At 34.0% G+C, this 72,089-nt stretch overlaps 4 protein-coding genes and 1 long non-coding RNA gene across 5 annotated transcripts; 1 reads left to right on the top strand and 4 right to left on the bottom strand.

Annotated features, from left to right (window-relative positions):
* Positions 1 to 14,311: 14,311 nt before the first annotated feature.
* LOC145047788 (FBD-associated F-box protein At5g56370-like) lies at positions 14,312 to 16,201 on the bottom strand. Its single transcript, XM_078996145.1, has 2 exons — positions 14,654 to 16,201; positions 14,312 to 14,551 (listed from the first exon to the last, which is right to left on the bottom strand). The coding sequence occupies exons 1-2, from the start codon at positions 16,196 to 16,198 to the stop codon at positions 14,486 to 14,488; spliced, it is 1,611 nt and encodes a 536-aa protein (XP_078852271.1). The 5' UTR covers positions 16,199 to 16,201; the 3' UTR covers positions 14,312 to 14,485.
* Positions 16,202 to 19,569: 3,368 nt separating this feature from the next.
* Positions 19,570 to 21,274, bottom strand: LOC145046665 (F-box protein At5g03100-like). Its single transcript, XM_078994945.1, has 4 exons — positions 21,224 to 21,274; positions 20,560 to 20,800; positions 19,748 to 20,109; positions 19,570 to 19,644 (listed from the first exon to the last, which is right to left on the bottom strand). Exons 1-4 carry the CDS (start codon positions 21,272 to 21,274, stop codon positions 19,570 to 19,572), a joined length of 729 nt encoding a protein of 242 aa, XP_078851071.1.
* A 9,488-nt stretch (positions 21,275 to 30,762) lies between these two features.
* On the bottom strand, positions 30,763 to 32,562 carry LOC145047789 (uncharacterized). The gene is made up of 2 exons (XM_078996147.1): positions 31,100 to 32,562; positions 30,763 to 31,006 (listed from the first exon to the last, which is right to left on the bottom strand). The coding sequence occupies exons 1-2, from the start codon at positions 32,546 to 32,548 to the stop codon at positions 30,908 to 30,910; spliced, it is 1,548 nt and encodes a 515-aa protein (XP_078852273.1). The 5' UTR covers positions 32,549 to 32,562; the 3' UTR covers positions 30,763 to 30,907.
* Positions 32,563 to 49,913: 17,351 nt separating this feature from the next.
* Positions 49,914 to 51,611, bottom strand: AUR3 (ataurora3). The gene is made up of 6 exons (XM_078957655.1): positions 51,354 to 51,611; positions 51,008 to 51,250; positions 50,837 to 50,932; positions 50,521 to 50,735; positions 50,360 to 50,432; positions 49,914 to 50,273 (listed from the first exon to the last, which is right to left on the bottom strand). The coding sequence occupies exons 1-6, from the start codon at positions 51,459 to 51,461 to the stop codon at positions 50,175 to 50,177; spliced, it is 834 nt and encodes a 277-aa protein (XP_078813781.1). The 5' UTR covers positions 51,462 to 51,611; the 3' UTR covers positions 49,914 to 50,174.
* A 241-nt stretch (positions 51,612 to 51,852) lies between these two features.
* LOC144997788 (uncharacterized) lies at positions 51,853 to 53,473 on the top strand. Its single transcript, XR_013659939.1, has 3 exons — positions 51,853 to 52,375; positions 52,528 to 52,982; positions 53,048 to 53,473. It is a non-coding gene; the product is annotated as an uncharacterized LOC144997788 (long non-coding RNA).
* Positions 53,474 to 72,089: the final 18,616 nt, after the last annotated feature.

Here is a 72,089-nt window from a genome sequence, read left to right on the forward strand (position 1 = left end):
CTTGACCTACTTGGGGTAGGTTTTTAACTTCAGGCTCGGAGTCAGATACATTCGAGAAGCCTTCTACGTGATGGTCATCCAAAGGGATTGGATGCTCATCTTCTGGCTCGTCATCAAGCCATCCAACGTTGTCGTGGTTTGGGAAGTAATGATGATGGAATCCAGCCATGATATCTATGCGAGAAAAGGGGTATAAGAATCTTATATAAATAGGCGTACGATTTAAGATAATTATAATATGATATTTACCAATTATTTCAATACTTGTATAGTGTATACCAGTTATATGAAATCAAAACAGGATAGACCTTCGAATAAGTGATCCTAACTCCAAATCCACAACCAAATAAGGAACAGGAAGTAAAACAAAGATCACAGATTCTAAGTCTATAACACTTAAATTTCGTATAACCTTAGCATATCCACTTAGCAACTATTGACCTACTTGATAGAGACCTTTTTAGTTCTTAAATAAGTAATTATAGTAACACAAAATACTCCTATAGTATTTTAGACTTATGTTCTGTTCTAGTGTTTCATTGCAGTAGTGTTGGTAAGTTTTTAGACTTGTTGCCATATCACAACCATTCTTGGGCATGTGCTAATCACTCCTCGGATCAACATAGTTGATCAGGCTATGCCACTCCCAGAACTGACCATACATCCACGAGCTTACTTGTGATATTCAACAATCGTAATACTTTTGTTTTTGTCATTGTGACACTGATTTTAGTATGAATGCAGGTATGTATACTTAGTTAAATATTTTATTATTTAATAGTATATACTCTTGGTCAGAGTATTTTAATTCCATTGTGTTTATAGTTAGTATATCTTTTATGGGTTGATATACTAGATTCACTATAAACGATGCTCTGATACCAATCTGTCACACCCCAAAACAAAGAATGGCGGAAACGTTCTGGGGTGGAGGACGTCATGTACAGTATCACAACACAGAATAATAGTAAGTAAGAAAACAACATCATCCATTGCATTAATATATAATTTTAATACAAGTGTGTTATGTGGTTTATAAGACACCAAAATATGAATCAAAATAAAATATGAGTCTTCTATGTGCTCCATCTTCTCAAAAGCTGGCCTCGGTACCTGTCTACTGATGACCTTAGAATACAAGTTATTTTGAAAGAGTTCATCAGCATTAAAGTTGGTGATTTCATAAGTATTTAGTGTCTTAATTTGTATGAAAATGTTTGTAAGTGTTTTAGTGTAAAAGTATGTAAAATGTTTGTAACAATTGTTTGTATTTCTTAGAAAATCCTATATTTTCCATTAAAAACAGCCTTCTACCAAGGCATTGAGTGTACTGTATGTGTGTTCTTTGTAAAAGTGAGCATTTTTCCCAAACATGACTATCATTAGTGAAAATATAGTTTTTACATTACTCTTTATTGTGAGGAGATCACAAAGTAGATGTAAAGGGAAAATAATGAAGTACTGTATTATAATAATATTATAACTACTATTGTGCTAACTACCTTCAGTCAATTGTTAATTAAGGTATAATGTGATGTAATTTTAACCATACTTGATCGACCTAGTGAACCACGACGATGTAAGACGTCGAGATGTTATGACATTCATCACCCGAAGACCTGCAGGTCCCACTGTAGCTAGCAGCAAGGTGTAGGACGGTCAGTCCAGTATAGATCTATACACGAATTCACGCTCTCCCTCCAGGAGACTCTAGATACAAGACGAGCCATGACAGAGATTCCATGCCCCAAAGTAGTGCCTCACATTTATGTTATAGTGTGCATGTAGTGTACGTATTAGCGTAGTGTATGTTTCCCCTGATTCTCATCATAGTAAGTTCTCTAGTATAGTATATAGTGTGTATGAATAGTATGTACTAGTGTATGTTCTCTCTGTCTATTGAGTAGTTTGTTCTCTCTGACTCTCATTATAGTATGTTCAGTTGTATAGTGTAGTGTATGTATTGTTTATAGTGTGTATGACTCATGTATGAACTGACTCTGTATGTTTCTTTGTACTAGAAATAGTAAGTAGTATAACTCTAAACTATACCTATTATAGTTTAATAGTAATGTTGAGTATATATCCGAGTGTATTGAAATAAGATAACAAGCTTTTATGTCTATACATATACACATGATTTATAACTAAGGGTCAAATGACACTTGGAGAAACAATAGGGTGCTCTAAGTCCACAACCAAACAAGGAACAGGAAATAGAGTGTATTATCAGTCCTAAGTCCTTTAAATCTTACTTATATAACTATATATGTATTGGACATGATTTGGTAATATAAGAGTTTAAAGAATTGAAAGTAGAGATTTGTAAACTAAAACTAAGTTTTATAAAGAGTTTAACATGTAAAAGTGTTTGATAATCATTTGCAAGTAGTTTTGTTGGCAAAACAGTTTAAAGTATAGTAAATCCATTTGTGTGCTAGTTATTAAGCACATGTGATTGATATAATAACTAGTATGGTATGAACTCACCTGTAGCGAGTGGATTGTACGGAAGTGTTGGACAAGGTGCTAGGTGTCAAGTGAAGACTTTAACACACACAATGATCCTATTTAACATATAATCCCACATATATGTATCCAATTAGTCATTTAACAACTAATTAACCAAGTTAAGACACCCTAGGACATGGAAAACACTTTGATTCAAGTGTTAAAGGTACCAAAGGGTTGCATCTAAAGGTGGTATGGCATTGCATTTGAGTTTATGGCCCAAGCACCACTCCTAAAGGAGTTTACGGCCTATGGTCATTTCCCCCATGAGTTTACGGCCGTAAACTCATGGTAATTAGCACCATTTTGTGTTTTAAGGTTTTATAAGTCAAGATTAAGTATCTTATGATCAAGTCCAAGCCTTAGGAAGTAATTATGGCACAATTTGCACCACCTTTTAGAGTTTACGGCCGATGGTCCATTCCCCATGAGTTTACGGCCGTAAACTCATGTGTGCTTGATTCTTTTGTTTGTTTAAGGTCCTATACTCCACAAGGAAGTGATCTAGACTTGTATCCCAGGCTTAGGAAGGGACTAGGGTTCATTTGAACCATGAATTAGGGTTTACGACCCAAGGAGGTTCCTTGGGCGTAAACACCCTTTTGATCTAGTTTTCTTGATGTTTTCTAAGTGTAAACAAGTTCATTCAAGTACATAACCAGCTAGGACAAGGGTACTTACAAGATAGAATCTTGATTGGGTGCTTAAGGTCCAAGAACAGTAGTGTGTGTTCTTGGTGTTTTGAACAACACTTGAAGATCTATGAAAAGGTGGATAATTCATAGATGAAATCATGTAAGATCACTAGATGATGAAGTATATCAACTAATCAAGAAGGAAAACACTTACTAAGTTGAAGATCAAGAAGGAAAATCGAATGATGCTTGAGAGAGAATGGATTCTTGGTTTGAAAATGGTAAAAAGTGAATAAAATGACTAAGTGTCATATTTATCCTCCTTTAGAGTTTACGGCCGTAAACTCCATGTTTAGGTTGTAAACACCAAACTCTTGGAGTTTTGGGACTTAAATGTTGCACAACTAACTCTAAAGCATACTTCCTAAGTTTACCTCTTTAAGTACTAAGCTTTAGAACACTCAAACGAAATTTTAAACCGACTAAAAATTAGCAGAAAAGTATTTGACTTTTATTTGAAGTGTTTGACTGTAGGGTTGGTACAAATGAAAATTTCGGGTTGTCACAAAAATGAATATGGTGGGGTTTTTTTTTATTTTGAATGAAAACTGATAATAAAAAATGGAAAAACAAATTATAAGGCATAATAGTCTTTTTAAGTAGATAGGAACCAAAAATAACAGAGAGATCCAATTTTGAACCAGTGGTACACCAACATTTTGTTTTGGACAAAAAAACACATAAATTTGCGAGCCACAGAGACCATTTTTGCAATTTTGTTATTTAAAAGTTTTAATGCATACATACCACCTTATAATACTAGAGTCTAATCATAGTCTAAAACAATCATTATTAATCATTTCCATTAAAGATGATGTAGTAAGTTTCATTAATTACGTTGTTTTTTTGTAATAACTTAACCTATTTATCCATAAATATTATGTAGTCGGTTGGCCTAAATACTATAAAATTTTGATAAATTTTCCAAAAGCCCACCGACGGATTTGGTGCAACAACTTTTAGTTGTAGAATATTTTACTATATATCTTTCACAGTCATCTTCACATCTTCACGTGAATTCATTTGATGGTCAACTCTTTATTGAATAATATTTTTTGTTTCAAAAATATATAATTTATCCAATTTTAAAATTAAATACTTCCTCCATATGTTTGACCTATGAAATCTTTCCATCTTAACTTTTAATTATAAATAATTTTATTTGTCTTATATAATTTTTAATGAAACTTATGATAATAAAAATACATTTATAAAACAATCTATTCATATATCTTACGTAAAAAAATTATATAACAAAAAGTAAATTATTTATAGTCAAAGTTGAACAAAAGATATTTAAAAAGTCAAACGTGGACAATAATTTTGGGATGGAAAGAATAACAAATTATTTTTATTTATAAATAGAGATACTTTTCACATCCAATGCATTGTTACTTTTTATTCTTTTTCTATTTTATTTTTTAAACTAGTGATTTCTTTTTCCAAGTTTGTATTTTTATCTACGGTGGATCATTTGTTTTTTGTTTTTTTTCATCGATCATTTGTTTCCAAAATAAAATATTTATTTATAAAAATATATAATAGAAAAAGTTATAAGTTATATTTATTAATAAAAAATTAATTTTAGTTGGGTTGCTAATGAGAATGAAAATTTAGATTTAGTCAGGTTATGGAAATGGAAACGAAAGAAATTTTTTAATAGATAGTTAGGTTGTGGGGAATAGTCACATTCAATACACCGAAAAAGCATTGCCACCTCTATGTCACATCAGCTTCACCAACAACCCACTAAACATTGGAATTTGTTACCACTCCATAAAAAACATTATTTGTTTTTTTTTTTAATTTTTTAACATTTTATTAAATAAAAAACATAATTTATAACATAAATTAATTTTTGAAAACATAAAAAATAAAACCACATTTCATTAATTAAAAACATGAAAAATTAAAAATTAAATTACTAAAATTAAACATTACATTGTCTTAATAAAATAAAAATTAAAAAACATAAAAAAAAAAACATAAAAAAATTACAATTGTCGTCGTTGTCGTCACCGACATCATCCACATCATCGTCACCATCCTCATCCTCCTCGTCGTCACCATCGTCATCCTCCTCGTCTTCATCGTCATTTTCCTTTGGAATTGTCTTTTCCATATGGATTCGGTCAAATCATCTCGTAGATTGTGATGTATTTCACAGTTTTGTATTTCTAAAACCCTTGAGAAGTATGTCGGGCTGCCAATTTGTATTACTGCAGGTGGATTCAATATACCGTTCGTGGTATATAAACAAATAGCCCTACCATATTCTTCTATTATCATGTTATGTAAAATAACACAAGCCGTCAACACCGTCGTTAATTTTTCCATATCTCATGTTCGTGTCGGATGTTTGATTATGTGTCACTTTTGTTTGAGGACTCCAAACGCCTGTTATACATCCTTCCTTGCAGATTCTTGTGCTAACTTGAACATTTTTCGTTTATCGTCGGCCGAAAATGTGTATGACTTGACAAATGTAGCGTGTTCTGGATATATCTCGTCACTTAGGTAATACCCATACTTATATCCATTTCTATTGGCAATGTATGACATGTCTGGTGCTTTACCCAGTAAAATATCGTTAAATATCGGAGACGCTTGGAGCACATTTAGGTCATTGTTTGACCTCGCCATACCAAAGAATGCATGTCAAAACCATAGGACATTTGAAACAACCGCCTCCAATATAATAGTCGGCACCCCATGATCACCTCGTGTGAACTGAGCACGCCACACGTTGGGACAATTTGTTCACTCCCAATGTGTACAATCAATGCTACCAAGCATCTCTGGAAAACCATGTTTAGCTTGATGCACGACATACAACTGCTCGACATCGCTTTTAGTCAGATGTTGCAAGTATATATGTCACGGTAAAGCTCTATAAAATACTCACAAAATAGATATGTACACTCTTGACCCGTCATTTCAGACATTTTCAGATATTCATCTGATGCGTCTACAACGATGTCGTATGTCAATTGTATAAGAGCGGTCGTATATTTTTCTATTGTAGTAAAACCGCGTTTACCTCTAACATCACATTGTAATTGGAAAATTTCATAATTACATGCCAAAATCTCTAGCTATACGTAAAAATAAATTTTTACTAATACGAAATCGTTCTTCGAATTTTGATAGATCATATAAACTATTAATGACAAAATAATCACGTACCAAAAGTTCATGTGTCGCCTCTCGATCCCGATTGATCCATTTTCTATGTTTCTTATCGACGTTTGAATTTTCGCCTCTCTCATGTACCATGTCTCGTACCGCAGACAACAGCATATACAAAGTCAAATCTTCATCAGAATCGTTATCATCGGATGACGAAGAAATCAGAGGTGGGAAATTATCTATTTTTTGGTTGAATGTGTGTGTTTGTTTTGAAGTAATATGAGTGTGTTTTAGTGAAAATTATGTCTAAAATGACTTTATATATAGATAAATTTTGAAAAATAATAAAATTTTGTTTTTTTTAATTCACAAACGGTCGAAATAATCAAAGCAACGATCCAAAATTGAATTGACCAATCATAAGCTTCATCTTCATCCGTCTTCCGCCTCACATCACATGCACCCCACCGGAGTTTGAGGCGGTGTTCACGCGTTTGGGTTGTGCCATGTCAGCCTTCACGATTATTCTTCTTCCCTATACCGGATAGCCTTAAGTTGAATTTGATTGTGAATGAGAATAGTTAATAACTCCACTCAATCTATAAAATAATATTATATATATATATATATATATATATATATATATATATATATATATATATATATATATATATATATATATATATATATATATATATATATATAATACTTTTTATTATAATATCTATGGTTGTCAAAATCGCGATCCTGATCGTAGATCCTATGTGTGAAAAACAATCCGGATCGTAAAAGGATCGTATTTTGGGTAGGATCGCAGGTAGGATCGTAAAATCGTCGGTAGGATCGTAGGATCGAGATCCGATCCGATCCTACCTTCCTTTAAAAAAAAAATTCAAATGAATTTTTTTTACCATTTTATGTCTTTTACCCTTTACCAATCTACCATTTATCATTTTTATTGTGACTTATGACTAATATTTTAAAGTTTTTATAACTTTTGAACGAAAAATTAAATATTTGAAATATTTTTTATGATTAATATTATAAATTAAAATTATATTCTATTTTATGGGATCTTAGGATCTCGATCCCGATCTTACGATTCCGATTTTGCAAACTCAAAAACGATACTAGGTAGGATCCCGATCTTGACAACCTCGATAATATCCACATTATTATAATTTATTATTTATTTTATATTATATTTGAATAAAATAAAATTGTAATTCTCTTTGGTATACTATATCTATATTTTAATCATTGTTAGTTAGCACAAAAAGATAATACGTAGCATATTTGATCGGAACTTAAATCAACATATAAATAGTATCTTTTGCTCTGGACGGATAAAGGCATAATATTAAATTATTAATGTGAATTTAAATACATGGACACATTGCTATTTTAAAACTTATAAGTAATATATTTAAAATTACATACGAACAAAATTCATATATAAAGTGTTTAAGTTTTCATGAATTATATTATCTAGTCTTCTTCTTTTAAATCAAAATATTATTAATTGATGATAATGTTATATTAACAAAATATTATCTTGAAAATGTATAAATACAAGTGAGAGTAAAAAAAATAGAAGAAAAAAAATAGCAGGAGAAAATACAGGGGTGTTTGTGATAGAAAAGAAAATCATACTTGTTATTATTTATTTATAAAGTATCATTTAAATAATAATTAATAGAAATTATCAGTTGAAAGAAATAAGTCACAATTAATGATGTAATAAATAAGTTATAAATTTAATGAAAATTATTAGTTAATGAGAACTTTTAAGAAACAATATATTAGGATGGTGTGTGGGTAAAAATAAAAGGGTGTGTAAACAAAAATACTTTTATTTAAATTAGAATTAAACCGAACAGAAAAAGATAAAAGAAATTAATAAGGATAAAGAAGTTATTTCATGTAATTTAAGGACCAACTATACAAGTTTTAGAAACCATATAGACCATGCTTGTAAAGAAAAAAAATATTAGGTACTAAAATTGTGATTTTTGGTAAACCATAAAAATCATTCGTTTATGTAAATAAAACTTTATACATCTTGTTTTTTTTATGTTTTTACGCGTTAATATGATTTTTTTTTAAAATAATATGATTATTTTGTTTTGCACTTATTTATTCTACATTGACATCATATTTATTTATCATGTACTAAAATCAAGAATCTCATGCATGTTTCCACGTCGAAGCTTTAAAGAACAATAGCTAGAACTACTTAGATAAGTAAATAAAGCGCGAGTCCATATTTATTAATTTTAAGTGTTATTTATTTCAACTTGGCACCCACGCCACCGCCCCGAGATGTAAATTTCGTCAATTTTTTTTTTTTTGAGGGTTTTACTTTGAACACACCAATTTATAACATCAATCTATATTATTATGTTACTTTTTAGGTAAATGATGCTAATTATTATGATATAATTATAAGAAATTAAATATCTTTCTATTTTTCTTCCTAATTATTTTCCTACCCATTTAAAAATATGACAAATATCCTAAAATATTATTAATTTTATCTAAATATAACACTTGTTATCATTTCATGTGGATAGAAATATAAGTAGGAAGAAAAAGTAGGATAATATTTAATTTCTCTATAATTATTATATTGATATTAATACTAATCATTGCATTGTTTTTTAAAAAGGTAATTTTCTTTCTTTCTATTTCTTATATATATATATATATATATATATATATATATATATATATATATATATAGAAGTAAGTTCATGCGAAAATATAAATATCCTGCGAAAATGCGAAAACAGCTTTTATCTTATGAAAATTAGATACATGTACTATAAAAAAATAATTTTATTAGCAATAAATTAACGATAATAAGTTTACATTAGATGGTGTTATGATAATATAGATTTAAAGACGGTTTTTATAATTATATTTTTTTCACGTCCTTAATCATTTTTAAATTCATGTTTTCATAATAAAAATGTTAAAAATCATACTTTGCTAATATGAAATAGTCTATCATCTATCATCGATTATCATCATGTATTTCAAAGTTTGGATGAATTATTTTCCAAAATATAATGTTGAGGTGACATAATATCATATGGTTTTCTTGTTTTCGCGTTTTCGCAAATTATTTGCATTTTCGCATGAACCCTCCCCTATATATATATATATATATATATATATATATATATATATATATATATATATATATATATATATATATATATATATATATATATATATATATATATATATATAGACTTTTTATTTTTAATTTGTAATCTGTTTATTATATAACTATATAATTATTATTTATTATTCCAACTAATTATTTTTATTAACTTTTTATTTTAAATGATACTTTATAAAAAAATATTAACAATCACATTTTTTTGAAAATCTTATCTACGTCGTCTTCTTTTTTTTTTTACAATATTTTTTTTGATTTTTTAACTTATGTGTCTCACATACCTGAATTCAAAAAAAAATTATTTCTAAAGTTTGTTTTGATATTATAAAAATAATAAACACTATTAATAAAATACATTTACAAAATTCTCTTTTTTCTTATCATTTATTAAAATATTAGATATTAAAAATATTATTACAAAATTTTACATGAACGATATAATTATTATTTATTATTCCATCTAGTTATTTTTATTAACTTTATATATATATATATATATATATATATATATATATATATATATATATATATATATATATATTAAAAAAAGGAAGAAAAAAAAAAGCTATCAAAAGATATGGCATGCGTTGGTATTTCGTATAGATTAATAAAGTGAAAAAAAATAAAGGTTTACATTTATGTTGAGAAAAGTATTGTCTCAAAAAATATATTATGTTGATAAAAGTATTATCTCAAAAAATATATATAGCAGTTATTAAAAATATATGGCCGCTATAATTAAAAAAAAGATGGGTAGATGATGAAAAAAAAAAAAAAAAAAACGAGATAAATAAAAGGTGTGGGTATTGAAAAAAACGGCAGATGTATCATGTTATGCTACTAAAAAAATGTATAAATTGTAAACAAACAAAAGACAAAAGAAAAAGAATTCAGATAAAAAAACCCATAGGTTTCAATACATATTATATTATAATTGCAATGTTACTTTTATTGAAATTTAAAAAAAATAAAAAAATAAAAAACTATATATATATATATATATATATATGAGAGAGAAAGAGAAGTAGAGAAAAAAGCTAAATAAATAAAATTACTTTTTCGGAAAACAAAATACCTAACAATATAATGATTTTTACTAATAATAATGATTAAGCTAAGTATACTAGATTGGTGTTTAATAGAGTGGTGTGTAGAAAGAAAATCCCTTTCTTTGATCAGGTATGCCATAATCTGTGTGCAACCCGAAATGACCGAGTCAAGTGCGACGCTACTTCTTGTCCGTGTAGCGTCTTAAGATCCCCCACAAAACCACAAGGCCAGTCCTTACAAATTACATATGCCAACTGCTTTTGTCATGCCATGTGCTCATCAGGGAAGCGGCATTTGCCCACGAACCAGTTCTTTCTAACCCATTACAGTCCCCTTCATTGTCAAACTCTTCAGTGACTCGATCAGACGACAACGATTAGACTAATAATGCTCTTGGTCTATAGGGATGGACCCAGGATTACGTAATAGGTGTTGACGGTGGCACGTTTTTCCTTTTACTTAGGGGCACAAATGTAGAAAAAACGAAAAAATCGAAAATTTTTACACTGTATCCGGAAAAAACATGGGTTGTCGGTGTCACTATGGGCACCATAGTGGAACCGTTCCTGTTGGTCTATGCGACCCCTTTTGAACCCAATGACAAGCTAATCCGGTGGCATGGTTTTCAATCACTCTCGGGGTCAATTGCTAAATTAGAAATAAATTGGTAAATCTATCGTATATTCAATTGGTTAATTATTGTTTGTTTGTTTTTCTTTCTAAATATTTTATATTTTGTTTTCAAATGAAAATGCAAAGTTGCTAATATGATTAGAATTAGGTATTTACAGTTAGATTTTTTTTTCTCTGTATTTTGCTAATTCCTTTATATTTTGATATAGCGTATGTAGAACTGTTTGGTTTTTGCTAATTGTTCTGGTAATGACTAATGAAACTATATATATATATATATATATATATATATATATATATATATATATATATATATATATATATATATATATATATATATATATATATATATATATATTCAAATAGGATTAGAATATCAATTTGTTTGTGTTTGTATTTTACTTTCGGTCAATTAAGAAAACTGAAATCAATAGCATGCATGGCTTCTTTCACACTAGTTATTAGTCATACTCACACAGTGGATATTGCGTAAAGAATGCCTAGGCACCATCTACATTGCTACAAATCTACAACAATATTTAAAATGTCCCGGGCCCCAGCCTCTTGCTAGAGCTAGACTAATGTCTAAAAGTTTATTGTCATTTGAGTGTTGGTCCAGTTTTTCCTGTCTAAAAAGTCTATTTCCTAGACTTGCTCCATTCCACAGATAGCAACCTCTTTATCTCTCTTTAAATACTTATTCAATGCTAAGCCACCTCTCAAGCGTACATATGCGAGAAAAGAGAAGGATAAAACAGAAAATTAAATTAACAAAGCAGGGTACTTTTGAAAAAAAATAATAATAAGTCGTTCTTAGATTTTGTTGATCTAAACGTAAGGACTGCTTCAATACCAAAATATAATCACATTCAATTTGCACCTTGTGCACCAAGGTAAAAGAAATAGGCAGAACAGGGGAAAAGCAATCACAGGTAAAAACAGGGGAATAAGACTTGGTTCTTAATGATTAAAATACCACACGTTCGGATCTATTTATACTAGACAAATTACTATTAGAATCGAGTCTAATACTAATGCACGGAAAAAACAGACTTAAACTAAAGTTTCCAATATTGCCCCTGATGCTGAATTACTCCCAACATTTTTGTGGGTATATTTAGTAGCGGGGAAACCATGGAGAAGTATCTTTTGTGATTTGGTATTACTTACCTTTATGGTTGTTCTTGAAGCTTCAGTTTCTTTATCATCAAAATTGGTCTACATTTTTGTGGGTATATTTAGTAGCGGGGAAACCATGGAGAAGTTCACCAAGTGACACGAAAAATAAAAGTAAGAAATTGGTCTACATTTCTTGATGAAAATGAATGATTTTATCCTTCACCAAACCAAGACGATTTTGCCCTTGAACAAACTCGAAAAAGGACACAAAATAGGGACCACATTCGTAATGTAATCTAGTTTAAAAATGATCATAAGATAAGAATTTTGGAAATTTTACCCACAGGTTAGTGAACAGAAGATCATCTCCAACATCCATGCTCAAATTAAATCTAAAGCCATTTTGGAAGCTATGATTTTTTACCAAGATACCTGATGAATCTTGGATCCAGAGCATATTTCATTTACAATTAATAAGAAAATCTTTTCTTTTGCTTTTTTGGCCCATGAACATATTTCATTTACAATTAGTGGACCTTCTAGGATGTGTCTTCCCTCTATGTAAGCTGATTGTATTTCTTTGACCGCTGAACTCATTACTAGTTTGTCTTACTGCAAGGATTTTTGCAACAATCTTATACCTACATCCTATCAAGCTGATATGTCTATAATCTTCCAGACTCAACGGATCCTTGACTTTTGGAATAAGGGTTATAAAGGAAGAATTACAACCATTGGCAAATTGACCATGAGCTTCAAAGTGTGACACAAAACGGATGACATCATGTTTGATTAGTTCCCACTTGTGTTTCAGAATTTTGAATGTGTATCCGTCAAGCCCTGGAGATTTGTCACCACCACAACTCCATACTACTTGTCTTATTTCTTCAAGAGAGACAGGCAAATCAAGGAACTTCCTTTGATTGTTTGAAAGGGTTTGAAATTCTTCACTAACTCTCAGGCTATTTTTTGTGAAATTTATCGCCAAAGAATTTATGCACAGCCTGTTTAATTTGTGTTGGTTCGGTGCTCCACTCCCCGTTGATCGATAGACCATGTATTCTGTTTTTTCTGTTTTTGCTTTTAATGGAATTGTGAAAGAATCGAGTATTTTCATCACCTTCTGTTAGCCACCGAATTTTTGCTTTTTGTTGGATGTCCTGTTTCATAAAATACTCTAATTCACCGATTTTGCCTTTGCATACTCTTCTTTCATTCAACTTGTATTAGATAAAGGTCTTGATTCCGCAAGCTCTTCAATATCCTCCACCTTTTTCTTTAGTTGAGCTAATAGTTTAGATTCCTTGTTCGTATCTAAACCTCTCCATTTGTCGATTTCTTTTCTAACATACCGGAGTTTTGGATTTTAAGAACATGCTGGGGGTACCAAATCCTTTGAAAGAGAGCCAAACATTCGTTAAAGTCATATCAAAGTCTTCTCTGTAGATCCAGGAGTTGAAGAAACGAAAGTGAGATGGTCCAAAATCTTTGTTTGAAGGTTTAAGGACCAGGGGGAATGGTTCGAGTGTTCACGGGGTAAGGCAATAATAGTGGTGAGAGGCTGTTGCCTAATGAAATTCGAGCACACCAAGAATCGGTCCAGCTTGCTGAGTTAAGCTCGGTGACTTCTTCTTCTTCTTTAATAAAACACAAATAAATTTGTAATAAAATTATATTTTTCTACTTCTTTTTAGTAAACAAAACGGTAATTTGATTAAATTCATGAAACTTCTAAAAGAATATTCTGTGAGTTACCTATTTAATTACTAATTTGTTTACACCAAAGTATATTACTGTTTCTTGAGCCATTCTATTTGTACTTTGCAAAACGGTTGCCATAACTACAAATGGGATTATAAAGATTTCGAACAAAAAAAAGTACATTGTTGTTTTTGGATTCAAGACCCCAACATATCCTAATCAAAATTAACAGATTTAATCTGTTGAGTTAACAGACTTAACCTGATGTAGCCCGAAAGAAATGAGATAATAGGAAAAGAAAAACTAGGTAATATTTAACCAGATATCATACAAAAGAAAGTAAGATAATGAAAAAAAGAAAAAGTAATCAGATTAACAGATTTATAACCAGTTGAGTGGGAAACAAAACTAATGCCTAAACATGAACTTAAAGCATCATGAATCAGTTAAGCTCAGTGACTTATTCTTCAGGAAACTTGACATTTGATGGAAAAACAAAACCTTTATCTTGCAAACAAGTAACAACCTACATCAAAACCAAGTGACAAAACAACAATTTAGTCATAAAATAAATAGGGGCACTCATCTAAACAAGTTTATCCAAAATGAAAAAAAAAAAAATGTTTACCTCAGAACATAAAATCCCAATTTTAAGCTCCTTGACATGGCCAAGCTTCATTATAAATCCTTTAAGCATCTCTTCTTCCACTTTTTTAGGCGCTGTATAATTTAAGTTAGCTTTAACTAAAGAAGACACATCTACCAACAAAAGCTTCACCAATTCTATTTCCTGTTGGATTCTTAGTGATTGAATATTAGGAGCATTGATTTCAATGATATCGATATCGATATCGGCTTCAGATCCAATACAATAATCCAAGTATCTATCCAAATCGGCGTCGGATGCAGATACATCATAACTATTCAAGTAATTCCAGTATTTAGATATCACCAAGTTTTTAACACTCTTTGAAGTGATATTAAGCCTCCTATAACCATAGCAAAGATTCAACTCCAAAGTTTCCAATACAGGACTCCCTGATAATATAATTTCAATCAATCCTTCATCTAAACTCCCATACGATATACACAAATTCCTAAGATTTTTCCAACTAATTGCTCCAGCTGGAATAACCATGCACGTGCACAGATCTAATGTCAGATCAGTCAGACATGAACATGTGAAAAGAGTTTGATCTAACATAAAATCAGATTCAGATTCCAATTTGTTAGTAGATAGCCTTAATATAATCTCTTTAACGTTGCATCTTATAACATAACAAATCCAACTGTTGAGTTGTAATTCTAACTTAATATCAAATTCAGATGACGCTTCGAATTTCTTGAGCTTCTTCAGTTGGGGAGCATTGATTTTGATGATATCGTCTTCAAATTCATCATATGAACTAATCTCTATCCCCCTATAACCATCGAAACCTTCCAACACCAAAGTTTCCAATAGAGGACTTCCAGATAATATATTTACGATCAAGTCTTCATCTAACATCAGATAGGAAATATACAAACTCTTGAGATTTTTCCAACTAATCGCCCCACTTGGATTCAACATGCAGCCTGCTAATTTCAGATCGGTAAAACAAGAATTGTTGAAAATAGATTGATCTAGACGAAACTCAGCGTCCCTGTCACTGTACAGAAACTCCAGGTCAAGCTCTTCAACGTTACAATTTATGGCATGACGAATCCAATTGTTGAACTGCGATTCAAATCGAATAGCATAATACGAATGCAGTTTGAATTTCTTGAGCTTCAATTGGCGACATTGAGTTAGGGTTTTCTCCACCAATCGCGCGAAATCGTAAATTGAGTTAGGGTTTTGGAAACATTCACACCGGCGATGATGATCTAAATGTGTGAAAATCAGAGTAGGTACCCAATTCCAAAGATTTTTCCATCGCTTGGAGAGTTTACCTGTTCTAATCGCATCTTTTGTATAGGGTAAACGAGAGAGGATTTCAAGAAGCAATCCATCGGGCAACGCACTGATTCCATCCTCGTCCCCTTTCTCCGTGTTTTCTTGACACTTAATCCGTTTCTCGGCATTTTTTGGTTGATTTTGACCTTCTTCAAACATCTTCATGGTGGCAAGAGGCAACAGAGCCCTCGTTTCCCATGAATAACTACAAAACTCAATCGTCGGAAATGTATACATCTCAAGTTTTGCTTTCCCCCCTCAACTTTAAAAATATACTATTCAGTCTATATATTTCCATACTCATGTCACTCTATAATCATCCATCGCCGAAAAAAATTGTATTTTTAATTTATTTAAGAAAAAATTACATGGATGGTCCATGTGGTTATGGTTTACTTGCATGCTTGGTCCTTAGAAAGAGTTTTTATCTCAGACCATTCCCGACACATTAATTTGTTACCCGTTCAGTTTCTCTGTTAATTTGTTTGTATTTTTAGCTGTTAGGAATCCTAGACAGGAGGTATTTTTGTCTTTTCATCTTTGGAGGGGCTTAAATGTAACTTTCTTCAAGACCATTCCTGAAACATTAATTTGTTACCCGCTCAGTCTCTCTGTTAACTTATCTGTATGTTTAGCTGTTAAGAACCCAGATTGGGGGTATTTTTGTCTTTTCATCTTTTGAGGGGCTTAAATGTAACTTTCTTCAAAACTATTAAACATCCCAATAAATGCAAAACTCGGAGAGCACATTATGGCACACTATTTTTTACCAAGTGAATTCCTATGACAAAGAATTTTGTTCAAGAAATTGATGTGAAACCAAGAAGCAATAAATTCAAGAGTTGGATAAAAAAAGAGATAGCAACGAAGGTCAATAAATTGATTTGGTTTGACCATATTTTTCAAATTTTGACCAACCAAAATGTCGAATCCGTTTCGTATCGTCATCAAAGCATCAACCCCATTTTGCCTCCCATAAGCTACAATTTCAAACTTCCTTTGAAATTCGTACAAGGCCAAAAACAGAAACCAACAAAATCATTTAAAACGAGTCTTGCATAGAAGCACCTCCATCGAAAGATGCATCTCGTTCCTTCTTCGTCCCAAAGAGAAATCCAAACTTCATTAGCATCATTGAAACTCTACAGTTCGAAATATCATCTCTGTAAGAAATTAATTACGAGGCGTGATCAAAAGTCAGAAGGTGTTTTGATAGGAAAAAAGATGGTGCTTATTGCTTATTTCCACCGCAATAAGCTAAGTTTAAGTATTTAGATAGAAATCCTTAAAATCAGTTTATTGTGGTAGAAGTAAGTTAAATAAGCTAATTTTAATAAGTATTCATCCCTTTACTTATTGCTTATTGGGTATTTCCACCACAAACAATGTTGCAAAAAAATTGATTAATCCCACAATAATAAGCTAATAAACTATAAGTTAATTTATTCAAACACCCGCTCAATCAGACGAAGTTCTACCTCTTTGATCCTCAAAGGTTGTTCAAGGTCGAGTTTAACGAAACCGTTTCCATCGAAACTCAAATTCGATCATCACTCTGATTTCGAAATCATCCATTGATTCACCAACGAAATCGGATAACTACTCGCGTTCCAGCAAAATCGTCAACATTGGAAACAACTTTAAACCATCTACGCTCAAAAAACGAAAATTAACTCAACAACCCAATCGACAATCATATCCTAAACATCAACACCACAATTTTTTCAGATCAAATAGACATTCAAAGAATCATTATCGACACAAGGATAGAACCTTAAATATGAAGAACATGATGATGAAGGAACCCTAAAATCCTCCGTCAATGAATGTTTTATTTCCAAGGAATAGAAATCAATTGATGATATTAGAATGATAAATTCAGTCAATTCTACTGGAGGAATTAATTGTAGACTCTAGTCGATGAATACAACCCATGATATTCCAAAGCGATGAACATAATTAGAGAAGAACTAAGAAAAAGAAAGAAGGGAAGGAGTGTGTTTTAAAGCAGTTTCAAAGGTGAAAGGACAAAAATGCCGATGATATTCCTAACAGCTAAACAAATGGACAAGTTAATAGAGGGAAAGAGCGGGTAACAAGTTAAAGAGTTAAAGTTTTGGGGATGGCCGAGTTAAAAAAATCTTTTTAAGAACCAAGTGTGCAAGTAAACCATAACCACATGGACCATCGGTATAATTTTCTCTTTATTTAGTATAACATCATATTTTCATTTCTTCTTGTTATCTAAAAAATCTATCCATATAGCATTTGTTCAGCGTAAAAATGAGCATGGACCAGATAGAGTTTATGAAGTATGAAGTGCTAATGAGGAAAATTTTAAAAGTTTAATATAGATATTTTATACAATCACAGTTTCAAAGTAACAAACATGTGCAAATAATGACCTACACATTAGTTTGATAAAGACCTACACCCTTTTGAAACATGAAAGATTCTTTCAAGACATCCTGCGAGTTAGTATTTACACTTATCAGGTTGTAGTCAATTTACAACAAAAGTCCTAGTTTTCATATTTGAAATTGGTACGTTAATAAACAAATCAATGAAAATACAATATTTTTCTTGTATTTTGGATTATTTTCAACCTAAATGATAAAAGAATGTGACTGCAACCAGCAAAGCTAGTTTTAAAGCAAAAGCTTATGATTATTGATTTCATTAACATGTTAATGTAATGATACAAATTTAAGTTTATCATGAATTTCGTTTGACAATTTAAGTACATGTAGAATTAATAAAACAAAAGCATATATATCACTTTACATTCTATATCACATCTTAAATTATTTTTTCAAACTTGTAGTGATATCTAAAAAATTTAATATCACTCCATAAAAAAAATTGAATTATTTTATTTGGTCATTAAATATGCACTATGTTATATATTACGATCTTCCAAAACAAACGTAATCAAGACAACTATTAAAAGTTAAAACTTCTAGGTGCTTGGTCTATGTTGTAACATTCTAAAATTTAAGACTAAAATTCTGTAACATCCTATTAGGAACAAACTTATTATATACTTCATTAATCTTTTTATGTATAAAGGAAAACGTTAAATAGAAGAAATGCTCATTGAAACCCAAATAAAATTGTAATAAAAAAATATATTTTCTAGTTCTTTTTTAGTAAACAGAACTGTAATTTGATTAAATTCGTGAAACTTCTATAAGAAGAGTTGTGAGTTACCTATTTAATTACTTATTTGTTTACCAGGATTCAAACCAAAGTACATTGTTGTTTGTATTTTGCAAAAGATTTACCTGTTGCCAAAACTACAAATGGGACATTACTACAGTACAAATCGTATTATAAAGCATTCAACCAAAAAAAAGTACACTGTTTTTTCTGGATTTAAGATCCAGACATATCCTAATCAGAATCAATTGATTTAACCTCTTGAGTTAACAGATTTAACAAAATATGATAATAGAAAAAGAAAAAATAGACAGATTTAACCTGCTGTAAAACAAAAGAAAATAAGATAATGAAAAAAGAAAAACTAATCAGATTAACAGATTTAACCAGTTAGAATTGAAAAAAGAAAACTAATGCCTAAACATGAACTTAAAGCATCATAAATCAGTTCAGTTCTCGATGACTTCAGAAAACTTGACATTTGATGGAAAAATGAAACCTTTAGCTTGCAAACAAGAAACAACCTACACCAAAACCAAGTGATAAAACAACAATTTAGTTGTAAAATAATTATGAGTCCTGAAATTTGAAACAAGTTAATCCAAAACTGAAAAAAAGAAATCTTACCTCAGAACAAAAAAACCCGATTTTAATTTCCTTGACATGGCTAAGATTCATTATAAATCCTTTAAGCATCTCTTCTTTGGGCGTTGTGTGGCGATACCGGATCCCTTTACAAATATAATTTAAGTCGGCTTTGACTAAAGAAGACACATCTACGAACAAAATCTTCAACAAATTTATTTCATATTGGATTGTTAGTGATTGAATATTAGGCGCATTGATTTCGATGACATCATCTACAGATCTATCAAGTTCATAATCCTTGTATCCAAATATCACCAAGTTTTTAACACTCTTTGAAGTAATATTGAGTCGCCTATAACCATAGCAAAGATTCAACTCCAAAGTTTCCAATACAGGACTCCCTGATAATATTTTTTCAATCAAATCTTCATCTGAACTCCCATAACTTACCCACAAATTCTTAAGATTTTTCCAACTAATTGCCCCAATTGGATTAACCATGCACCTATGTAATTTCATATTAGTAAAACATGAACTCGTGAAAAAAGTTTGATCTAACATAAACTCATATTCGATTCCATTAGTGCATAAAGTTAAATAAATCTCTTTAACACTACACCGTATAGCATAAAGAACCCAACTGTTTAGTTGTGATTTCAACTTAATATCATTATAGGAAAGCAATTTGAATTTCTTGAGCTTCAATTAGGGACATTGAGTTAGTGAAAAACTATTAGAAGCATTGGTTTTGATGATATTGGCTTCAGATTCATCATCTAAAGAATTATCTGAAGTAGTGTTGTCTATCCAACCATCTAAATCTTCCAACACCAAAGTTTCCAATAGAGGACTTCCAGATAATATATTTACAATCAAATCTTCATCTAATTTCAGATAGGAAATAGACAAACTCCTTAGATTTTTCCAACTAATCGCCCCACTTGGATTCAACTTGCAGCCTGCTAATTTCAGATCCGTAAAACAAGAATTGATGAAAATAGACTGATCTAATCGAAACTCTGTCGGGCATGGAAACTCCAAGTTAAGCTCTTCAACGTTACAACTTATGGCATGACGAATCCAATTGTTGAACTTAAATTTAAATCGAAAATCATAATGGGTACGCAGTTGGAATTTCTTGAGCTTCAATTGGCGACATTGAGTTAGCGTTTTCTCCACCACTAGAGAGAAATCCGATCTTTGTATCCAGGGATGGGGATGATGGTATATGGGCCGAATGTTCTATGATAGTTTGGGGGTCGTAGATTACCCTAGGGTAAGTCTAGGATGAGACTAGTGACATGAGTCACCTGATTGTGAATTGAACATATAGATAGAATTGTTTGACTGGAATATGTGGCTAGTTGTTTGAATGTTGCTTGCTTTGTTCTTTGTGGGACTTCTAGCAATGTGAGCTAGTTACTAAGTGAATATGCTAGGTCACATGTGGCACAGGCCGGATAATCTCAGAGTGATGGACTTGGCCCTATTGTGCAGCTCTCGTTTAAGTCTAACCATTCTAGGATTAAGCCTGTTACTCGAATGATTATCTGATCTCTGTTGCATGTGGCTATATTCATAAGGTAGCTAGTTGACATTACTGGCAATCTTTAAGCAACTAAGGACTGAGTGAGGTTGGGAACCTAGGATATGCTTCAGTGAGTTTAGTGGGGCGATTCAGTGAAGTTGGGAACCGAAGTGGAGCCTAGGAGGTGCTTCGGTGGATACTGTGTTGTTGTCTAGCAGACATTTAGTACATCATGGGAGTAGGTGACTTAGAGGATTCGAGATGATTCCAGAGGAAAATATAGATAGGTGTGGAAGGTAGTATTGGGCCTGTACTACTGAAAGCACAGGATCCATACTCGAATTGGGGAAAGTCTTGTAGAATCTAAGAAGCCTGGGAAGAAGAATTCTTGGTTATGATTGGACCGTGGTTATAGTTGCTATGCAGAATGTGGATGAGCACACAAGGGGAAGGACCATGGTTGGTCCCGGCTCCGGTGGTGAGCCAGCTAGTGGAAGGACTGCCAGGGTTTTGAGTTCACCTTGGATCTCTTGTATCAGGCGGAAAGGATTGATTGTGCGATCTATTGCACTTTCGGGACCGAAGAATATGTCTTAGGGGTAATTTGTATCTCGGTTTAGAGCAGAGGTTGCTCCAACTATTGCAGTTCAGCTGTTGGCGATTGAGCTGGTGAGTGTGTCAGGGTACAAGACCATGAATGTTGTGGATCCCAGAGCCCGAGGGCGGAAGATCGATTTAGAGTACCTCGAGAAGAGAGGTTCAGGTTATGTTCATTTAGTGGAGGGTCTCGAGAAGAGACCTAAGAAACTCGGATAAACTTTTGAGAGGCCAGCAGGTTGGGTTCAGTGTAACGCTTGTGGAAACTACACGATGGAGGTTCGTTCCAAGGGTTTGGAGTATCATTGGGATTGGAAGGAAGTGTTACCCCATGCCCTCAGGGTGATCGAGGTAACACAGGAGGAGGGGTCAGGATCCGTTCAGATGTTTGCGAAAATGCTATTTTCTGCCATTTTCAATGAATGTCGGGAATTTGCATCACTTTGGAATTGTGATAAGTTGAATCTCGAGTCGGTTCTCTGCTATAGTCTGAGTGAGAAAGGGTTGTCAGATGCCAATCGGCATGTCGAGGAATCTTCGGGGAATCTTCAGACGAACGCATCTCGCGAAACGGGTTCCCCATGTACCGTGATTGCTCCGAGTCGTTGTCGGAATCTGTTCAGTGATCTGGGTTGCTACAGGTGTCGTAGCTTTGGCTACGTCATCGGGGATTGCTCATAGGGGGTAAGTCCGTTCTATTTTCATTGTGATCAGGTGGGCAACAAGGAGGTCGATTGTCTGACGATCAGGGAAGAGAAGTGAGTTCAGCTGCTCTAGTCATTTTCGGGGTTGGTTCAAGGGCTTGAACGAGGATTTATGTGTAACGCCCGGGTTTCAGGGCTAAGCATTTTTAGACAATATAATATTCTAGGTCAACTATTGTAACTCTTTCTGAAATAATAAAAATGAAATATTTGAGTATTATGTGAATTATGTGTATTTATATGCTTATTACTCATTTATAAATGTATAATAAATAAAGGATAAAAATAAGCATCAAAGTTAAAATGTGAGATAAACCCGATATCTTTACATAAAGTTGTAGTTGTCGAAACAAGGATTCTGGAGATATAAAGAACGCCAAAATCCAAGTTGTAACGAAGAAGTTATGACCCGTCGAAGTTTCACGATGGAACCGACACGATACCGGGAAGCGTACATAGTGAATTTACGATATAGCGAGTTTTAGCCTTAACGATCTAAAAAAATTCGTAGAATACATTAAACCGAGAGCGTCCATAAAAAGAACACTCAAATCTGACTTCGTATGAGGAAGTTATGATTTTTCGAAGTTTCGGCTTAGCACTGTACAGCCCGAAACTCGAATTTTAGATCGAGTGGTTTTTGGCATATGCGACCTAAATGAGAATTGAAGATCTCATTAATATGAACTCAACGGTAAAAAGACATATGAAAACAAAGACCGTATGTAGAAGTTATGAATTTTACACGGACATTTAACAATATAATCTCCTCGTACTATTAAATTTAAGATCTGTCGAGAATTAGCCGACGGAGTCAAAATGAAAGTTGTAGATCTTATTTTTACCTACGCTTGGATATAAAGAACATCAGAAACGGAGCTTGTATGTGAAAGTTACGGATTTTAGAAGTCGGAAGTGTATTGTACGAAAATGGGTGACGTGGCATAATCTTGGCCATTGCTTTCTCCCCAAGGCTTGCCACCAGATGGTGACATGTGGCACCAAGTTCAGCCACATTTCACCCTATAAATACCACCTCTCCCACCCTCATTTTCTTCACACCCTCATTTTAGAAGTCGGAAGTGTATTGTACGAAAATGGGTGACGTGGCACAATCTTGGCCATTGCTTTCTCCCCAAGGCTTGCCACCAGATGGTGACATGTGACACCAAGTTCAGCCACATTTCACCCTATAAATACCACCTCTCCCACCCTCATTTTCTTCGCACCTTTCCCATTCTTTCTTCTCTTTACTCTCTCTCTAGCCCTGAAATCCCCCAAAAAGCCAAGGGAACCTCCCTAGCACGAGGCGGAAGCCCCGGAGTGCTCAACGGCTTCGAGAAGAAGAGCTTTTTGGCTCAGGAACGCTGCTCCAAGCAAAGTCTGGTTTTCTATAAAACCCGCTGTAAGTGAGCTACGTTTACGCTATTTTTAATATAGCTTTTATTTAATTATAGTGACGTTATTAGGAACTTATAATAAATATTTGGGCTATTATTATGGGTTATATAAGTATTTTTTTAACGCTTATATAATAGTAATAATAGTTAGACTATTAATTAGTCTCGGCGAATAATAGACTAAACTCTAGTGGTAATAATACTAGGTTTTGTCGAAGGAAATTATTTTTAAGAAGCGAAGCGCTGTCTGAGTTCGGAATCACCACCTTTTCAAGTGAGTGCATGGTCTCTTTCATCTTACAGATAGATATGAAGTATTTTATATAAACTACGTGCTATGTGTGTATATTATTTTTATACTTACTATCTGTAACATCCCAAAAATACAGGCCAAAAATTTCATTTTTAAATACATCATGATAAAACCAACAGTGTAATAAAACATCCATAATATCATGTCATGTCAAAACCAAAGTAGAAATAATCAAACGTATTATCATAAAATAATACCAGAGTGTAATCCCAAAGATCTCATGTGCGGAAAACCATAGTGTGATGCGCTGCAATCAAGCCGGCTCCTTTCCTTTAGACATGAAGTACCTGAAACCAAAACTGAAAACTGTAAGCACGAAGCTTAGTGAGTTCCCCCATCATACCTCATACCATGCAAGCATATGACATACAACATTCAACTAGGAGATACGGGCCACGCCCACACTCGTGAAGATACGGGCCCTGCCCACACTTTGCTTTCTGGGAGATACGGGTCACGCCCACACTCGTGAAGATACGGTCCCTGCCCACACTTCGCTTTCTGGGAGATACGGGCCACGCCCACACTCGTGAAGATACAAGCCCTGCCCACACTTCGCTTTCTGGGAGATACGGGCCTAGCCTACACTCCACTCTCGAAGAGATACGGGCCTTGCCCACACTCAACCGCCAACTCATATCATACAAGTATCACACAGACAACAAGTATAGACAACTATATCATACTAGCATATATCATAATCAACTCAACTAAGAGATACGGGCTCGACCCACACTCTAATACTAATGTCTCGTCTATACGGGCCGACCTTGGTGCCTTAGACCCGTTACTACTGGAAGGAAACTCACCTCACACTGCTGACGTCCCGCAGACTCAACCCCACATTGCTGAAGTCCCGCAGACTCAACCCCAGCTGCTGGCTGACAGATTCCCTAACTGTCAACACCAAAATAACACCCAATTAATAATTAGGTCCCACTACATAACCATAAACACTTACTTTGGATAATTATATTACCCCAAGCTTGGCTTATTCGAGCCCAAGGCCCAATCCGTAGGCCCAAAGTCAACAAGGAATCAAAGCCCAACACATGGCCCAATTTTCCAAATTGGGCTTGGGCCTATACATGGTCTCATTCTAAGTCCCAACATCATATACTCATTAAGGCCCAAACTATGGCCCATCTATGGCCCAATTTTCCAAATTAGGCCCAATCCCCTTACATGGGACTTACCCTAGGCCCATTAAATTATTCTAGTCTAATTGCTTGACTTTAGATGGCCCATTAATAAGCCGATCATCAAAGCCCAAAAGGAAGGCCCAACAATAAACCCAAGTGAAATTAGGGTTTCACATAAAATGATGATTAGGGTTAAGTTTCCTACTTAACACATTAACGACTTAATCCATTAAGTCCATTATCGCTTAGATTAATCTTTTCCAAAGTTTATTATTTAATATTCCAAGTTATTAAATAATTCTCGTGTGTCACGATTAATTCCCCAAAATTAGGGTTTTGATGGCATTAAGGTTTCCAACCCAAATACTAGCCCATTTATTAATTTGTTGGCCTTTTATGTCAATTAGGGCATTATGGGCCTATTAAGCCCACTAAAATATTATTAAGCCCATTAGGGTTTTATTGGGTCCAATATAGTCCACTAAGCTTCATTAGGCCCATTAGAGCTCCTTTGAGCCCATTAGGATTTCACTAAGCCTAAACGAATCAATCACAAGAGGCAAAGCGCACCGCCACCTGACACGGCGGCCGGTGGCGGCAGCCACCACCCTAAGGTGGTGGTTTTCAAGTTCTTTTCATTATTCCCCTTTTTTTTTACAATTACAAGGTGAAATACCGAATTTATCCACACACACATACACTAAAATACACACACTAATAACATAAACACATAGTGGTGGTTCATGGCGGCAGCCACCACCTCACGGTGGTGGCAGTGGCGGCTCTTATGATTTTCGGCTAGACTAAACACGCACTAACAGAAATACATGCACACACACCCGCTATATGGTCACAAAAAAACTCCAGCCACCCATCTGGTGGCTCACGGCGACAATAGCAGCTGATCACGATGGCAGCAACGCCGGAAAATGGAAGGAGTGGCGGCAGGCGGCGGATTTTGCAGCGATAGCCACCACCTCACGGTGGTGGCAGCGGTTCTCCTGATTCCTGCGAGCAAGTAACGCACATACAACCCGATTAGCTCCCTAAACGAACCTTTAAGGCAACAGATACGCATTTAGCCACCCACAAGGTGGCAGGATATCGCTAAAACGCCACTGATTGGTGACCAACAGCGGTTAAGGCTCCAACAGCTAGAAAATAGAAGAAGGAGATGAGAGATAGTCTCACCGAGAGCATCCCAACTGCACACGACTTGCGTACGCCGGTCACAGCTCCGCCTTCATTCTTGGTGGGGCTTCTCTATCCGTTCACGACTTCACCAGAGGTGGCAGAGGAGATTATGGCAGCGGTTCTCAACGATGCAGCGACGATCTCAGTGGCTCGCTCCGGTAACTACAACGGTAGCATCGTCGGTGGTGAAGAAGGAGAGTGATGGAGGCTGCAACGGTAACATGGAGTGAAGAAGATGGCGGCTGCCATTGTTTGCGCTAGGGTTGGGGTTACGGGACCCTAAATACCCGCCTCCATTTATTTAGTTTGCCATAAGGACCATAACAGCCCCTCCCTACCCTTATTCTTTCAAAGCAACCCCAACTTCGGAAATTCCCTTCAAATTAAGTCCCATCTTTTACCAAACAATCCCCATCTTCTAAAATCTTTACAATTAGCTCCTCGAGACCATCCTTTCATACATAATCATTTATTTTAGGGCTTCTATTCGCTTATTTATTTATTTATTTATTTAATAAATAAACGGGGCTTTACACTATCTATGTTGGATGAACGATTTTATACAAGTTTTATATGATTTAAATTGTATATGTATTTTATATCTACAAAAATGTTGGGGTAAAACATGGGTAGATGTAATAGGTGATGTGTGATAAAATGATGAGAGGCCTCGATGTTGTTGTTGTTGATCCAGTCATCTAGCGGAGTATAGATGACACGAACTCTTCTAGACAGTCCAGTGGAACGCTGGCAGGCTCGCAACCTGTAGGTGTTGTGAACGATGTGTTCACTGGTGTACTCCATCCCCCTCACGGTTGCCTTTAGGACATTTATTGTTGAGGAAACCCCTTAGCAGTAGTTTCCATCCCGATGATGATCCTTAGGATATGTTCCTTATGATAGGTGTCTAGGGACGTAATGTAAGGATAACGGGAACGGGTAATCGGGCTATTGTTGGTCGATGAAATTAATAAACTTATTTATTGTGGGTTGAAAACCCTATATGCTCACCAGGCTCCCAAGCCTGACCCACTCAGTTTTATGTGTTACAGGTAGTGGCGCTCGAGCATAGTTGTGATGTGTTGGGATGAGGGATTACGGATATAGGCCTGTAGATATGAAATAATGTAGTAAGGCTTATATTGTATTGTTTATACTTATGTACTATATCGAACATGACATCCCGAGTCTTTTAATGAAGTACATTTCTAAGGAAATGTTTTTGATAACTCTTTATGATATTATTGTTTTGGGACAAATTCCGCAACTCTTTTATTAAAAGGTTACTCTGATTTTGAAATAAAGTATAAACAAAAACCGGTCTTTTCTGGATGTGATTTTGGGGATGTCACATTATGACTAGTTTTCAGTAGCCTTAGTATTTGTGTTTGGAAGATCCATCCCGATTGCCGAGGGAAGAGAGAGTTGTTGCTGAGGTTTTGGTTAGACTATCCGTTCACCGGACTCCGAGATTTGAGCGTGATATCGCTTTTAAGCGTTTGAAGTCATTGATGTTGTTGGGATACAAGAAGTGTTAGGTGGTTTTTAGGAGTTGTGTCATTTTGGGAAGGGTTACTTATGGTTCACTATTTTGGTAAGCACCGATCGTCAGCAGATTGATTATTGGAACGTAAGAAGGATTGAGAATTCTTCAATTTTCATGAACCAAGCGGACTTAGTCTAATCTAAGTGGGGGAGAATCGTGTAGGAGTTCAGGTCAGGGGTAGGTATGAGATCGGGATGGTCTCTCTCTCTCTCTCTATGTGTATATATATATATATATATATATATATATATATATATATATATATATATATATATATATATATATATATCCTAGACTTGCTCATACGATTCCATAGATAGCAACCTCCTTATCTCTCTTTAAATATTTATTCAATGCTAAGCCACCTTTCAAGGCTCAAGCATACATATACGAGAAGAAGGGTAAATTGTATTTTTAGAGTTAACAAAGCAGTAAACGGATAAAAGGTATTTTTGGAAGATTTTTTTTGTTTAGAGTTTGTTAGTGTAAACAAAGGGGCTACTTTGAGTTTGCACCTTGTGCACCAAGGTAAAAGAAACATATAGAACAGGGGAAAAGAAGGGGGGAACAACAATTGATTGGAGCCTAAGTATTTAATGGAAGAAACTTGGTTCTGAATGATTAAAATACTACACGATGGGATCAATTTATATTGGACAAATTAGAACCCTAGTTATTGGTAGTTTGGAATGCTTTAATCATGCTCTTCTCCAAAAATAAAGGTGTCGGTTTCAGTGCTCTTAACAACTTGTTCTTCTTCCCTTGTGTTCTTACAACGATGACCATTTAACATCCTGAGCAGTGCTATTACTCTCAAGCAGCATAAGAGGATCAATAATCGAACCCATTCTCCAAATTCACTTCATCTTTATCAACTTTAATGTCAATCGTGATCCCCTATTGTTGCAGAACCATTAACGTTGCCATTAGTTTCCAACAACAATAGATCAACAAATCAACATGTATTCCCCTGTTTTCTAAACCTAATTTTTTTCTTTTTGGATCTGGTCAACTTCATCAGTCGGATCAGATTTAGGAGAGACAACATCTACATTATCACCCCCCCCCCCCCCCCCCCAAAATTAGTATTAATAGTAACAACCTTAACTTCAAACTTACCTACTTCATCAACTAACAATAAGTAGGGAAAATGATTCTTGAGGGTAACCCACCAAAGATTTAGGAGAGATTGTTGTAATACAACTGATTCAAGAGGTACTTCTTAGGAAAAATGACTCTTGATGTAACTAATTGTTGCGTTTGTTTTCATTTGATCCTTTTTTTGTATTACACCCTAGTCACTTCAAACCCACTATTCATCAACACCAAGTCACCAACCCTTTTATATTTTTAAGGTCGCATTTCTTAGACTTTTGACTGTTTATGCTTTATTGTTCCTATTTTCAGAGACTCTTTTGATTTTTACTACCCCATTACTATTTTATACTTCTACTTTCTTTTAGAAAATAAAATTTGCAAAAGTATATTTAATACCAATATTTAATTACTTTTGACAGAAATAAAACAAAAAAAAATGGAGAAATAAGTGAAAGTTATCGACTAAAAAGTAAAATATGATCAAAAAATTACCAAAAGAGTAATTGTTTAAATTTAAAAAATAAATCTAAATAAAAAATGTTAGATTCATGGAAATGATAATTGATAAAAGCTTATTAAACCATTTAGATTTGTTTGTGTTTTATGATAATATTTGGTTCGCTTTTTTTATGCTTTTTTGTGGTTGTTAGGTTTAAAACACGGAGACAAATATATCAAGCGATAGCCTCACAAGTCTATCATCTTCAAGTTAGGCATCAACGAGTGATCATAAGAAACCTAGAAAGGTCAAAGTTGCAAATTGTTAAGTGTGATTTGATACTTGAAACCCCAAAATAATCCGACACCGATTGTCAATAAAATAACTATTTGAAGTAGGCTGAAAGCTATTAGGGGTTTTATGTCTAGGGTCAGGTCCATATTATTGTTTAGGTTTTCATTTCCATTCACGGCCTATAAAATATAGTTGGTAGCTAGGGTTTCAATAGTACTACTGATGTCATCATTTGATCTTGTGATTAAGAATACTCTCTCCTACTGTGTGGACATAGGTCACATCAACTAAACCACACTAAATTATTCCTGACACAAACTTTTTTTTAATCACAAGGGAGCCCCTTCTTTTGATTGGTTTAAAGGAGAAATGAATGAGGTGACTCTTGATGGCGAGTCTTATGAGGTGACTCATGATGAAAAATTATAACGGATTTGGTATACTGGATGCCTCCAATTTCATGAATGGTATGAATCAAACTCCTACTTAATAGCAACGTACTTTTGCTCATCTATTGATAACATTTTCCTTATTTCGATTGTTTCCAATATAATATTACACTTTCAGTACTTTTCTTATAAACGCAGTGTACTTTGAAAAATAAAAGAAAAGATTATACATGGTAGGTATTCTTATTTTTAAGAAAAACTAGCAATATTTAACTTGCTGAGCGGACGATAAAAGAAAAGATTATACATGGTAAGTATTCTTATTTTTAAGTTAGAATTCATGGCAGCGTAGTAGTATTTGATTTTTATTTAAAAAAAAAAAAAAAAACAAGGGAGAAAATAAGATAATAGGATAAGAAAAACTAGTAATATTTAACTAGCTGTAAAACAAAAGAAATCAAGATAATGAAAAAAGAAAAAAAGTAATCAGAGTAACAGATTTAACCAGTTGGAGTTGAAAAAAGAACTAATATGCCTAAACATGAACTTAAAGCATCACCACCAATCAGTTAAGCTCTCGGTGACTTCTTCCACTTGAGGAAACTTGACATTTGATGGAAAAATGAAACCTTTTTCTTGCAAACAGGTAACAACCTACCAATACCAAGTCACAAGACAAATCGATTTAGTGATTAAATAATTTGAAACAAATTTATCCAAAATGGAAAAAAGCAAAAGATATTTTACCTTAGAACAAAATAACCCGATTTTAATTTCCTTGACATGGCTAAGATTCATTATAAATCCTTTAAGCATCTCTTCTTTAGGAGTTGTGTGGTTATACCAGATCCCTTCACAAATATAATAATCTAAGTCGGCTTTGACCAAAGAAGACACATCTACCAACAAAATCTTCAACAAATTTATTTCATTTTGGATTGTTAGTGATCGAATATTAGGCGCATTGATTTTGATGACATCATCTTCAGATCTATCAATATTAAAATCCTTGTATCCAGATATCACCAACTTTTTAACACTCTTTGAAGTAATATCGAGCCTCTTGTAACCAAAGCAATCCTCTAACTCCAACGTTTCCAATACAGGACTCCCTAACAATATATTTTTAATCAAATCTTCATCTAAACTCCCATTCGATACACACAAATTCCTAAGATTTTTCCAACTAATTGCCCCAATCGGATTAACCATGCACCTATGTAATGTCAGATGAGTAAAACATGAACTAGTGAAAAGAGTTTGATCTAACATAAACTCATATTCGATTCCCTCAGGAGTCCATAAAATTAAATAAATCTCTTTAACGTTACACCGTATAGCATAAAGAATCCAACTGTTTAGTTGTGATTTCAACTTAATATCATTATTGGAAAGCAATTTGAATTTCTTGAGCTTCAGTTGGGGACATTGAGTTAGTGATAAACTATAAGAAGCATTGGTTTTCATGATATTGGCTTCAGATTCATCATCTGAAGAATCATCTGAAGTAGTATATATCCCCGTATAATCATCTAAATCTTCCAACACCAAAGTTTCCAATAGAGGACTTCCAGATAATATATTTACAATCAAGTCTTCATCTAATTTCATATAAGAAATATACAAACTCTTAAGATTTTTCCAACTAATCGCTCCATTTGGATTCAACTTGCAGCCTACTAATTTCAGATCAGTAAAACAAGAATTGATGAAAATAGATTGATCTAACCAAAACTCATCCGGGAACATAAACTCCAAGTTAAGCTCTTCAACGTTACAACTTATGGCATGACGAATCCAATTCTTGAACAGAGATTTAAATCGAATATCATAATGGGTTCGCAGTTCGAATTTCTTGAGCTTCAACTGGCGACATTGAGTTAGGGTTTTCTCCACCGATCGAGCGAAATCGTAAATTGAGTTAGGCTTTCGTAAGCACTTACAACTGAACCAGGGATAGGGATGATTGTAATGTGCAAAAATAAGAGTAGGTACACAAGTCCAAAGATGTGCCCATCGCTTGGAGAGGGTACCTGTTCTAATGGCATCTTTTGTGGAGGGTAGACGAGAGAGGATTTCAAGAAGCAAGCAATCAGGCAACCCACTAATTCCATCCTCTTCCTCTTTCTCCGGGATTTCTTGAATCCGTTTCTGGGCGTTGTTTGGTTGATTTTCACCTTCTAGCAGCATCTTCATGGTTGGCAACAAAGCCCTCGGTGTTTTCCCCATGAAAAACTCGATCGCCGTATATATATACATCTCAAAGTTTTTCTTTACCCCCTTCAACTTTGAAAATATACTATTATTTTTATATTATGTAGCCAAAAGTTAAAAACTAAAGTTGCAAAGGGGAACCTTGGAAAGGATTCAATTCAATGGAGATTTATTTACTATAATGTATTATTTTTTCTTAATATTTCAAAAATTCTATCCAAACACAATATTGTCATAAAATAACAATACACACAGATTCAGTAGAGTTTTCAAATTATGATGTTCTAATATGATTTTTTGAGGGGAATCCAATACAGATCTTTTATATAATCACAATAACAAACTAGTAAAAGTAAACCCTAACCCTTTTGAGATAACATCCTAAAAACCATGCCAAAAAATTTCATTTTTATTAAAAACATTTTCATAAAACCATAAGATAATCAATCATTGTTTTCAAATCAAATCAATAGAATCAGAGTATCAAATAATCTCTCAAATATAAATCAACATGAGAATGTGTATGATCATACATTCGTCTTCCCACAGTCGTCAATGGTACCTGAAAAACAATTACAAACAACTGGATAAACACGAAGCTTAATGAGTTCCCTCAAAATACATCACACCACAATACATATACAAGCATGCACATTGGATCCACAGTCATCGGACTGGATTACCCCCGAACCACTGATTTGATTGCCCCTGGCTTATATTCATCGGATTGAATTGCCAATAAGTTGTACTGGCTTATATTCATCGGACTGCTGCCAATAAGCTGTGTTGATCCTGGTGAAATTTCAAATGTAGAAGACCCAAAAATTACATACCAGATAAATGGGCTCAACCATTTTGTTATATTTTTTAGGTAACGACTTTGTAACCTTTGGCTTTTTGGCATGGTGGCATGCCATTTTTTCTATAATTTTTATTTGGATGTGATGTGGACAATTCATGCATATACCTTATATATGATGCAAATTTAGCATGCCTACTGACAAAATTTGTTAAAAATCCAAAGGCTAAATTGGAAATGCAGAGAAGACTTACAAAAAAATAAGGCAAGAATCCTAGAAAATTAGGAAAGACATTTCCCGTAAGCACTAATCTAATTTCAGTGTTTTTTTTTAATTTGGATTAAAACTTCCATTTATATTAGTATTAAGACTTGAAATGTTTGTATAACTATTTATCATATGCATTTAGATAAAAATACAAAAGTATCACTTTCACTTCACATGGCAATCTTTTTCTTAATCAGAGATGTAAAAAAGATAGAGATTACAATTATATGGAAGATTTGGTGTAATACTAAAGGAAAAGGGCAATATGGTCTTTTTTGGGTTAATGTGGTTTATGTGAGTCTAATGGTTGTATGATTCAAATTTACAGGTCTTGCTGATGTACATAGTGTCATGCAAAGTAGTTGGGATGCAGTGAAGGTGGTCAATAAGTTCGGTCAATAAGTTCTTAAAATTCAATTATTATTTGTTGATGAATTTCATCTCTTTCACAATTGCCTGCTATTCCAACGATTATTTGTATTAGATTAAATTTTATGCAATGGATTGTATTTTTGTATATGATATTTTATTTTTTATTATGAGACATTAAATGCAAATTTAAGTTGAAATTAGTAAATCTATAAATATATTTTTTTTAATATTTAAAATTACAATAAGCAAAAAAGTGTTGTCTGCGTTTATGACATGGTCTTCCTTGATAGGGGCTTTAATGATATGCATTGTGTGTCGTAAATGTGTGTTGTAAATGTGTGTCGTAAGGTTACCATATGCAAATGCGTGTCGTCTTCCTTTATGACATGGCTTTCCTTTAAAGGAACCAATTATCCAACTTGGAGTCATTATCTATGTTTTCAATTAATGGTCATCTCTCTCTTTTGAGTAGAAATAGCTTAAAGTTAATTAGGTCATTGTTATCAAGCTTTGTATTTTGCACGTTATGAATCATAAAAAGAAATATAATCAAAATCTTCTATACCAATTTTCTCATGGTATCAGAGCAGACGAATCACCAAAACCCATAAATCAAATTCAACAACGTTCATGACAGGAGAAAAGAAAGAAGCCACCGGAAGCAAAAACGGTGAAGAGATGATCGATGTCAATTCATCGTTTTACATCCATCCGCCTGAATATCCTAAGCAAATGCAAGTAAACGACAGGAGATGATGAATTTTCTGCAAGCGAAGAACAAGATCGAACTTGTAGATGGGTCGATCAAGAAACCGGAAAAGACCTCAGGAACGTACATGGCGTGGATGAGGGCTGATGCTATGATCAAAGGCTGGTTAACAACAACTATGGAAAGAGATATACAAACTAGTGTAAGGTATGCAAATACCTCAGTTGAGATCTGGACAGATTTAGAAGAACGATTTGAGATGGAATGTGCTCCTCGCGCATACGAGTTAAAGCAATCACTCCGCGCCACAAGGAAGAATGGGACATCTGTTTCTACATATTACACGAAATTAAGAGCTGTTTGGGATGAACTACAGTTGGTCCTTCCTACCCCCACGATGTACCTGTGAAGGATGTAGTTGTGGAATAGGTAGCAACTTAAATGAATCGAAAGAAAAGGAGCGGCTTTATGAATTTTTAATGGGACTCGATGAAGAATTCTCGGTCATTAGAACTCAGATCCTAGCCATGAAACCCACACCCACCTTGGGAAGACGAGCAGCAAAGAGCGATAACCGGAGCTTCCAAAAGACCGCTACAGCTTTCCAGGTTAACTACATGGGGCGAAAAACTGGACAGCAAACCTAAGGAGCGAACAGATTACCGCTAAAGGGATCGAAACCTCCTGTCAACGAAAAACTTGAAAAGCGTACATTTTGTGGGAGAGATAGACACAACAAATATGGTTGTTTTAAAAGAATCGGTTACCCCGATTGGTGGCCGGGGAAGGAAAAGAAAGAAAAATCGAAGCCAAAGGCGGCATGTATCTAGCCTTATTCCAGGTTTATCTGATGAATAATATCAATAATTTGTGAAGCATTTCAGGGAAGAAGCGAAGGTGATGAGCATCGAGGCGTCTCCAACCGTGAATATGGCAGGTAGAATCGAATCTCATAATGGTTGGTTCGTTGATTCAGGAGCAACTAAACACATAACACATAAAAGTGACTTTCTTGAAAATAAAGCCACAAACACAAAGTCAAAAGAACCCCCTGTCATTATGCCAAATGGGGAGACGGTGAGGGTGAACATACCTTGTCAGGAGGAGTTAAAATAAAAGGAGTTTTATACGTACCAAATTTTAATTACAACCTTTTGTCGGTTCAAAAGTTTACAAAAGATCTTAATTGTACAGTAACGTTCTTCCCTGATTTCTTTGTTATACAGGAGTTGGTCACGAGGGACTTGATTGGAACGGGTAATTGCACAGGGGGGCTTTACCGCATGGGGGCAGTAGAGAAGGAAAGAAAGGCTTTAATGGCATCGTTTGAGGTTTGGCATAAAAGATTGGGTCATCCGTCAAACAAGAAACTATCTCATTTAGATTTTATTAAAAATGTTTCTATGAACAATCAAGCTCAAGTGTGTGATGCTTGTTTTAAAGCAAATCATACTAGACTTCGATTTCCCATTAGTACTGTAAAAACAATAGCATGTTTTGATTTAATCCATTGTGATATTTGGGGAAAGTATCATATTCCTTCCTTGTCTAACAATCGTAGACGATTTTAGCCGAGCCGTGTGGACATTCCTTATTATACATAAACATGAATCAAGCACATGTTTAATAGACTTCCACAAAATGGTCAAAACACAATTAGGTAAGAAAATCAAGCGAATAAGATGCGACAAGGGGGGGGGGGGGGGGGGGGGGGGGGGAGGGGATTCGTTTCAAACAAAATGCATGGTTTTATGCACAAGAAGGTATAGTCTTGGAAACTTCGTGCCCACACACTCCACAACAAAATGGGGTGGTGGAACGTAAGCATAAACATCTTTTAGAAACGACTCGGGCACTTCGCTTTCAAGCAAGCTTGCCAAATACATTTTAGGGTGAATGTGTTTTACCCGCCACTTACGTAATAAATCGACTTCCTTCTAAAGTTCTTGATAACGCAACACCTTACGAAATCCTTTTTCAACAAAAGCCCAATTATGATCACATGCGGGTTTTTGGTTGTTTAGCTTATTACCGAAATACACAAACCGAGAGCGACAAGTTCGAGTTACAGGGGAGACCGGGAATTTTTGTTGGTTATCCACTGGGAACAAAAGGTTACAAAGTTTATGATATTGAAAACAAGAAAATTGTGATATCAAGAGATATCAAGTTTGTTGAGAACAAATTTCCCATGGCAAGTGTGAAAATTAATAGTGAGGTCCACGAGGAAGATTTTTTTTTTTTTTAATCCAAGAATTGAAATAGATGCATCAACCAATTGTTCATATGATAAAGAAGGGAGGGCATTTCCTGATGACACAAGCAACGATGGCCCACATATTTATAATAATGAAATTGGTCCACAAATGGAAGGTGAGAAAGATGATATTTCTTTAAGTTGGACATTTTGGAAGATAGCGGTTTACGGGGATGTCGTCCTAGCAAATTCCCCATGGAACAGAATCTCAAATTGGACAGAGGTGGTGAAGAAAGCTCCGTTGATACGGGTACATGTCGTCGCATGGTTGGTAGGCGTCTTTACCTCCAAGCGACCCGACCGAATATTACGTATGCAATGAATGTTTTAAGTCGGTTTATCTCAAATCCTAAACATACGCATCTAGATGAAGCTACAAGAGTTCTTCATTATCTCAAGAGAACACCAGGTCAAGGAATACTTCTCCCAATAGAAGGTGTATAGATCTCACAGCTTATAGTGAATCAAGCACATGTTTAATAGACTTCCACAAAATGGTCAAAACACAATTAGGTAAGAAAATCAAGCGAATAAGATGCTACAGGGGGGGAGGGGATTCGTTTCAAACAAAATGCATGAGTTTTATGCACAAGAAGGTATAGTCTTGGAAACTTCGTGCCCACACACTCCACAACAAAATGGGGTGGTGGAACGTAAGCATAAACATCTTTTAGAAACGACTCGGGCACTTCGCTTTCAAGCAAGCTTGCCAAATACATTTTAGGGTGAATGTGTTTTACCCGCCACTTACGTAATAAATCGACTTCCTTCTAAAGTTCTTGATAACGCAACACCTTACGAAATCCTTTTTCAACAAAAGCCCAATTATGATCACATGCGGGTTTTTGGTTGTTTAGCTTATTACCGAAATACACAAACCGAGAGCGACAAGTTCGAGTTACAGGGGAGACCGGGAATTTTTGTTGGTTATCCACTGGGAACAAAAGGTTACAAAGTTTATGATATTGAAAACAAGAAAATTGTGATATCAAGAGATATCAAGTTTGTTGAGAACAAATTTCCCATGGCAAGTGTGAAAATTAATAGTGAGGTCCACGAGGAAGATTTTTTTTTTTAATCCAAGAATTGAAATAGATGCATCAACCAATTGTTCATATGATAAAGAAGGGAGGGCGTTTCCTGATGACACAAGCAACGATGGCCCACATATTTATAATAGTGAAATTGGTCCACAAATGGAAGGTGAGAAAGATGATATTTCTTTAAGTTGGACATTTTGGAAGATAGCGGTTTACGGGGATGTCGTCCTAGCAAATTCCCCATGGAACAGAATCTCAAATTGGACAGAGGTGGTGAAGAAAGCTCCGTTGATACGGGTACATGTCGTCGCATGGTTGGTAGGCGTCTTTACCTCCAAGCGACCCGACCGAATATTACGTATGCAATGAATGTTTTAAGTCGGTTTATCTCAAATCCTAAACATACGCATCTAGATGAAGCTACAAGAGTTCTTCGTTATCTCAAGAGAACACCAGGTCAAGGAATACTTCTCCCAATAGAAGGTGTATAGATCTCACAGCTTATAGTGAATCAAGCACATGTTTAATAGACTTCCACAAAATGGTCAAAACACAATTAGGTAAGAAAATCAAGCGAATAAGATGCGACAGGGGGGGGGAGGGGATTCGTTTCAAACAAAATGCATGAGTTTTATGCACAAGAAGGTATAGTCTTGGAAACTTCGTGCCCACACACTCCACAACAAAATGGGGTGGTGGAACGTAAGCATAAACATCTTTTAGAAACGACTCGGGCACTTCGCTTTCAAGCAAGCTTGCCAAATACATTTTAGGGTGAATGTGTTTTACCCGCCACTTACGTAATAAATCGACTTCCTTCTAAAGTTCTTGATAACGCAACACCTTACGAAATCCTTTTTCAACAAAAGCCCAATTATGATCACATGCGGGTTTTTGGTTGTTTAGCTTATTACCGAAATACACAAACCGAGAGCGACAAGTTCGAGTTACAGGGGAGACCGGGAATTTTTGTTGGTTATCCACTGGGAACAAAAGGTTACAAAGTTTATGATATTGAAAACAAGAAAATTGTGATATCAAGAGATATCAAGTTTGTTGAGAACAAATTTCCCATGGCAAGTGTGAAAATTAATAGTGAGGTCCACGAGGAAGATTTTTTTTTTTAATCCAAGAATTGAAATAGATGCATCAACCAATTGTTCATATGATAAAGAAGGGAGGGCGTTTCCTGATGACACAAGCAACGATGGCCCACATATTTATAATAGTGAAATTGGTCCACAAATGGAAGGTGAGAAAGATGATATTTCTTTAAGTTGGACATTTTGGAAGATAGCGATTTACGGGGATGTCGTCCTAGCAAATTCCCCATGGAACAGAATCTCAAATTGGACAGAGGTGGTGAAGAAAGCTCCGTTGATACGGGTACATGTCGTCGCATGGTTGGTAGGCGTCTTTACCTCCAAGCGACCCGACCGAATATTACGTATGCAATGAATGTTTTAAGTCGGTTTATCTCAAATCCTAAACATACGCATCTAGATGAAGCTACAAGAGTTCTTCGTTATCTCAAGAGAACACCAGGTCAAGGAATACTTCTCCCAATAGAAGGTGTATAGATCTCACAGCTTATAGTGAATCAAGCACATGTTTAATAGACTTCCACAAAATGGTCAAAACACAATTAGGTAAGAAAATCAAGCGAATAAGATGCGACAGGGGGGGGGGGGGGATTCGTTTCAAACAAAATGCATGAGTTTTATGCACAAGAAGGTATAGTCTTGGAAACTTCGTGCCCACACACTCCACAACAAAATGGGGTGGTGGAACGTAAGCATAAACATCTTTTAGAAACGACTCGGGCACTTCGCTTTCAAGCAAGCTTGCCAAATACATTTTAGGGTGAATGTGTTTTACCCGCCACTTACGTAATAAATCGACTTCCTTCTAAAGTTCTTGATAACGCAACACCTTACGAAATCCTTTTTCAACAAAATCCCAATTATGATCACATGCGGGTTTTTGGTTGTTTAGCTTATTACCGAAATACACAAACCGAGAGCGACAAGTTCGAGTTACAGGGGAGACCGGGAATTTTTGTTGGTTATCCACTGGGAACAAAAGGTTACAAAGTTTATGATATTGAAAACAAGAAAATTGTGATATCAAGAGATATCAAGTTTGTTGAGAACAAATTTCCCATGGCAAGTGTGAAAATTAATAGTGAGGTCCACGAGGAAGATTTTTTTTTTTAATCCAAGAATTGAAATAGATGCATCAACCAATTGTTCATATGATAAAGAAGGGAGGGCGTTTCCTGATGACACAAGCAACGATGGCCCACATATTTATAATAGTGAAATTGGTCCACAAATGGAAGGTGAGAAAGATGATATTTCTTTAAGTTGGACATTTTGGAAGATAGCGGTTTACGGGGATGTCGTCCTAGCAAATTCCCCATGGAACAGAATCTCAAATTGGACAGAGGTGGTGAAGAAAGCTCCGTTGATACGGGTACATGTCGTCGCATGGTTGGTAGGCGTCTTTACCTCCAAGCGACCCGACCGAATATTACGTATGCAATGAATGTTTTAAGTCGGTTTATCTCAAATCCTAAACATACGCATCTAGATGAAGCTACAAGAGTTCTTCGTTATCTCAAGAGAACACCAGGTCAAGGAATACTTCTCCCAATAGAAGGTGTATAGATCTCACAGCTTATAGTGAATCAAGCACATGTTTAATAGACTTCCACAAAATGGTCAAAACACAATTAGGTAAGAAAATCAAGCGAATAAGATGCGACAGGGGGGAGGGGATTCGTTTCAAACAAAATGCATGAGTTTTATGCACAAGAAGGTATAGTCTTGGAAACTTCGTGCCCACACACTCCACAACAAAATGGGGTGGTGGAACGTAAGCATAAACATCTTTTAGAAACGACTCGGGCACTTCGCTTTCAAGCAAGCTTGCCAAATACATTTTAGGGTGAATGTGTTTTACCCGCCACTTACGTAATAAATCGACTTCCTTCTAAAGTTCTTGATAACGCAACACCTTACGAAATCCTTTTTCAACAAAAGCCCAATTATGATCACATGCGGGTTTTTGGTTGTTTAGCTTATTACCGAAATACACAAACCGAGAGCGACAAGTTCGAGTTACAGGGGAGACCGGGAATTTTTGTTGGTTATCCACTGGGAACAAAAGGTTACAAAGTTTATGATATTGAAAACAAGAAAATTGTGATATCAAGAGATATCAAGTTTGTTGAGAACAAATTTCCCATGGCAAGTGTGAAAATTAATAGTGAGGTCCACGAGGAAGATTTTTTTTTTAATCCAAGAATTGAAATAGATGCATCAACCAATTGTTCATATGATAAAGAAGGGAGGGCGTTTCCTGATGACACAAGCAACGATGGCCAACATATTTATAATAGTGAAATTGGTCCACAAATGGAAGGTGAGAAAGATGATATTTCTTTAAGTTGGACATTTTGGAAGATAGCGGTTTACGGGGATGTCGTCCTAGCAAATTCCCCATGGAACAGAATCTCAAATTGGACAGAGGTGGTGAAGAAAGCTCCGTTGATACGGGTACATGTCGTCGCATGGTTGGTAGGCGTCTTTACCTCCAAGCGACCCGACCGAATATTACGTATGCAATGAATGTTTTAAGTCGGTTTATCTCAAATCCTAAACATACGCATCTAGATGAAGCTACAAGAGTTCTTCGTTATCTCAAGAGAACACCAGGTCAAGGAATACTTCTCCCAATAGAAGGTGTATAGATCTCACAGCTTATAGTGATTCAGACTGGCCGGGTTGTCCCTTTTCTCGACGCTCTCGAACCAGTTATCTTTTGTTTTTTGGTGGTGCACCAATATCTTGGAAGTCAAAGAAACCGTCAGTTGTTTCTCGATCGTCTGCTGAAGCAGAATATCGAGTCATGGCAACGACTGTTAGTGAGGTACTTTGGGTTTGATGGTTACCAACAGACCTTGATATCAAAGTAGACAAGTCGGCGCCTCTCTTTCATGATAACCAATCGGCTCAACATATTGCATATAACCCCGTCTTTCATGAAAGAACAAAACATGTGGAAATGGATTGCTATTTTGACGAGAACGAGTTGAGTCAAAGGAGATTACACTGGTGTGGATTGACACCCGTGATCAGATAGCCGACTTGCTAACCAAAGCACTTGGTTCACAATGCTTATGCTCGTTATTGGTGAAGTTGGGCATTAGAAATTTGCATGCTCCAACTTGAGGGGGAGTAAAGGAACCAATTATCGAACTTGCAGTCATTATCTATGCTTTCAATTAATTGTCATCTCTATCTTTTGAGTAGAAATAAATTAAAGTTAGTTAGGTCATTGTTATCTTTTTCTTTGTATAAAAGCTTTGTATTCTACACGTTATTAATCATAAAAAGAAATATAATAAGAAGCTTCTATACCAATTTTCTCATCATTGACACACATTTGTGTGTTATCTGTATCCTTTTATGACACGCAATGTGTGTCATTAAAGGGAATTTTTCTAGTAGTGCCCCCCTTAGACCGATCGATCAGTCGCAACAAAGCAAAGCACGCTTAACGTCACGCGGACAAAACTGATAGAAGGGCACAAGAATTGGCGGAAATGAAAGAAAAGTTTGACCAACACAATCTGATCGTCCAACAAAAGTTTGATGTGCAACGTGAGCACTTGGAGTTTCTTCGTAAGCAAGCGGACAAAGATCAAATAACGAAGGATTTAGCAATTCTCCAAACGAGTGAATAAAATATGGGACCACGAGAAGTGTGAGTGCTTTGAGAATGAAGGAGACCATCGAAAAAACAACATTTGGGGGGTGCTTGGCTTAGCTTTTGAGAAGCCAAAAGATCTTTTAGAAAAAGATAGAAGGCAAAAGATGTTTGGCAAAACACTTTTAAAACCTACTTTTGGATTTTTGATAGAAGGAAAATCAAACTTTTTGGAAAAGTCAGGAAACCTGACTTTTTACAACTTTTCCAAAAAGGACTTTTAGCCCTTAAAAAGCTAAGTCAAACACCCCCTTGGATGACTAGTTGATCGGTTTTAAGTTTTTTAGGACAATGTTTTTTTTTTGTGTGTAATGTTATTTTAAGTTTTTAATGTTATGGTTAATCTTTGATTTAATTAAATTGCATGTTTCATTTTTTTAAATAATCCAACAAGATTAAAAAAACTAAAAAAAATCAAAAATAAATAAACTGAGAAAAGAAGAAAAAAAGACAAAAAAAAAAGAAGAAGAAATGATGACATGGAAAGTTATGTGTGTTATAAGTAGTTGCTCATTTCCTCCATTTGGTGTTATAACACCATTTTGACATGGCATGTGAGGTGACATCTTTTGGGTGTGATAACTAGTTGTCCACGCCCATTTGTCTTATCCTAGTAACTTAAAGCGCTATTAAGCGTCACTTCATCAACGAGTACAACAATCTCGGTGCTTACGTGAAAACCTTCGGTAAACACATAACTTACTCTAGTTATGAGATGTTTAGCTTCCTTAGATACTTGAGGGTTTGATAGGAAGGTGAGATCAATCTTCATAATCCTGTGCACATACCAAATATGGTTACTTATTAACAAATACACATACAAAAGAAAGATAATCTAATGTTCAGACAAATAACCAAATCTACTAACGTCTCTGTAGAGCTCACTTCCATGAGTGTACTCCACCTATAAAGTGTGAGAACATACGGATAACGAAGGCTTGTTTGGATTTCCATCTCTCTTTTGAGGTGGTGTTGGAGTTTGTACTTTTCAGCCTGTTCTTTGAGTATCACTTTCAGAGTGATGATATAGTTGCTCTGATAGGCACATCTTGTTGCTTGTTTACCTGTATGTTTATGTAAAACTTTGCTTTAATATCAAAAAAAGGAAATTTTCATAAGAAAATGCAAATGAAAAGTTTCTAATATGATTAGAATTAAGGAATTTATAATTGTTTGATTTTTTTCTCTATATTTTGATATATACTCTATATTTTAATATAGAGTATCTAGATACACAATATAGTTTGTATTATATTTTTGGTGAAGAAAACAAAAATCAATAGCATGCATGTCTCCTTTAACACTAGTTATTAGTCATACTCACACAGTGGCGGCCAGTGGGTATTTTTTTTATAAATATGGAGGGTATTTCGTTATATTTGTCAAGGTTTATTTTCATTCATTTTTGTATTTGTTGGTTGGTTGTCTTGAATAAGTTGTAGGGAGAATGACCGTAAAATGTAAGGAAGTTCCAAAAATATATAAAAAAAACCATTGTCTTTTTTTTAGTACACAAAATACAATTAAAATATATTTTTTTGTATACAAAATATCAACAAAGTACACATGTGTTTAAATAAAACCTTGGTGTAACCGGTTATCCTAGGTAAACAGAAAAATGACATAAAAAGGTAACGAAATTTCTAAAATATTTAAAAAAAAATACCATTGTTTTTTAGTATAAAAAACATCATTGAAGTATATCATTTGTACACAGAATACCAACGAGGTATGCATTTTAGTACAAAAAATACCATTTAAGTTTAGAAAATGTTCAAAAAAAATACCATTGTTTTTTACGAGCACCTTTTGTTAACTTCGTTGTTTTCGGATTATGTAGAACATGGTCATTGAAGATTATTCATTGTCGTACAAGTTCACACCAGTTATGTATTCTCTTTTATTCCCTTACCCGATCAGTTTGTATCTAAATACAATTAAAAAAACACATAACTAAGAATCTATCAATTAGGATGCAAGTAGGTCAAGAGTTGCAACACATATGCTTCTCTCTCTATTTTGACTACAAATCGTCATCAAATTAGCCACATAACACTGAGTGTTCCTGACTATTCATCTCTCACTGGTCCGGAGAATTAATCGCAACTCCTACTGTCTACATCCACATTTAGGAATTCTCATGACATAACATCACACTCGTTTCTCTTTTGTGTCTCTTTTGTGCCGCAACACTAACGCACGACTAACATTGATGTATAATATGTGTATCTATATAATGTATATATGTTTTAGGTTTGAGGCATATGATGCGATCGGGAAGCAAGAATGTTTAATTAAGGTTATTACCTACTTACTTCTCATGTTACCACGAGAACGATCAAGTGAGGGAATGAAAGAGATTGTACAATTATTATGAACTGATATGACGGTGCATTATCTCCGGTGTAATCTAACAACAACGAAGTTAACAAATAGTGAGGTATTTGTTGAACATTTTGGAAACTTCGTTACACTTTTAAGTCATTTTCCATTTACGTGAAGTGCCTTCCAGTTACCATAATGTTTTATTTGAACACATATGTACATCATTAGTATTCTGTGTACAAATAGTATACTTTCATAGAATTTGTTGCAGTAAAAAACAATAATGATATTTTTTGAACATTTTGGAAACCGGGTAACCTGATGGTTATCTACAATAGCCGGTTCAATGGTATTTTATGTACTAAAAAAACAATGGTCTTTTTTGTACATTTTTAGAATTTCGTTACATTTTTAAGTCATTTTCCCTAAGTTGTACTACACCCTAATCACTTCAAACCTACTCTTCATCAACACCATCTCTTTAAGATTTTTAAGGTTGTCATTTCTTAGACTTTTGAGTGCTCTCTTATTCCTATTCCTAGGGACTTTTTTGACTTTTACTACCCCATTACTATTTTATACTTCTACTTTCTTGTAGAAAATAAAATTTGTGAAAGTGTATTTAATACTAATATTTAATTACTTTTGATAGAAATAAAACAAAAAATATATATATGGAGATATAAGTGAAAGTTACCAACTACAAAGTAAAATATGATAAAAAAAACTTACCAAAAGAGTAATTGTTTAAAATTTAAAATAACTCTAAATAAAAAAAAAACTTTAGATTCATGGAGATGATGAAAGCTTAAACCATGTAGATTTGTTTTTGTTCTATGATAATACATGGTTTGTTTGTTTTTTTAATGTTTTTTTGTGGTTAGGTTTAGAACACGGAGACAAATATATCATGTGATAGCCTCACGAATCTATCATCTTCAAGTTAGGCATCAACAAGTGATCATAAGAAACCTAGAAAGGTCAAAATTGCAAATTGTTAAATGTGATTTGAGACTTGAAAACCTGAAATAAACCCGACACCGGTTTTCAATGGAATAAATATTTGGAGTAGGTTGAAACAAACTTTTTTTTGAGTCACAAGGGAGCCCCTTCTTTTGATTGGTTTAAAGGACAAATGAATGAGGTTGAAGAAATGGATCACAATGAATACATTCAAATCTTGAAAAATGTCATTAGCCTTCAATAATCGACCATTTAACTCATGCTAATTTTTGTTGTGTTGATCTATACAGGTGACTCATGATGGCGAGACTTATTAGGTGACTCATGATGAAGAATTTTAATGGATTTGGTATACATGATGCCTCCGGTTTCATGAATGGTATAAATCCAACTCCTACTTAATAGCAATATACTTTTGCTTATCCTTTGAATACAATTTCCTTATTTTGGTTGTTTCTAATATACTATTACACTTTCAGTACTTTTCTTATAAAGGCATTGTACCTTGAAAACTACATCCATTTCTAGCATCACTTTTTGCTTTTTTATTTCTGATAGACCCTTGTTGAATCTATCGTATACCCAAACATTCTAACACAGACTAACAAAAATACTTAGATAATATTAAGATAATTCCCAGTCATTCAAGAGGAAAGGGGCTCTCCAAAAGAACAAAGTTGTAGTTCATACAAATTCTTAGCTATTGACTCTCTAAAACAAAAGGATTATGTATACTACCACTAGAGACAAGACAAAAGGGAATAACAACCAACATAATCAGGTGCCGTTCCAACTAACAAAACAGCCATTAACAACCATAATACCAGAAAAGACCATTCTACCCTTGGCCAAAAAGATAACAAAAATGTAGGGGCTTATCAATTTCATTCTATCATAGCATTGTACTTCCATTTTTTACTTATTAAGGCATTGTACTTTCAGTGAATAATCTACCCAACTATAGGTCTATAGCAGTGAAATGGTAATTAAATGCATCTAAAAAGTACACAAATATATGGAATTTACTTAATAAGTTTCTATACTGTCAAGGCTACAAATCACGTGAGCGGCCAACAAAGAAAAGCTTATACATTGTAAGTATTCTTATTTTTAAGTTAGAATTCATGGCATCATAGTAGTATTTGATTTCTGTTTTATATATACAAGGGAGAAAACAAGATAATAGGAAAAGAAAAACTAGTAATATTTAACCTGCTGTAAAACAAAAGAAATCAAGATAATGAAAAAAGAAAAAAAGTAATCAGAGTAACAGATTTAACCAGTTGGAGTTGAAAAAAGAACTAATATGCCTAAACACGAACTTAAAGCATCACCACCAATCAGTTAAGCTCTCGGTGACTTCTTCCACTTGAGGAAACTTGACATTTGATGGAAAAATGAAACCTTTTTCTTGCAAACAGGTAACAACCTACCAATACCAAGTCACAAGACAAACCAATTAGGAGTCCTGAAATTTGAAACAAGTTTATCCAAAATTGAAAAAGAAAAAGAAATCTTACCTCAGAATTCACAAGACAAACCAATTAGAAGTCCTTTAAGCATCTCTTCTTTCGGCGTTGTGTGGCGATACCGGATCCCTTTACAAGTATAACTTAAGTCGACTTTGACTAAAGAAGACACATCTACCAATAAAATCTTCAAAAAATTTATTTCATGTTGGATTGTTAGTGATTGAATATTAGGCGCATTGATTTCGATGGCATCATCTTCAGATCTATCAAATTCAAAATCCTTGTATCCAAATATCACCAAGTTTTTAACACTCTTTGAAGTAATATTGAAAATTTTAGAAAACGCGTTTGGTAGAAAGCATAGAGTTTTCATTTTCCACCTTAAAATTTTGGAAATTTTTGGAAAACTATGGTTGCGTTTAGTTACGGAAAAACAGTTTTCATTTTCTGTTTTTCGTTTTCCCTTTTCAATTTTCGTTTTCCGTTTCCAATTTTCATTGGAAAGTTTAAAAAAATGTGTTTAGTTAAAACTTATTCATTTTTCATGTTCAGTTTTGGAAAATTAGAAAACGTGTTTAGATGTTATTTTTCTATCGGCTTCATTTTTAAAAACAGTAACGGTGGTAGGGTGGGCATGGGGACTGTGGTAGTGGTGGGGGTAGTAATGGTGTCGATGATGGCGATCGTGGTGGTGGTGGTGGTGGCAGTAGCGGTGGCGGTGGTGGTTGCAGCGGCAATTGTGGCAGTGGTGGTGTTGGTGATGGTGATATTAGGTTGATGATTGTGGTAGTGGTGTTGGGTGGGTGTGTGTAGGTGTGGGTGGTGACGGGTGTGTGTGTGTGTGTATGTTTGTGGGGATGTGTGTGTGTGTGTGTATGTTTGAGGGGTGGGTGGGTGTGTGTTTGTGGGGGTTGGTGTGTGTGTGTGTGTTTATGGGGGTTGGTGTAGGTTTGGGAGTGTTAAGGTGAAAGCAGATAAAGGTGGATGGGATGGGAGTGGGTGTTTATTTTTTAGAAAAATTTTGGATTAAAAAAATATGAAAAACAATAATTATAGGTCTTCCAAAAATTTTCAACTTTGTAATTTTAGAAAACAGAAAATTTTCATTTTCCGTGAAAATTTTAAAAAATAGACGAACTAAACGTGTTTTCAAAATTCTCATTTTTCTTAGAAATTTTTTTTGGAAAACGGTCCATTTTTCCTCAACTAGACGCACCGGAAAAGTTTCATTTTCTTAGAAAACTTTGAAAAACTGAACGATCCAAACGCATTTTCAAAATTTCTATTTTTCTTGGAAAAAATTTCACAACCAAACGCACTCTTAGAAGTTCCCAAATTCTCACAAATCTTTTGTAATGTGTGTGTGTGTGTGTGTGTGTGTATATATATATATATATATATATATATATATATATATATGTTCAGGTTCATTTGAAAGCATGCAAATTTTGTGAGACCGTGAGACCAAATTTAAAAATAATTTTAAAATGCATAATAGAAAGAAAAATCCAAAAATTCTTTTTTTAATTATTATTTTCAGAACATTTAATTGCCTATATATATATATATATATATATATATATATATATATATATATATATATATATATATATATATATATATACTGTTTTTTTTTAAATAAATGAAATATTCTAATAAAATATTACACTGTAAATATCCAATGTAATTTTTAGAATGTTGAGATATTATACTAAATTTCTCAGATGTGTAGAATATTCTATTTATTCTACTAGAATATGTAAAAAAAAATGTATTTTTTTTCTTTTTATTTATTTTTTTTCTTTTTTTTTTTTTTTTGGTTTTTTTTTTGGAAAATATAAATTACAAAAATAATATTTGAAAAAAAAATTCAAAAATTTTCAATTATTTTGCATTTTAAAAATGTTTTTTGTTTTATCTACCAAATGAATGGCTAAGATTGACTCACGGTCTCACAAAATTAGATCGTCTCACATTAACCTAACTAACTATATATATATATATATATATATATATATATATATATATATATATATATATATATATATATATATATATCACTTTACAATCTATGTCTCATTTTTTTCATACTTACTGTGTGTCCAACAATATCATCTAAATACAAAGCAATTTCACTGCTATGATATAATTTCAAGCATGGTTTAGAGGTATTGGGCAGTTTAAATTTGTTTCTTTCATTTAGCCTAAACTGGTTATACACAAAAAATAGCAACTGTGTTCTTTTTTTTGTCTTGATAGGGCTCTACTTCCATTTCTTCATCTAGACACAAACATGAAATAGCTCCATGTATGTTTAAAAAAAAAAGCCAACACATGTTAGTATTTGGATATTTTTTTGGATCAGGGTCAAATGTTTTTAATAACAAAAATATCATTTTACAAAAATCACAAACCAACCGATCGACACAAAAGGAGGCAACAAAAGATTGAACATCCTTTAATCATTTTCCTAACACTTATACAAATTTCTTTGAGGCCTAACAACATAAACACCCTTCACATACAGCTTCAAATCAACTTAATGATACCAAAAGAAGAAGCTGCTATTGGCTACCAATAAAAACTGTTTGTCTTAAATCTTAATTCTTATTTTAAAACTACAATTTGTATTAAGAGCAAGTACCATCAGGATCATCATTCACAATAATCCAAGGATGCTCCAAGATCTTCTCAAGTGGAAGCCTTTTATCCGAATCCTTCACCAAAAGCTGCATTTGTTCAAATCATTGAATTAAAGAAAATGAAAGAATCAACACATTATTAGGTGAAAACCTTCAGTAAACACATAACTTACTCGAGTGATGAGATGTTTAGCTTCCTTAGATACTTGAGGGCTTGAAGGGAAGGTGAGATCAATCTTCATAATCCTGAGCACATACCAAATCTTGTTACTTATTACACAACAAACAAACAAACACACACACAGAAAGAAAAAGGAGCAAAGTTGTTGATTACCTTCTAAAGGTATCTGCTTGGCTATCTGCCTCAAAAGGAGGGACACCATAAAGAAACTCATAACACAGAATGCCTAATGTCCAATTATCAACTGCATAATCATGAGCTTTTTGTTCCACCATTTCTGGTGCCAGATAATCTAATGTTCCACACATTGTGTGTCTCTTGTCTTTTGACCTAACAGACCACCCAAAGTCTGCTATCTTCAGTCTTCCCTACAACCATAACTCTCATGTTATCATATTGCATATGTAATGGAAGATGCTGCTGCTAACAACTTCAAGGAGCAGTGACAGAGAAATTCATCTTAACATACCTCATGATCTAGCAACAAATTCTCAGGCTTTATATCTCGATGGATTACATGCTTTTCATGACAATAAGCTAATGCCCGTGTAAGGCTAGCAATGTACTGAAGATCACCATCAATAAATCAGATTAGAAAAATGGATTAAGAGAGAGATAGAGAGAGGGATAGGAATATTACAGTGGCAGCTTGCTTCTCGGACAAATGACCAGATTTACGAAGCTCTCCATAGAGCTCACCTCCATGAGCGTACTCCAAAATTAGGAAGATTCTTTCTGAATCGTGAAACCACCCGTAAAGTCTGAGAACATTGGGATGACGAAGGCTATTTTGGATCGCCATCTCTCTTTTGAGCTGGTGTTGGAGTTTGTACTTTTCAATCTGTTCTTTAAATATCACTTTCAGGGCGACTATGTACTTGCTCTGATAGGAACAGACAAAGCCAAATTCGTCGAGTTAAACCCTAATTTCATGGAAATCGAGTGATTTAACAGCCTAATTGCACAATTTGAAATGAATGTGTTACCTTGACTTCACGGGCGAGGTAGACTCGGCCGAATTTGCCCTTACCAAGGGGTTTCCCGATCTCGAAATCTTTAAGAGACCAATCTCTTTTCATAGATTCGGAAGCCATTTACGAAAGAGTCGTAACACGAGACGAATAATAGGGGAATCGGAGAGGGAAGTTCTGAATTTGAAATAAAGATTTGGATGGAGTAATTTACAAAGTTAGTCCCCAAAATCTCTTTCCCTTTTCATTTCTCCAAAATCCCAAAATTGGTTTCCAAATGGGTTAATGACATAGAAAGGTAACGTAGTATAGGGTTTGTACACATTAATGTAACGATATTTTTTCGTACACATTTGACAACTAAACGTGTTTGACCTATACACATTAAGGCAATATGTCTGATGATCTTAGGTTTTTGCTGATTTGGCATATTATGTGGCATTAAATGAAATTACTTGACATTTTTGACACATTATATGAATGTTAATTGGAACTAGGGCACATAAATAAAATAGAATAAAAAACCACCGCTTTCGTTCCTTCGTTCCCCTTTCTCTTCGTTCTCAATGTCGAACCTTTGCAATTGAAATCCCTTTCTGTTTCTTCAACTGTAATGACGAAGGGATCATCCCTGATCATGGATGTCCACTATAATGGTGTATTTTCCCCCACCCCCCTTGTATATTTCGACCCAGTTATCGCATCTATACGAGATGTCGACTTCAATGCTATGGTATTTTCAAATTTCATTACATTCCTTGAAAAGCTCACAAAGAATATCAACTGCAAGGATGTTTACTACTGTCTTCCACATGAAAGGTTGAGTGAAGGCTTAGGAGTAATTCAGAATGAAGGAGATTACAGAGAGTTCCTTAATGTTGGTAATGGAAGCCAACAAAAAAGAATTAATGTGTACATTGATCAGTACAATGAACCCATTTTTGATTGGATTGAGGAGGAGAATCCTGATGAATATGATTCGGTTGTAGAGGATGAAGACGAAATTGATGATTCTACATTTTCGGACGCAATTTGAAGTAAGATTTGGTTTGGGGTGTTAACTTGCTTTTTTTTTAATTTACATTAGCTAATGATTGATTTGATTTGGGGTGTTAACTTGCTTTTTTTTTAATTTACATTAGCTAATGATTGATTTGATTTGGGGTGTTAACTTGCTTATTTTTTACAGAATTTGGGGAGTTTATCCAAGCGACTTTCAGCAATTTGAAGTAAGATTTGGTAATGATGCATTTGCTATGGATCTAATCATAAGGGTATGTGAATGTAGAAGTTGGCAATTGAGAGGTATCCCATGCTTGCATGGCTTGGCTGCAATTGCATACCTGAATCATGATGTAGAGTCGTATATGGCACCTTGCTTTAGAAAACAAAGTTTCCTTTCAAGCTACACTTACAATGTCCACCCTTTAAATGGTAGTCCAATGTAGCCGAAAACAACTTATCGAAAGCCTTTACCTCCAAAAAAAAGACTATCAGGCAGACCAAAAGTTAAACGAACAAAGGATAAGTCAGAATTAGAAGGTACTAGTAAAAAGATGCATACAATATCACGTGCAAAATGGTTGCCAAGGTGTAGTACTTGCAGGAGCATTGGACACAAGAAATCAAGCTGTCCACGAAAAGGTAAAAATGAATTGATTTAGTGTAGTTCTATATAATTAGGAACTAATATTAGTTTGTTTTCTCAGGAAGGGGAAGTACAAGTGGAAGTGGAAGTGTACATGTACCCGTACAAGAACCTACACGAGAATCCGTTCAAGAACATGTACAAGAACGTGTATAAGAACCTATTCAAGCTCCTGTTCAAGCTCCCAGAGCTTCAAGAATTGGAAAGATGCATGTGCGAAAGAGGAAAGTTTCAAAACATATAACTGAGATTGGTCTAAGAAAGAAACTTGTCCCCAAAGGAAGGATTGGTTGCAGTCAAAACAAGCTAGTAACTTTAGAATGATGTGCTTGTTTACTACTAGTATCTTTTGTCTAACACAAACTTTTAGTCTTTTGCATGGAATTGGTAACAAACCTTAAGTCTTTTTGTAATGTAACTATGCTACCTTACTACTAGAATGATGTAATGTTACTACGATAATAGTTAAGGGGTATTTTAGTCATAACATGCTTCAAGGTTAATTTGATTAATGTGTTAAGGGTATTTTGTAGTACAACTATTTCTATTAATGTGCATCCTACTTTGAAATCCGTTTATATGAAATTTGTTTTACCAAAATTGCAAATCCAAGGGTAAATTGGTCAAAACAATTTCTATTTTATCATCCTACTTTGAAATCTGTTTCTGTGAAATCTGTTTCATATCAAAATAATATAACAAATTAGATCTCATTCATGTCAAAATAAGTGTTACAAAGTATATTACATCTTAATACAACTTCAAAAGATTCGAAATACCATTTCACAATCTAAAAGATTACAACCAACACAACCTTAACATTAATCTACTTCTTGATGATTACAATTATTACTTCAAAAGACTAAATAAACACATCACAATGAAAACAACCAACAAACACTTAATAATAAATTTTTTATTATTTACTTATCTCGGCTCTTTTCTAAGGCTCAAAATTTCATATTGCACAACTTCAAGTGTTTCATCAGGTTCTACCCATTCCCAAAAACCACACCTTTCTTCTGCTTTCTACATAAACCAAAGGATCAAGGAGTGAAATAACCAATACAACAACAAATATGAACCAAAATCTAAAAATTAAAAAAATGGCATACTGAGCATATCATAAACTTACTTTCAGGGTTGTTTTTTGTAAGGTCTCATTCCTGGTACGCATTTAATTGTAATTTGTTTATTTTTGTAAAGCTAATTGACGAGTTGGGAGCCCCAAAATCATCGAGTAGAAGCGAGATTGGACGCAGGTTTTAAGTCATCTACTCGACGAGCTGAGAGCCATCAACTCGGCGAGTAGGCCTGCCAGAATGAAACCCTAATTTCAAGGTTTTGCACCCTATTTAAGCAACTTAATCCCCACCTTATGGCCTTATTTTTAGCCACCAAGTCCCAAAACCTAACCACGAAACCCTAGAGCATTTTGTGAGTCTGTGAGCCATTTGTGAGTAATCTTGTGTGAAGGAGAAGGAGAAGAAGAAGAAGAAGAAGAAGAAGAAGAAGGAGAAGGAGAAGGAGAAGGAGAAGGAGAAGGAGAAGGAGAAGGAGAAGGAGAAGGAGAAGGAGAAGGAGAAGGAGAAGGAGAAGGAGAAGGAGAAGGAGAAGGAGAAGGAGAAGGAGAAGGAGAAGGAGAAGGAGAAGGAGAAGGAGAAGGAGAAGGAGAAGGAGAAGGAGAAGGAGAAGGAGAAGGAGAAGGAGAAGGAGAAGGAGAAGGAGAAGGAGAAGAATAATACCTCTTTATTGTAGCTTATAGTTTTAAGCACTATAAGACTCCTATGGTGCACATGCAACCCCAAATGCTTTGGATCTATGTTTTCTCTAATTATACTTGCAATAAAATTTCCAATGCATGAAGCCTACATCTAGCATACAATTTGGTACATGAATCATAAAACTAGTTAGAATAATACCTCTTTATTGTAGCTTATAGTTTTGGCCTTTCAAGAGCTAAACACCTCAAGTGTGATGCCTTAAATGGTTCACAAACACCATGAACAAAGAAGGACTTTGAGAGAGAGGTTAGACGCCACCAAACTCGGTTATGATTCTCTTAGAATGCATTAGGCACATGATTTTGGCTAATAGACAACATTTATATAGTGTAGGATTCCAAGAGTCTGATGGGTATTGGTCATAAGACATCCTATGTGCTCATACAAACCGTAATGCTTGGATCTAGGTTTCTCTATTGTACATGCTTTGAATCCAAGACTATAAACCCTAATTCTAGTATATGAAATCGATATTAACATATGAATGGGTTTAAGAACATACCTTGATTGTTATAGAGTAATAACAATCCTAATTCCTCCTTGAATTGACTTTGGAATGCTTAGAGTCACAAGTGTCACTCCTCTAATGGCTTACAAACACCAAGAGCAAATGGAGAAGGTATAAAGAGAGAGGAGAGACATTAGAATTCGTCCTTAGGATTTCTTGGGAAGAGATACACGAATTCATGAGCCTTAGGGTCTTTATATAGGTGTAGAGATAGGGTTTCAGTCATTATCCGTATCTAGTTGCTTATCCACAAAGCAACCCATAAGATAATCCTTGAATCCTTATCATAGTCGAATTCTAAGGCCTTATCACCTCAAATTCGTTCACCATATATTTAAGATAATCCTTACCTTATTTTGTAACTATCACATAATTACAAATCAGCCCCTCTAGTTTAATTAATTACACTTGATCATAAAATTAATTCCCATTTAATTATTGACCAATATTACTTAAACAAATATGATTTCTCCTTTAATATATTATTCTTATAACATATTAATAAATCATAATATCCTCTCTCTCTTTATTTATTTCTTCAATCAAGTTGCTTTAGTGAAGGCAACCCAAAAGGACCATGCACCATCGGTTCAAGTACATACCAAAATAGTTATGGACTTAGACACTAATCCAATAGTCTCCCACTTGGATAAGTCTAACAACTATTCTGCGTATGACTTCGGATCCCGATCTGCAATCGTAGCTTTCCAAAGCCGCTGTCAACTCTGATCATATCAGATACGCGTGTGCTTAGATAAGGGATCATATATTCCTCCATTCTAGATATCATATGAGATATGATTTTAAATCATTATCTTTGTACTATATCTCGATTTCCGATTTATGATGACTGACTAATTGAACAAATCAAATTACCCCTAGCCCGGCCGAGCATTTACGTTTGTCATCACTAAACCATCGAGGGGCCCAAAAGATATCGCTTTTATTCTTTGAATAAAAGGAACGGATAAACTTTGATACAATGCTTGCTTGCACTCACTCACCGAATCACACACAACAATATGTTTTATAACACCAAGTTACTAGAGCGTTTACATATTATCAACGTGCAACCGATTCGCAAGATACAACTCACACATCTCAGTTTAGAGAATATAAGATGTTATCGTCTCACCAATCACTCGTAATACAATTCATGGAGTGATCCAAGTGAGCGTGGGTTTAATCCAATGCTCAAATCATATTCATAAGCACTCATGAACGTTGCAGCAAACATTTGCTTATGTCTAATACTCTTTTAGACAATCCACACATCAATTCACGACAGTCTTCAATCATATCTACTTCCAACATATGAACGACTGTGGTCCGTTCGAATAATTCGATTATTCTTAATAAACTCAATTATTCTAGAAGTCAAAACATGCAAGGTGAAACACAAGAATAATACTAATCCCATATGGCCTTAAACCTTTGAGTATAAATAAAACACGTTTTATTTATCACCATATCGATTACTCATTATTTGTCGTTTCGGTTAATCAACTTCTTACTTGAATTATTACACTTGTCCCATGCTCCTAGCATGCACACAATGTTTACCTATGGTTCTTACTTTTGTGAAATAGACAAATTGAACACATTTCCAATCATTCTCATTTTACAACTCCAAATCCATTTTCTTAAGTGTAAGAATATCAAATTCTTGTTACTTATAGAATATACTAGATTCTAACACTTTACGCAACGAACCTTTCGTAATGTCACTGCACCAAAGTCACAAAGACTATTGCCAATGATATTACAAAGTCCTCTATCGAAGATTGTTACAAGACAATTCCTTAGATATGATGTCTCTCTCTTTCAAAGTACATTCCTTTGAACATCCTTTTGCATAAAAGTTTCTAATCTAGTCATAGATTTTTTAATATTCAATTCCCAATATGGACACGCTTCCATATTTTCCATATGACAACTCATTCTTAATAGAATCTTATCTATTCGTAATGATGTCGATACGGTCCATCCAATATGAGAACATTTCCATATCTTCCAATACTATACTTCCAACTACTCACAAGCGACCAATCCTCGTCGAACTTTGGATTGTCCTTTGATAGTTGTTTAATTATTTTAGTCAAAACCAATTCTAGTCCCTTTTCCCTCTAAATGCGCTAGACATTTGGAAAATTTTAGAATGGTCAAACATTAAAGCATTTGCAATCGATCCTATACCCGAAGCGTATGGGACACGATGCAAAATGTTTTATTTGCTATGTTCTCAAAATTCGAATTGTGAAGAGGAATACCGTAATCATAATCGAAATTTTAAGAACACACTATGTAACCTTGACTAATTTTATTAACATTTCTCAACCTAATCCTTTAGATTTGAAATGAAGCACAATATTCTTTCCCTTAATTATAGCAAAACAACTATACAACCCTTACGACTTTGCAAGGTATAACTCTTGTTTTTCTATAATTAATATTGCCAACTTGCAAAACTTTCCTTAATAATCATACAATCATAACATTTATGCTCCCACTATCATGATGATTATTATAAACATAACACTTATGCCCCCAACAGCTTAACTTTTAGAAAAACAATACTTATTGAATTTCTTAAGTTCATGTTTTTAATACTTAGTGCTTTAATAATCTTTTATCAAGGCCTCTTAAGCTTATACACCTTTGCTTTAGATAGTTCATATGTGTGTCTAAACTATTAAGACTAATTGCCAAACCTCACAATTCAAATCATGGAAAGGGATACCGTAACCATAATTGAATTCGAGAATGCAACTTTACAATCACTATCTTCTTAAAATCTTTTTTAGTGAAAGCATTTCCTCACAATCATTTTTATGAAGGGGGAAATTTTATGACACTTAGATTTAAATGGTGTATTTGTTCCTATCCATGTGAATTTGTTAAAACCAAAGTTTACGACAAATTCAAACTCATATGGACTGAACTTTCTTAATCTTGATTTCTTGCCTTATGGTAGCATAGCTGCCCACCACGTCTTCCAAGTAGTTAAGCAACTCACCTTTTCCTATCAATGTATCTTTCATTGATCAAGGTGTCTTGCCTTTTATGCGTTCAAAATGAGAACTCAAAGAACTCGCATGCATAATTAACTCAATTGGAAACAGAAACAAAAATAATGTTAACACGATAGGTTGTAAATGTTGGGTTTTATACAAACAATCCTATGTGTGCATGCAACCCTAGTATTGGATCTATGTTTTCACTATTAGTTATACAGCTTTATGAACACAAAAAGAAACCTGGCATGCTACTATAATTTTCGAAATTCATATATAAAGCTAGAATACATACCTTTTGTTGTTATATAGCAATAACAACTAGTTCCTTGAATTTTCTTAGCTCTTGAAAGCAAGTACCACAAGTGTAGTACCTCTAATGGAGTCACAAACACCATATACAACTTGGATGAAGAGGAGAAGTAAGGAGGCTGCCCAAAAACGACTAGAAACCCTAGAGAATCAGTTGTTCACGTTTTTGGGGCCTAAGGGGTCCTTTATATACTTGTGTGGGCTGCTAGGGTTTCAGTCAAAACCCTAATGGACAGCTTAAACTCTAAGCAGCCCATGGAACCTTCTGGACAAGGCTATGGACGAAAATATGATGGGCTTCCATCATAATTTCGTTCACCCCTTATTCCTTTAGCATTCCTTAGCCCAATAACTCAATTATCCAATAATTGCAGTCCAGTCCCCTATATTTAATTAATCTCTTTTAGCCACAAAATTAATTATCAATTAATTCTTGACTAATATTAATTAAACAATATGATTTCTCCTTTAATATATTATTCTCATAATATATTAATAAATCATATTTAAACCTTTCTCTCCTTAATTCATCCTACATATTGCTATGGTGAAGGCAACCCAAAAGGACCTTGCTCATAATCGGGTCAAGTACATACCAAAATAGTTATGGACTTAGACACTAATCCAACAGTAAACCTCAACTCGTGTGCTAGTGATGATCAATAAGGTTTATTTGATTTCTTCTTGAAACCTTTCAATATCATTAAGACTCCCACTGACTCCTTGACATATAAGATTCTCTTGTCAATATACATTTGTTGACAATCAAATATTCAAGAGTTAGTGTAGCTTTTTATCGAAACACTTCATAAATTGGTCCTAGTTGGCCTTTGTCTTATCCAAGACATCACAAATTTCCACATTTGATGAATGTTATAAACCTTTAATACTTTTCACTCATTGTCACAATCTTAACTTTAAGACTTTTTATTGGAATGAAGTATGATTGACTTCTTGATTTAACCATTTCTTCAATTCTTGAATCATCTTCTTAAACATACAATTGTACTAAGACTCACTTAGAGGATCAATTGAGATATGGTTCTTAATCATCAAGACCCATTATAAAGCATAAAAGCTACTCTTCCTTCTTCTTAGATTGGAGAAACTTTTTATTTTTTCTGCCTACTTGATTCTTCTTATTCGTTCTACAATTGATCTAAACCCTTTAATCAATTCAGAATTACACTTAATCTTGTAAGTATAATCATATTTACTAAACCTTTAGTAAATCATGACGAATATATTTGTTACTCTTATGGTGAACTTGATCAACACACAACTTTGTGTACTCGATCTCCTAGTCCTTCACTTGACACTTTGTCAACGAATTTGTCTAATTTCCAAAATATGAAATTTCTCATTCATCGTGCAACCAAGTTGCATGATTCCAAGTTTCTGTCCAATTGAAACTTGGGCGATGAGAAACTCTCCCTATTTGGTAAATTCTTGACTTTCCATAACACAATAAGAAACAAATCCATTATTGCTAATAATTTTAACATCAATTTTTCATACACGCCATTGTAAGGATAAATAAATAAAATTTAAAATCAAAATTTATTTTATTGCGGAAAAATTTGTCCTTAAAATGCAACTCATTGAAAAACTTATGCTAATGCATCTTTCTTAGCAATCTAATTCTAACTCTAAGTAGTAGCTCAAAAATCTAATCTTCGAGAAACGCGATCGAAATCCATTCCTTCACGGTTAGATTCTGCTCACTTCTTCCCTTAAGCTTCTTTTCTTTTCTTCGATCCTTCAAAACATCAATTGTAATCTTATCACATTATGTATTCAGAATCTAGAATGAAGCTTAAAAGAGTTAGTCAATGGATTTTACCTAAATTAGAGTCATACGTTTTGACTCTCCCATCTCTTAGATCTCTTAGGTAAATAGGGCAGCTTCATCTCCAATGCCCATTCTCTTGGCAATAAAAGCAAATTGACTCTTTTTGGAACAGGACATGGAACTACTTCAGACATCGCCTTTCTCTTATGATCAATCTTTTCAATCATAGCATGTCTTTCGTTGTCATTGTCTATATCCATAGAGGTCTCGAAGGCAGATTCACCAATCAACTTTGCTTTTCTATTGCGCCAAACCATTGCTGATTCAGCAGCAATAAGCATATAGGTGAGATCTATAAGGGTCACGTCGCGGTTCATCATATAGTACTCTCTTACGAACTCACTATATGAGTTAGGAAGTGAATGAAGAACCCAATCAACAGCCATTTCCTCACAGATAACGAATCCCAACAGTGTGACTTCATCCCTAGGACGTATGCACACACCGACTTTCCTTCTTTATGTTCACTTGCCAAAAGGGCTTGAGTGATCTTGAACTTTTCAAGCCTTTGAACTTGTGGGTTAAGGAGAATAATTAGAGGAGGAGGAGGAAGTGAAGCATGATCTCTTGTTCCTCGATCGAATCGTGGAATATCATCTTCATGTGGAATGCTTGTTCCACGGGATTTGGGAAGACCATAGTTGTCGAACTTTGACATCTACAAAACGGGAGAAAAACGAATTCAAGTTAGTTGATAGATTGAGTCCTTAGTAAATCACCCAAATAAAATACTAAGGCTAGGACCCAACACAATATTCTACAACTCGGGAGAGGGATGTCGTAACCCTAATTGCAGAATATTTGAAGGTAAGTGAATGACGATTCACTAATTTCCACCACGAAAAACGAAAAAGAAATTTAAGTTTTAAATCTATGAAAACTCCTAGATCCTTTGAGATTCATTGAACTTTCAATGGCATGTTTAAATCTCGATATGCCCCTCTTGTTTGTGACTGGGATGCCAAGGATCACAAAGCGGGTGTAAATAACCATGCAAACTTACATGGTGCCCTCACACGTTACAGTCACCTATTCAATGTGCCGGTAAACCACACACGCTCCACCGAACTATGACAAACATTGAGTCACCCTTTGCAACCTTTGCTTAGAACCATTTAGTGTGCCAGTAAACCACACACGCTCCACTAACGTCTTCGCAAGGGCACAAAGTGTAATTTCATGGAATTGCATCAATTCACTTTTGCCTAAGTAACTAAGATTGGGGATTAGAAAAACATTTAGTTACTTTAGAAATTCATTATACTTATAATGGAAGGTTTCATCCTATCCTACCCGTTCGGCTAACGACCCTCCACTAGTCAAGAGTGCGGTGGTAAGAGTGGATACCCATTCAATCGCCATTTTATAGGCAATTTCCTTAAACACCCCTTATAGACCAGCTTCGTGAATGAGGCCTACTAACGGTAAGACTGACTTTTACTCATACATATATATAATGTTAGACTTTTAATGTTATATATAGTATAGGGTGCATTTTATACTTTTAAAATACTATGTGGTTAACTTTAATAATTACGCTTTTAATTCAATTAAACGGTTAACCTAAACTTTTATGGATTTATTAAATCTCTTTTAATTATACTCCTTAATTAATTAATAAAACCATAAGGGTGTATTTGAACTTTTCAAAACATTACTAGGGTTTTAGAATTTAACATTCCTAATTAACTTTTAATCAACTTTTAAATTTCAAAACTTGAGGGCAAGTTTTGAAACCTTTTTTCAAAACATTAGGGTTTTAACCATTTAAATTTCAAAACTTCAAAACTTTTGGGTTCAAATTTAAACTATAAAACCTAAAGGGGAAAATATGAAACTTTTCATAACAACAAGGATCAAATAACAAATAATTTTAAATTAACATTTAATCACATAATTATCCATATTTGATTTATTTAATGATTTCTTGCAAAACAATTTATCAATTTACTCAAAATAATTAATCAATTATCTTATAAGGAAAGAATTATCTTATTAATTGATAAATATCTTCATTTAGATCAAAAATATAGTCAAATATATCATATAATCGGATTAATATTGATCTAACTTGATAAGGTAACTATCCATATGCAAAAACAGCAAAAAATCCCGAGATAAGCATTATCTGACGAGTTGACTCGTCGAGTCAAGCCTGGACTCGGCGAGTTCAGCTATGGACTCAGCGAGTCCAGCCTCTAGAACGCCAAAAAATCGAATTTTTTAGATATACAATGCATCAATACAATTGAAAGCAAGCTAGGCTCTGATACCACTGATGGGTTTTGGTCATAAGACATCCTATGTGCTCATACAAACCCTAATGTTTGGATCTAGGTTTCTCTATTGTACATGCTTTGAATCCAAGACTATAAACCCTAATTCTAGTATATGAAATCGATATTAACATATGAATGGGTTTAAGAACTTACCTTGATTGTTATAGAGTAATAACAATCCTAATTCGTCCTTGAATTGACTTTGGAATGCTTAGAGTCACAAGTGTCACTCCTCTAATGGCTTACAAACACCAAGAGCAAATGGAGAAGATATAAAGAGAGAGGAGAGAGGTTAGAATTCGTCCTTAGGACTTCTTGGGAAGAGATACACGAATTCATGAGCCTTAGGGTCTTTATATAGGTGTAGAGATAGGGTTTCAATCATTATCCTTATCTAGTTGCTTATCCACAAAGCAACCCATAAGATAATCCTTGAATCCTTATCATAGTCGAATTCTAAGGCCTTATCACCTCAAATTCGTTCACCATATATTTAAGATAATCCTTACCTTATTTTGTAACTATCACATAATTACAAATCAACCCCTCTAGTTTAATTAATTACACTTGATCATAAAATTAATTCCTAATTAATTATTGACCAATATTAATTAAACAAATATGATTTCTCCTTTAATATATTATTCTTATAACATATTAATAAATCATAATATCCTCTCTCTCTTTATTTATTTCTCCAATCAAGTTGCTTTGGTGAAGGCAACCCAAAAGGACCATGCACCATCGGATCAAGTACATACCAAAATAGTTATGGACTTAGACACTAATCCAACAGAGTCATGGATAAACCCTAATCCATACACTTGGGTTATGATCCATATCTCATGTGGGTTAACTCTTATAGATACTTTCATAAACTTAGCCCAACATGGATCAATAGCCGAAACACTATATATCATTGATTTACATAATCATTCCCTGTTAATTTAATTAGTATCTTTTGATCACTAAATTAATTTCAAATTAATTCTTGATCAATACTAATTAAATAATATGATTTCATATTAATATACTATACTTGTAATATATTAATAAATCATAAATAACCTCTTTCTTAAATATCCATACTATCAGATTGTTATGGTGAAGGTAACCCAAATGGACGATGCTACTCTCGGGTCGAGTACATACCAATTATAGTTATGGGCTTAGACACCAAATCCAATAGTCTCCCACTTAGATAAGTCTAATAACTACTATTGCAGGTACGACTCCAAAATCCCGACTAGCAATCGTAGCTCTCAAAAGCCATTGTCGAACTCTTACCTAGTAAATGACACGTCTATTAGATAAGGGATCATATACTCCTTCATCCTAGATATCGTATAGACTGAGACATGGATTATAATCATTCTCTTTGTCTATGTGTTGTTTCCCGATTTCCGATTTTTGACGACTGACTAATTGAACAAATCAAATCAGTCCAGGCTTGGCCAAGCGCTTAGTATTGTCATCACTAAATCATCGAGGGGACCGCATATATCGCTTTTATCCCACTTTGGGTAAAAGGAATGGATAAACTTCGACTCAAATTCTTGCTTGTACTTATTTATCAAATCACACACAACAATATGTTTTATAACACCAAGTTACTGGTGTGTTTACATATGTCAATGTGCAACCGACTTTCAAACTACAACTCACATGTCTTGGTTTCAAGAATATAAGATATTATCGTCTCACAATCACTCGTGATAAAATCCATGAAGTGATTCAGATGAGCATGAGTTTAATCCATTAATCGAATCTTATTCCAGAAGTACTCATGAACACTGCAGCAAACTTGTGTTATGTCTAAACACCTTTAGACAATCTACAATATGTTTTATAACACCAAGTTACTAGTGTGTTTACATATGTCAATGTGCAACCGACTTGCAAACTACAACTCTCATCTCTTGGTGCAAATTGAAACACAATAATAATTGAATCCAATATGGTCTCAAAACTTTTGAATATAAATAAAACACCTTTTACTTAGTCACCATATTGATTACATATTATTCATTGTATAATGGTTTGATTGATCAACTTAATACTTAAATTAAAATAATAGTCATCCCATGCTCCAAGCATGCACACTATGTTTTACCTATGGTCCTTACTTTGTGAAATAAATCAATTGTAAACATTTCCAATGACACCCATTTCACAATTCCAAATCCTTATCATAAATGTAAGAATACCAAACTCTTGCCATTTACTGTTATCTGTTAGATTCTAAACTTATATGAAATGATCCTCTTATAATAACTATGCACAAAAGTCACAGAGACTTGGCAACATACATTACAAAGTATTCCAATGGTGAGCAATTCAATGGAAACGAAGTCTCATATTCAAAGTATATTCCTTTGAACATCCTTCTTGCATTTAAGTTTTATAATCTTACACATATTTAATTATTAACTTCCACTTATGGTAACATTTCTAAATTCCCATTTTGATTATCACTTCTGAACAAGAGTTACCTCTTCTCAGAGTATGTCAATATGGTCCTTCCAAAATTTACAATATACTTCCAACTGTCCATAAGCAACTAATCTTTGGTAAACCTCAGATTGTCCTCGATAATTGCTTAACCAGTTTAGTCACATCTCGTTCTAGTCCATTTTCCCTCTTAAATCCCCTAGACATATGGAAAATTAGAACATATTAATATCATAGCATATGTATCGATCCTATACCCGAAGCATATGAGATACGATACATAATGTTTCACATAAATACATGATACTTTACCAGTCTCTTGCTATAATATTTCCACATATATAATTTCCTTATGTCAAATCTTTTCAACACAACATTCATATATATATATATATATATATATATATATATATATATATATATATATATCATTGACTAAATTTAATTAAAAATATCAATCTAAGCTTTTAGATTTGAAATGAAGTATGAATTCCTCTCCCTTAATTATAGTAAAACAACTTTTCAAACCTTGCAACTTTACGAATTGAAACTTTTGTTTTCTATAATTAACATTGCTAACTCGCAACACTTAACATAATAATTGTGCTCCTACTAGCATAATAATCACATTCTTATGAGCATAACACGTATGCTCCCACTAGCTTTGACATGTACCCAGAAATAAGTTGGACTTCTAGAAATCAATACTTGTTAACTTTCTTACCAAAGTTCAAATTTCTGATACGAGATGCTTCGATAAGACTTTATATAGGCATCTCAAACTCATACACCTTTCCTTAGATATCTCACATGTGTGTCTAAATAATTTTAGAACTTACATAAATAAGCCTCAAATGTTTAGACCTTTTGCTATTTGTCACAATTCGAACTATGAAGAAAGATGTCATAATCATAATCGAAATTGAGAATGCAAATATCACAATTTCTATCTCCTTAAAATCTACTTAGTGAAAGCATTTGCTCACAATCATTTTCATGAATTGGAGAGAAACCTTATGACACTTAGATTTTATGGTGTATGTGTTCCTATCCATGTGAATTTGTCAAAACCATGACCACAAGACAAGGTTAGTGACAAATCCAAACTCATACGAACTGAACTTGTTCAATCTTAATTTCTTGCCACCTGGAAAAACGAGGGACTAACATTGCTTCCAGGTTGTCATTCAACCAATTGAGAACTCTCAGAAATCACATGCATAGTCAACTTTACCTGGAATGGGCACAGAAACAAAAATATGTCAACACGATAGGTTACAGACCTCAAGTCGTGTGCTAGTGATTAATAACAGGTTTATTATTGATTAGTTCTTGAAACTTTTCAAGATATTTAAGACTCCCACTGACCTCTTGACATATTAGTTTCTCTTTGTCAACAACATTCTATGACAAACAAATATTCAAGAGTTGGTGCAATTTCTTATCAAGACAAACACTTCTTACAATCGGTCTTAGTTGATCTTTGTTTTATCCAAAACATCACAACTTACCAATTTCAAATGTACAAGAGTAAGTAATATTTTACTCTATATTTGATAAGTGTTATAAACCTTTCTTAAGATTATGTCACTCAAGGCACCATCTTGGAGTGCAACTCTAAGACTTGATTTTGGAACGAAGTATGATTCATCTATTTGATTTAAGCATTTCTATAATTCACGATTCCTCTTCTTAGCCATACAAATGCACTAAGATGTCCTTATAGGATCAATTGTGATACGGTTTCCATAATCATTAAGATGATCATAAAAGACGATACTCAAGTACCCTCCCTTCTTTTCAGATTGGAGAAACTTTTATCTTTCTGCCTAATTTGATTCTTCTTATTCGCTCTACTATACATTGAAACTTTTCCAATGATTTAGAATGACACTTAATCTTGTAAGTATAACCATATTTACTAAACTTTAGTAATTCATGACGAATAGCCTTATTGTTCTTTGTGGTGACCTGATCAGTGCACAACCAAGTGTACCTGATCCCCTAGTCCTTCACTTGACTCACATATACATGTGAACAAGAAATCAGTCTAAATTTCCCAAAGATAAAGGTTCTCATCCATCACACAATACAAGTTGCACGATCCTAAGTTTCTGGACAATTGAAACTTGGGTGATGAGAATCTTTCCTTATTTGGTAAATTTTGACACTACCACAAACGAAAGAATCAAATCCATTTTCCAATATTGCTATCAATGGAAACACATAAGCAACAATTTTTCACAAATGTCATTGTAAGGAAATTTAAAATAAGATAAAACTCAATTTTTTTCTTTATTTATAAAAGTGTGGAAAACTTGTCCTTACAATGCAAATACAAGTGAAAACTATGTTGTTATCTATTCTTAAGCAATTTATCATAACTCTTAAGTAGCAGCTCAAAATTTTGATCATCGAACCATGTAATTGAAATCCATTTCTTCATGATCAGAATCAACTTACTCTTTCTTTAAGCTTCCTTTGATTCTACAAAACATCAAAATGTAATTACATTACATCATGTATTAAGAATCTCCAAATAGGAACTTAATAAAGTTAGACAGTGGACTTACCTTAAGTAGAGTCAAACATTTTGACTTTACCATCTCTTAGATCTCTCTGGTATTCAGGACAACTTCGCTTCCAATGTCCCTCTAAATGGCAGTACGTCGGGCGTACTCCACGTGTACATAGGGCGTACTTCACAGTTGACCAAGGATCGAGGAGTTGGCCTCGTACGTGCAGTGTACCCCTCAATACGCCCATCGTATGTAGCTGCTCACCACCCCTCTTATTAAGTGCTTAATCCTTTAAGCACTTACGTCTAAACTTCAGATTTGGACAATAAAAGATGTTCTTGACTATAACGTTTCCAATTTTATGGTTTAACATGGTATTAAGTCCTTAACTCCATCAACCTTAGTCTCTTAACCCAATAAGACCAGCTAGCACTTGCATGGAAAGAAACTAGTGATCAAAAACCAACTTTATGACTTAACACCCTTAAAGACCTCCTAAAGAACAACTTAAATGCCTTGGAGTACCTTCTACTAAAAAAGACCAAGTTTAGGACCAAAAAAGGAACAACTTTGAGCTAAAAATAGACCCATAAGCTTTCTACATCAAGGTTGAAACTTCTTACCTCCACAAGGTGCACAAAGGGGACAAGATGTTGGATCCAAAGCCCTGAGTGAAACACCACCACCTCAATACTATTCCTTCTACTCCTTTTGAAATGAGGAAGGGGGCTGAAGATAAGAAGGTGTATGTGGCCATAAATGTGTTTAAATAAGGTCCAAACCCTAAAATTTAGGGTGTGCATCCTAGTTGCATATGCCCGTGTAGCAGCATACGCACTGCATATTAAGGTGATACGAAGTACGCTCTGCGTACAAGGCTATATGCCCTGCTTACTCCAGCAACTCTAAAATTACGAAAATGCCATCAAGGACTAAACTTTGCAAATAGAGCATAACTTAAGGGTTAAAACGAATATTTGAATAATAGATGTTACATGATTTGTCTATCTTCAGACTGAGGTGAGTTTCCTCATTGTACTTGTGGGTCGAAGACACCAATGTTGACCCACTGTAGTATGTTGTAGGATAGTAGTGATCTTTGCGACATTTACTGATATGTATGTATGAGCTTGTTGTCTTTGTGACTCTTGCTAGTTTGATTGTATGCTTGGTTGTAGGGGGTTAAACAGACCCGTACCGATTAAAGATACCAAAGGAGTCGGAAGGGACTTATGGATTCGGAAGGGACTTAGGGGTGAAATAGACCCATTATACGTTTTAGTATGATATGTATGATTGATGTATGGTATGTGGTATTTGGGGAACTTACTAAGCTTTGTGCTTACGGTTTAAGCTTATGTTTCAGGTACTTCTAGTTTGAAGGGTAAGGTTCGGCCTGATTGTAGCGCATACACCCATGCTTCCGCATTTTTTGTGATTTTGGGATTTCTACTCTGATAACTATTTTCACATTAACATACTTTGATGGTTTGATTTGATGGATTTTGGTTGATTTAAAAATGAAATTTTTACTTATGCTTTTTGGGATGATACATTTTATATATATATATATATATATATATATATATATATATATATATATATATATATATATATATATATATATATATAATGAATCACATAACCAAAAAAAATATATAGAAGAAGGACATGATAAGGCTTGTTAAAGTTACCATTCAATTAGGACAAACCCCAAACTTTTTCAAGGGTTAGTCTTCGTTGCTGATGTCCAAATTCGAGAAGGATGCACACACCCACAAGTGCTTATACCATCAAATATCTTTTGTGTCTTTGAAACGTGTGAGCTTGAGTTGGAGATCAACAATTTAATAGAAGAATGTGCAATCACAAAGAAGAAGAAGAAGAAGAAGTCAAACATTCATGAAGAACCCTTAAATCGATTTATAAATGAAGAATATATCAAATAATGTCATGTTACCAATAATTAGGTCAAGTCATCATTTAACATGTAAGATAATGTGTCACCGGTATGTAACATTTGAATAAAATATATAGTTTGTTGGTATTTTTTGTACAAAAACCTTACTTGGATTATGTTTTTTAAATATACCAAACTTGGATGGTGCTTTTTGAACGATTTTGAAACACAGTTACACTCATGAGTCATTTTTCCTTGTTTTTTCCCTTAATTGATTTTTATCGGTAAATGTCGGATACCATAAGGTAACATTTGAACAAAATGTGAAGTTCGTTGTTTTTTTTTTTTGGTTGTACAAATACCTTAATTGGATGATTTTATGAACATACCAAACATGAATGGTGTTTTTCGAATGATTCTGAAACATATTTACCTTTATACGTCAATTTTCCTTTTCTTAAACAAGGATCGATTGAGTGTCTAATCAAAATGAGGGTAATTTCATGTGCAATATCTATTTCACTACTCTAAGTTAAACCAACAAATTCAAAGTTACTCGGTATGATAGCTTTTCAATCGTAAACATCGATGTGACATAGCGTTTGTACGCTTGAACACCCCTAACCGGGTGTAAGTGTCGTGTGGCTTGGTGCGTTTCACCGACAAAGACGAAGCTTTTGATTGGCCAGTCAAAATGCGAAAAGATTAAGGAAAACAACAAACCTATGATACCATATCTTCAACCAAAACTAGAACCAAGACAGCTACAAATTTTCGGACAAAGAAGAAGAAGATAAAAAAGGGGGAAAAAAAAGAGGCGTGTGTGTATGACTGTATCATTGATGGAAAGAAAGAAAATTGCGAAATAAGGCACAATCGTACATAATCAAAAGGTTGGGCTTAGTCAAATTTAAGTGGGTTAGACATATTTGTATTGGGCTAAATTTTTTTATGGATTAAGCTTGATTTAATTGGCCTAAGCAATTTTGGACTACTATATACTCGAGTTTAAAAAAAATGATGTTTAAACTTTATTTCTTGATTGTTATTGGTTTTGGTAACATGGAGTAATTTCTTTTGGGTTTGGTTGATTTGGGTTAAATGATAATTTTAACGTTTTTGATGTTGAAAATTAATTTTTTTTATTTAATGTAATAAAAAATTAAATTAAATTAATAAGTATTAGTGATGTGGAGTGCTCACCATTTCAATGGTTTGTAATGTGGTAGTAGGGATGTGGTGAAGATGATGTAGCATTATTTTTCTAATATAAATGTAATGACCATACCCTTAACCTAAAAGTTTCTTCATAAACGGATTCATGGATTTATTATTATTATTATTATTATTATTATTATTATTATTATTATTATTATTTTGTATTTTTGCATTGATTTTTTTCTTCATCTTAACCTCTATTTTAGAGTTTCGATCATAGCCATTGGTCTATATAATATATTTTGTCTCTTTGTATTTGGCCATTATGTTATCATTTTCTACGAGCATTTATGACGAAGAGCTTAAAAATTATGGTGAAACTTCTTTTTTTTATTCGATCAAACACAAGGAAAAATGATATTCCTTAATCATTTGAGATTTGACTATATTTTATTATAAGACCGGAGGGTCTAAAGCAAGAAAAAATATGGATGTTGGTCGGACTACATCCAGGAACACCATAAACACCACAAGTGTGAGGTAGGTTTAATCATCAATCGTCATCAAGTATATAAAGCCAAATTGTTTATTGAATACACCAACTCTTACGAATTTATCTATCATCAAAAGTCAAAAACATTGTACTTTTGTTGCATAGTAATCACAACACCTACAATTATGCATTAAAAAATGTGAAAGTTACACTTAAAAGGGATTGTAAGGTTAGAATGTTGATGAAATGTTAAAAAAATGTTTTCCACCGATATAATAATAACATTATTTTCAATCTTGTATCTTCAAATAAACCTTGTTATTAATTATTGTTGTTTTGTCATCACAGGGACCAAAATTGATTAAATGCAAGTTGGTGCAATGAAGTGTAACAATTAAGACTTAAAGGGAAAAGACAGTGGGTCCATGTCATTACTTGGTGATTGAAGGTTGAAAGAGACTAATCTTCAAAGATAAGGGACCTTCATGGAAATCTGGAGTAAGGTCATGTACATAATAGTATAATACTTGTATTTTGGAATGGGAAGTATATTAGGAGAAGAATATATTCATTTTGGATGATGATGGTTCTAGTCAAATTCAAACAATTATAATATCCAATATGTTCTCTAATCTAATTTCCCTTTTGTCTTTTGTCCTTTGGCATTGATGCACATAGCTATTTTGGTATCAAGTTCCAAGTATGAATATGATGTAGGGACAGATCAAATATGTTAAAAAGCCGAGTCAAAACAGATACGGAATAAACAAGTAACTTATTATTGGTACGTGTAACATCAACTTCACATACGAACATATTTTTTTAGCTTTATT

The sequence above is a fragment of the Lactuca saligna genome, chromosome 5 (assembly GCF_052625555.1).
Source record: "Lactuca saligna cultivar CGN05327 chromosome 5, ASM5262555v1, whole genome shotgun sequence".
NCBI classification, from domain to species: domain Eukaryota; kingdom Viridiplantae; phylum Streptophyta; class Magnoliopsida; order Asterales; family Asteraceae; genus Lactuca; species Lactuca saligna.

Bases quoted from the DNA above. Each gene is read 5' to 3' on its own strand.
- LOC145047788 (XM_078996145.1), bottom strand. From the start codon at position 16,198: ATGTATACATTTCCGACGATTGAGTTTTGTAGTTATTCATGGGAAACG. The intron at 14,552-14,653 runs GTAAACATTTTT...GTTTTGATGTAG, and splicing joins TTGGGATTTTATGTTCTGAG to GTTGTTACTTGTTTGCAAGA.
- LOC145046665 (XM_078994945.1), bottom strand. From the start codon at position 21,274: ATGCAACAGAGATCAGATAATCATTCGAGTAACAGGCTTAATCCTAGA. The intron at 20,110-20,559 runs GTCCTCTATTGG...AAATATTATCAG, and splicing joins TGTAAATATATTATCTGGAA to GGAGTCCTGTATTGGAAACT. The intron at 19,645-19,747 runs GTAAGATTTCTT...GTTTTGGTGTAG, and splicing joins TCGGGTTTTTTTGTTCTGAG to GTTGTTTCTTGTTTGCAAGC.
- LOC145047789 (XM_078996147.1), bottom strand. From the start codon at position 32,548: ATGAAGATGCTGCTAGAAGGTGAAAATCAACCAAACAACGCCCAGAAA. The intron at 31,007-31,099 runs GTAAAATATCTT...TGGTATTGGTAG, and splicing joins TCGGGTTATTTTGTTCTAAG to GTTGTTACCTGTTTGCAAGA.
- AUR3 (XM_078957655.1), bottom strand. From the start codon at position 51,461: ATGGCTTCCGAATCTATGAAAAGAGATTGGTCTCTTAAAGATTTCGAG. The intron at 50,736-50,836 runs GTATGTTAAGAT...TTATGGTTGTAG, and splicing joins ATTTGTTGCTAGATCATGAG to GGAAGACTGAAGATAGCAGA. The intron at 50,433-50,520 runs GTAATCAACAAC...GTATGTGCTCAG, and splicing joins CAAGCAGATACCTTTAGAAG to GATTATGAAGATTGATCTCA.